Genomic DNA, 72,089 nt, shown 5'->3' with positions numbered 1-72,089 from the left:
AACTTAATAAAACTCCTAATTTTTTAAATGTAAAATAGACATGTCTATTAATTTTATGATGGCAGTAATAATCTCAGGGACTTAAATTGTTGTTTTCATTTGTCTCTTCAAAATCTATGTAGTATACGACAACACTTGATTTCACCTACCCATTTTTCAACAGATTAAAAATTCATATTTTATGAATAAAAAGTAAGACAATAATTCAAAAGTTTGTGAATAGGCTAAGAAACTTGCAATCTTAAAATCCTGAGCCTTTATTACACTGAAACTAATTTTTTCCTTCTCCCCACACCTCCTCTTGCTAACATCTTCTTGATGTAATTAATGAAACTCACACTATATGAGAGAAAGAAATAAAACCTAATCTTCTGGAAAAGGAGATTGGAAACTAAGGCAATTCAGATTGTCTTGTAGCTAAAGCATTGGCTAAGAGCCAGATAATGCAGGGTTAGGATCTGCCAAATACTTCCTGTGTGAGTCTTCTGAAAGCTCTTTCCAGCCAAACTATGGTAGTTTGTTTAATCATAGTGAGCTAAAGCATGCTCCCCTGTGATTCACTTGGAGCTACTTGTGGAGCAAAGCATCATATTTCCAGGGGGAAAAAAATATTCAGTCTCCTCCTCCCTTGTCCTTGGATCAATGGGGTGGTAATACAAATAGGAACTTACTTCCACAAAATGTTCTATTTATTGCCTCACTTGTGTGTTCAGATATTTCAATGATGGTGTTAATGGTCTTGGTCCAGAAAAGTATATAAGTATGTTTCTGCCTTTAAACACAAACACCACCATTAAACTTTATGGCTTACTTAAGTATAAGACCATTAAATCATGGAGAAGTCTAGGTGAAATCTGATTGCTGTACTTAGCACCTCTGAACCATGGAGTTCTGGAAATACCTACAGCATCGCTGAAAGAGCAGTTGTCCTGGGCTCACTTCTACCTCCAGTGCAAGGAGATAATTTAGACTTCCTGATTGATGACGATTCCCCCTCAAATATTATACATGATAAAGAAAGTCTTACCTCAGCAAGTCTCTAAGTATGGCAAAAAAATACTTATATACTAGTTTAAAGAACCCTATCATGTGTTATATAATGATATTATTTTGTTTTACAATCATGTCTATACACATTGCATATAAGAGCAGCTTTATACCCCAGTTCAGAACATAACACATATTTCATTGATCGCTGTTTCCTCACTGTTCAAAGATACTGCATATTACTCAAGAATTGCAGTCAACATTTTCTATAATCAAGCTTTTAAAATATTCTCTAGTCTGGGACAAGGATTAAATTTCCATCCTATTCCAACTGGGAATTTCAAAATCCACATTTGAAGCTTGATATTTAAACTGATTATTATACTTTCCCCATTTCTTTGGCCAGCTTCTTATTTAGTAGCTCTTGTTTCTAAATGGCACTCAAATTAGATGAAACTAAAATGTTACCACAAACCTTTAAAAGCAATATCTTTATTTACTTTATCTGTAAAATTTTGTTTTACATGAAAGAGAATAAGTATTCTGCATAAGAAAGGTGTCAGCTTCTCTGAGGTTATATTATCAGCAGCACACATGAATTTGTAGTGTTGTGGTCTACACTAGAGCATTCTGGCAGTCAAAATAAAATTCAGTACATAACTTATACAGCATCATCTGACATAGCCACAGGCAGCTTCACACAAGAGTTCAAAAACAATTTGCTTGGTAAATTAGCTATTTAATATTGCAGCAATATTTGATTAATTGGTCTTCCAATTTATTAGTGAGTCATGGAAATTCAGAAATAGAGACTCCTGTTCATTATACATAAAAAGTATACATTTAAATTAGCTTCCAGTTAATAATGTAGAACTTGATATATCTACTAGTATTCAGTATCACCATGTATCCACATTGTTGATAATTCAGAACTCATGGCTGCAGTTTTTCCATCATCAGACTTCTATTTACTTGGTCACTATGAAATCCTTCTGCCATGCAAGAGCATTCTTTACCAAATGGTCAAGTGTATTTGAAAGTAGTAATTTGATGCATGGATTCAGACTGTGCTCTCCTAAATTTATAAGTCAGAGATGACCAATTGTTTACAATTCTGACACTTGATTTCTCAACTACCACCACAAAAGCTTCTGCTGGTACATGCATGTTGTAGGTCAGTGACCCTCTGTAAGAAAGACATGCAAAACACTTTCTCTGATGGAGCTGGAGAGCAGCAATATAATTACAAATTGATGTCCTGACTCCACATTGCGGTGTTGTCTCACACTTTTCATCACAATCCTCAGGCAGGAGTGCAAGCAAGCACTGCAATTGCACCAGAAGGCAAATATGATGCAATATGAGAATGTCACTAGTCAGCCCTCTGTGATTTTGCTCATTGGAAGAATTTCCCTTTCCCATCCACTGAAGTGGAACAGCTGCCTAGAGACCTGTTTCAGTCTCCTTCCTATACCACTAGCTTGAAATCCTAGCCATGACATCCCCATGAAAAATAACCAGACATTTACTATAATACATGCAGAACTCCCAAGCTTTCTGTGTTCTGTATCCCTGGGAAATGTGTATCTGAAATAACACAGATACCAAACTCCTATTAATAAGACAGTAACACTCCATAATAACTCACATCTGATTATCATTGTAAACAAGTTTGGATGGCTCTTCTCTGTTTTCCTCCCCTAGATTTTGAGAAGGGGGGGAGGGGGGGAATTTCTTTTCCTAATACCACAGTCAAAACTCATCTACGGTGTCTCAGACTAGTATGTTTGCATTTTAATCAAATTTTTATTAGAGTATCAAGTGACTTATCTTTTAAGGATCATGAATTTTGAAAAGGAGTCTTATCCTACCCACCAGACATATACTTAAAGGCTATTACCCTAGCAAAAAAGGGGAGCTATAACTTACAAAATTTTTTGGTCCTTTTTGTCCCAAACTGGTGAACAATGATCTCTGTTAAAGAGTGACCTGTACACTAGATGTAACATGTCTGTATCACTACTGCAGGTTTAGCATGTAAATCAGAATTCAGCTGCTTAAAAGCAAAAGCTGACCAGCACAATTATATATTTATAGAAACATAAGTGTATTTTTTTGTTGTTGTTGAAACATGACAAAAATAGCAACAACATATAAACTTTCAACACTCCACATATCAGGTATTGGATTTGTCTTCATTCTGCATCAAGGGACCATTGTCTAATTAACTGAAACAGCCAAGAGCATTTGCCCACCTGCATGGATTTTCAGAAAGCAGGTATAGTGTGAACAGTGTTCCCAACAGGGAACATCATCCAGCTATCCTGACTGCATCCCAAAATATGTTGGGAGTTTGCTGAGCAAGAGTTACATTTACTGCAGTGCTAATTTCACATTGCTCCTGTTTGGGTTACAAATGGTACTTCATGTTAAAATGGGAAAATAAATATTTTATTATGGGAATAAAATGGCTGTAGTGATTGGTAAAATTGCATAGTTTCTTTTTTAAATTTTATTTTTTGGATTTCAATAAGCTTCCATCATTTCAGCATGCAAATTCCCTCTCTTTTTCTCTTTTATCTTTTCTTTTCCTTTTTTCTTTTCTTCTCTTTTTTTTCTTTCACATTTATAGGAGTTAAAGTAAGTGAATAGAACCTGTCTCATCAGGAAGCTTCAAGCAGTTCCAAGACCTTTGCACACAGAACTGAGGTATGAGTCTTTGAAAAGCATTAAGACATACATTTTGGCAGGGTTTTTATAGACAGAACTTCCCTTTACTTGGTAAAAAAGATAGGCAGATCAAGTACTAAAATACATTATAATGTAAGGGGGAAAAGCATGGCTATAGTTTCACAGACTTCACTGGTCTTACTTGGGCCATAGTGGCTAGTACCATTTTTCAGATGGTAGTCTCTTTAATGAAATATAAAATTTTAAAGACTGTGTACTATTTATTTTCAAAAGCCTCATTCAAACTTATAACACTATCAGTAATGTCTAATATAGAGCAATACCCACAGCTGTCACCTTGGACAAATCTATAGGGGACACAGAAAAAATCTTAATCTAGTTTTAATTATGAATAATGAAGGATTAAGGCTCTGGTACAGTAATGAACCACATTGTTGGCATAAATTTATTTTCAAATAGCTTTTATATTATCTGTGAAAAATATGATTCCTATACTATTGCTGATGGTTTTCTTAATAAATGTGGATTTAAATATGGTATATCTGCTTCAATATATTATTTTACAGCATGTCCTTGTCTTAGTTCATGAAAAAAATTAGTTTTCAATTTCATAATATTGTTTCTTCTGTCCATATAAATCCTTAAAAAATAAAAGGGCTTGAAGCACAAAATTCAGAGACAGGATGATGATTCTACCTTGCCCCATATTTGACAGGACTACAACAAACCCCACTTGTGGATGAAGCTCAAAGGAAGGCAAGAGCTATTCTGTACATGATTGAATGTGCACATAGACATGGAGAGGAAGAAAGATAATTCCATAGAAACCCAGATGGATTAAGTGACATGCCAGTGGTTAGCTAGAGTGGCAGTGGAAGAGGCAGAAAATGAAAATTAGTTGAATCTCAATTTGAGAATACAAAACATAGGTCTGCTGTGAAGAGACCAAGCTGATATGTTTATACTCTGTTTCTTGCTGCACTATGGTAAAAAAGAGAGGGGGAAAAGGCACAGAAAACTTCCTCCATCCTGCTTTATCTATCTGCAGTAGGTCAGCAGTGATGGTTCTGCAATAAACCAACAGTGTGTTTATCACTGTCTACTCACTTCTGATATGTTTCTCCTGTCTTGGAAAGTTACTGACTGATTTGTACAATTTGCATGAATTTTGGTATATTTTTTATAATGCTTGAAGTGTTATATTTGTCTTCAAGCATATTATTTCTGCAGTTAACTGAAAAAAATTTGCATTTAAATGAAGATGTTGCTAAATTCTGTCACAGAGAAAATAATGGAACTATTAGTAGAATATTTTATTCCGTTGAGACATGATATAGCTGTAAATTAGGCTATGTAAACTAGAGCTGAAAAAACTAAAACACAAACTCAGGGAAACAGAGTATCTTCTTATTGCTATTCCAGGTGTAACCATCATCCAGAAACCAATTAACTTGGTATGTGAAGTTTGCATATGTATGAAATAAACAGGAGAATCTGCAGCATCACACCCATTCCCCATCCTCTAAGGAAAAAAGTATCTATCCTCTTGATAATAATAAACTTTAAACTTTACTTTTAAAAGTAGGAATGGGTCTTTCCATTCCACTGGTGGGAGATTTAAATTGTGCCTTAAATTACTGACCTCTATAGCTGGATTTTGATAACAGACATTCTTAATATGGATATGAAAGTTATTTTCTTCTAAGGATCTAACAGAGGAACTGGGAAAAAATGGGGGGAAATCCACAGCAATTATAATGTTTAGTCCTAAGTAAAAATAAAAGTGACTTCTCTTAAGAAGGTATCTGTTTTAGATCCTATTCTGCTCTAAATTGCACCGAATCCACTGTTTCTTAGTAATAAATTCCTGGGGAAATTACCATTACTAAAAACATTTTTACCAGCTTTTTAAAATACATATTTTTAAAGCTCTTCTTAAATGGTTACATATCAAATCAAAATTGTCTCTATGTAGTCAGATTTAGAGTAAAAGGGTAAATACATATTGCAGAACAATCTTTCCTCTTAATTGCATGTTTATATATACTAACCAAATCTGAAGGTCAGTTACAAACATTATATCTAGCACAATCCCAAATTTAAATTATCAAAATCCAACACTGCCTTGATTTAGTATTAAAATGTTGTTCTCACTAAATAGGAGTATTTGTTTATGGTTTTCAGATTTACTTATATTAGAAATAAAACTCTTGAATAGAGCTTGTAATTGGAAAGACCTCAAGGAAAACTTCTATGGAGGAAAACAAAGGTGAGATGAAATATGTGTTTCTTTTAAAGATGAACAGTTTAGTGTCTTTCTAAGTGGTGTTAGAACTACTCAAGCCATTAGTTACAAATTATCAATTTTGTAAGGCAGTTATCCTACTTGAAACTAGATTTTAGAAGCCATCAGTGCAATTCCCATTAATTTCCATAGAAGAGAATCAGAGCTTGAAACTTTAATTTTCATTGCTTTAGTGGCACCACTGATGAAAACTGCTATCACCCCACATAAACAAAATATTCACTCCCTAAAAACAAATTATTGGCCTCAAATTTATGAGATTTGCTCTTGAGGTTTCCTCTAAAAATATTTCCTCTGAAGAGGATAATTTCCTATGATTCCATATACTTGGAAATATCTTAAAATAAATTTCTGGTCAAAGATTAAAATAGCAATCTGTGGTAAAATATATTTCTGACAAGGAAATAAAACAGATTGCCAGACATCTAAGTGGATTCACTAGAACCTAACTCTACTTGAATACATGAGTAGCCATGATTGGACAAGATGGTCTATAGCAGTCTCTGATTTGGGCTTTGCAATGAAGATATAAATCAAATATCTCAACAGAAAATTATTACTTTGGGGAAGCAAAAATATCCAATGCTGATGGCTTATCTGAAAGTATTTCATGCAGACCTTAAATGAAAGTTTGGCTGCAATGCTGAACTTCTGTTTTTCCTAAAATGTGTGAGTAAAACATACTGTATATTACTGATACATTTTGTGGAACCATGTCTACAGCTTTCAGGTTTTATTCATATGCACACACTATTTAAAGGAAGTCAAAGCATTACAGAGGCAATTACTGCTTGATAAAATTGCCATATCTAGTTTAGGGAAATTTGGAAAATAAAAGGGACCTATCTTATTCTAAGAAATACCATGAGAGTTTATTGAAAGCAGAACAGTCTGCATTGGAGAATTAGCATATGACTGAAACAAATAACAAATGGAAAAAGGTATATGGTACCTGAATGTTAATTCTAATTCTACTTCTGAGTTAGTCTGTCTGTATAAGGGAAAATTGAATTAGAAAACTTGACTGTTTCAGTTTGAACTAGGGTGGTCTGTCAAAAACGCTATGCATATTTTATGTCTGTATAACAGTGAATTGTGTCTTCATGGAATACTCCCAGTGAATGCTGGAAAACAAAAATTTACCTGCAAAGCAATGTAGATTTTGTGATATTAAAAAGTTGTTGGAGGCAGACAGTTAAACCCAGTAGAAAATATTGAAACATCCAAAGTAAATGTTCCTTTAGAAATATTCTGTAACTTTGTTAAACTCTATAACACTCTTAGGATACAATTATTTAAATTCTTAGAGATGCCTCTGTCCAAATTAAGGCGCAAATGAGATCATATGCCAAAGTCAATAGTATGGGTTTTATTTAACACTAAATGTGAAGTAGAGAGAGAGATAGGGAAGTGAGAGGGAGGGAGAGAAAAAGTGCAACAGAGAAACAGATTAAGTAGAAAGAATATCATAACTCCATAGATTACTACTACATCCTAAGGGTTCTCTTCTCAGGGTTGCAGACTGTATCCATCAAGTGGTGGGAGGAAAGAGTCCACAAAACACCAAGCCCATGGGGTTTATAAATATTCTGAGGCTGGGTGGAAGCACTCCTGTAGCTCCCCTAGATGAAGAAATACTGGATCAAGGGACATTTTGTGAGTCTTTGACACCTTCTAAGATGCTGCAGCCGTCTCTTATGTCAGTGTTAGTTAGTAGATTGTTCACTGTGTCTTACAGAAAAATCATCAATCAATAGACTTAAAAAACCTCCAAAATAGGATTTTTTTTTTTTTAAAGTCATGTACATAAGTTCCTCATTGCAACACATGTGTAGATACTAAATGTCAGATTTTTCCTTCATTAACTGGCCTGTGAAGTACTACTAAATGCAAAGACACTGCCTGTGCCTTAGTGATCTTCAGAAACATGCTTATAGATTCAGGGTGAGCATTTTGAGAAACTTTGTCTCCTCAGTGTCTCAAATCACTCCTCTGATTCTATTCACTTGCTTTCAGTAAAGATTCACATTCAGTGTTTGCCACTGTTGTTGGCAATGTATTGAACTAATTGGCCAGTTATGGTCTGCTTTGATTTTTCTGCTTTATGTTAATTTGAAACTATGCATTCCATTTTCACTGAAGTCAGGAATTTCAAAGGTATCCTGTTAAACTTAGTTTTGTGATAAATATTTGTCAAATTTTAATTCAACACAAACATGTAAATTTATATTTATATGAGCTGTAATATAATTAGCTGTCTAATTACATCTGTTACAGACATTTCAGAGTTTTTAGTATAAACTTGTGGACTATGAAAATAAATTTTGTGGCCCCATTTAACTATGTACTTAAGTCTCTGACAAGATAAAGCTTTTTTAAAACCAGGTAAATTAGAAAATATCATTAGGGGTGGTTTTTTACTTTAATTGGTACATTTCCCTGATGACACATCATTAGAGCTTTTGTAAAATGAGGAATGCAGAATGAGACAAGGCTTCAGAAAAAGAAATAATATCAGGTACAAAAACTAAGTTTTCTTATTGTGAAGGACAAAATGTCTTAAAATAGTCATAGTGATCTTGATTTTTGAACTTCTTCCTAGACACTATATTGACACTATAAAGATGCAGTAGAGTTTATAGGTTTATTTTCTCTGCACAGATATCATCACAACCTTTACATTCCAAAGAATGTAGATACTAGGGAATGAAAGGACAATGCAAGGTTATGACATAGCCTTTGATGGCTGACTTTGATCCATCTTAAGTAATCTTTCCATTTGGTGTCTCTATTTTAAGCTAATACAGGATATGCAAGAAAAATATCAGTTATAAGACTAGATATGACAAAATAGTTTAAGTCATTCCAATTTCTCACTTCAGATGCTGAATTGGACACACTGTATTCTTTCTTTCTATGTAAGAGATAGAATTCTGGTACTCAGTCTGGAAAATATCAGTGCTCATCTGGGACCACTCTGTCCCAGGCAACCTTCCACCTTTAGCAAAGGCCATGAGAGTAGAGTTCATCTGCTGAGCTGCTACTTCTCTATTCCCTTTCACGTACTCTTAATATAGTGTTAACCTTTTGTGCTGTTTCTCTTTTGTTTGTTCAGCTTCCAAATTCTAAGAGGATGCTGCATAAGAAATATCCTTAGACCTTTGATGTACCAGACTAGGCTGACACTACAAATAAAGATAAAGGGGGTTTTCACAATTCTGTATACATAGCTACAAAATACAAACTTGCCCTTCAACAACTCAGCTGGAATTCTACTCAGTACATGACTGAGCATACAGAGTCCTGGTGGAGTTTAGCCACTACTGAACACATGTGCAATAATTTGCAGGAGGTATACTGTCTCAGACTGACCCATGAGCCATGTTTGAAGAAGCTCCTCTTCTCTATCTTTGTAGGAAGATGGCTGAGGGTAAAATGAGTGAAAAGTGGTAAGTTATATTCACATTCTAACAGAAGTTATAACAGGACAGAAATTGTAAGGTGAAATGCAATTTCTACTTCCTGGATGGAATCTGGTTGCCAGGCACAAAATCTATTCCATGCTTATTCCCCACACACATTCCCCACAGCCTGCAATGTTAAGCACACGCTGAGGGATGAAACAGAGGATGGGCAGAGCAGAAACAGCACAGCCAGGCCCTGCTGCAATCCTTGCAGGGCTGGCACCGTGGTGGTTCCATGTGTCTGATAGAGCACACAGCAGCTGTCAGCCCAGGGGACGGCCTGCTGCTGAGCCAGCAACTGTGGGGACACTGGTCTCTTCAGATGAACTCAGTTCATTGTTATTTAATTGTAATACTAACTCACACCTCCATCCCAAAATTACTTGCCCCAAAATACCTGCCCCTACGGTATGACCACCTTTCACCAACCATGCACTCTATTTTATTTGCTATATCTCTAACAGCGAAGCAAGAGAATTCTACATCACTGAGTAACAAATGCATGATGGGAGAAAATCAGTTCCACCTAAATATAATGAAATAGTAAAAAAGTGAGTTGAGAATGGGGAGAAGTTAGGAAAGACTCACTCCACAGTACCTTCTGGGTTCAGTTGACTGGCTGAACCTGTCCTTTTACAGGAACATCTAATGGGTAAGAACATTCCTCTGTGACTACTGAATTATTAACTGGAGCTGGATTTCATTGGTGATTGGAACTTGCCTGTATGTTGCTTCAAATTTGCTTTTGCAGTTAGTTACCATCATCAGCAATCTTCAAAACTTATCAGTGTTAATATTAATATTAATAAAGTCTGTTACTTTGTGAACAGTTTAGCATGAGTCCCTCAAGGGCAATAGCAATCAACAGGAGCAGATAACATACTCAATGAAACTGAGGAGATCTGGGAGTGGGTACTTCTTTCTAGTTTGTAGTGAGAGAATTGACTCCAATATTTGGAGTCCCTAACAATATTTGAATCGCCCTCTGACACAAAACACTGTTCAGTGGAGTCCCCATAACAGGACACTGACAGACTGGTCAGGCACAAGGGGCTTGGCTTTCCTGGGCATTGACAGACCAATTAAACACAAAGATTACAAGGAAACCTCTTATCATATGACAGTCATGAAGCCCTTTATGACTTTTTCCAAAGAAGACAGAATTGTAAAATCCCCCAAAATGCAGAAATAATTCTGCTTCCTTGCAAGAAAAATAATCAGTAAAACACAGATAAAGACTAGACTTAGCCAAATCACAATTTTCAGTGTTTCAGAAATATGAAATCATGTGTCTGCTAGCAAAACCTGTGCACACACTATTTGGGTGAGCACCTAAAATTGAAATTCTAACACAGATAGAGAAAGTCTGTATTTTCTGCTATTCTTGATCTATGGAGCTTGGACAATTAACCTACACTAGATACCTGTTCTCTGATGGCCACGTGATCTTCATACACATACATTAATCCTGTATTAAAAGTCTCTGTCACAGGCTTCTTGACTTGCATGTGTGAGTTAAGCTATCCTTAACAATACAGAATTTAGCTTTCAAAGATAGTGAGAATAAGGATGTCTACCTGATTGTGAGCATAAAGACTTTATAAAATAATGAACTGAACATCATCTCATCCATTACTCATAGTTTCAAAGAAAAACTTTGTTGTACTATTCATAGATCATAGGCAGTGAAGTATAAAATTATAGTACATCCATAAACCTAACATGTAAACATTTCATGAGCCAAGACATCCAGTTCAATTGCTTTTCAGATGTGTGAATGACTTACAAAATCAAATCCATATTATGACAGATTTTGATTATGTTTTAATGTAGACAGAACCTCCTATAATATTACCAATTTTTAAAAGGAAGTTATGGTTAATTGTGAGAAAGAACATTATTAACTTCTTTGTGAGTGTATGCATTTTGCATAGCTTCAAATCTCATCTTCATTGTTCTCTGAGCTGTAATACATCCAGCAAATTCATCACCACATAAGCTGGTAGCTGCTATTTCACACACTTTTTACTACATTCTTTCTACCTTTTTATGAGATCATATAATCTTCTATGAAATATAAACTCAGAAGTTAGGTACTTATAAAATAAACTAAACAGGTTGTTAATAGAAATTATGTTTTTTCATTAAATAGAAATATTTAGTGACATTTCAGTTTTCTATCATCTGCACACTTTCCCAAGAAATTAATCTTCAAACATTAAGATCAATATAGAATCATTCTGCAACATATGCATTATATGACATGGCTATATCACATTGTTAACATTTTATACTAACTTTTCGACCATAAAAATATTGATTTTTATTGATTGCTGTACTCTCTGTACCAGAACTCTTCCAAGTCCTTGTGTGCATTTCAGATCCCATGACTTGCTCTGCCATGTGCTTCATTTCTTTCAGTAGTTATTTGCAAAAAGCCTTCAAGAGTGTTACCCATCAAAAGCCAGACAGTGAACTCTGACAAAGTTCTTTGTAAGCTTTCACCCAGGAAAGCCACAGCACAATGAGAAATTATAAACCATACACAGGACTCCAGAGCTGTTTGCCCCGTCTGTACTGGGATCTTTTCACCACTCAGAAACAGCTGTGTAAAGCAAAAATCATGTTTCTGCATCTAAAGGGGTTCTTAGGTCTGCTTAGGTTAAAAGCTGGTTGGTAAGAACACACAGTTATGATTCCCAGTTAGAAAGCATTGAAAGCATTAAGGCATTGTCAAAAAAAAGGGTATGACCATCACAGGACAGCACAACTCTTGTATGGCAGCTTTGGTTATCACCCTTTATTGTGAAATATTTGGAACAGCTTCTGTCTCAGACAATGCAATATGCCTTGAACTGCAAAACCAGTCTTACATACCTGCAATGTATATATGTCTACAGTCCAGGGAAAAATATCAAAAGTAACTTATTCTGGAGTCCAGTGTACAATACTGTGTTAGCACAGAAAAACCTCATACAGACATATATGTGTATGGTTTGTACACATAAAGTGTTTTATCCTTGCCTTTGAGCAACATATCCCAATGCTCTCTTCTCCCCTGTACTTCTAGAAACCATTTATGTCATGACCATTAAAATCCACCAAGTCTGATCCTCATTTTCAACATCACAGAGAGAGGACAATGTCATGCAATAAAAGACTGTGAGCTGGGCTCTTCAGGGTCATATGGAGAATAATAAACAATCAATTGCAGGAAAAGAACTGCACTATTAACGGCAAATATAAATTTGTTAGAGTAATTCCTTAGAGACTGATTGATTTTATAATATGTACTATTGAATAAGCAATATGATGAGCTATTACAGACATATCCTTATACCAGGTCCTCACATATCTCATACTGATTTACTGTCACAAAGCTTTGCATGCAATGTAAAACTAACTCTGCTAATGTTTTCATGGGCAAACTGTATGATATCCTTGACAAATGAACTTATTAGGTAGATATGTGGAAAATATAGATGTGTCAAGAAATTCCAAAAATCCTTTGTTGCTTCCACTTACATAAAAGAACTGAAAGAAACTTCCCTCTCTGAAATACCACACTTCATTTTAAAATCTGTGTAGACAGTAGCCAAAGATTTAATTGAGTAGCATATATTTTTCATTGTTTTGGGATGATTAAAGCCAGATTGGTGCAATTAGAAAAACACTACCACCACCCCCAAAAAAAAGACCACAAAAATACCCCCAAAACAACAACTTAAATTCAGAAGCAGCATAGATTTGGCACAAAATGAATTAGCTGAGGCAGCATTTTGTGTGACTGAAACCCAACTCAGCTCTCTGAATTTCCAGTGTGGATATTCTGATATTGCACTGTGTCTTGTGGGCTAAACTGAGATCTCTTCAGCCTCTACAGATTCAGAAGCAGGGAAAAAAGCATATTCATATCTGTTGTGCTATTTAGGAAACTGAAAAAATTTCTACCCTCTCATATTATGATGTGTTCCCACTGGTATGTTGAGGACAGGGCTCTTTTTAGCAACCCAGAGCTGCTATTGTGTTAAGAAAATATCAGATGAGCTCATTACAGAAGCTAAACTAAGCCATTCAATTTTAATACAGAAGAAAGAATATAACTATGGAAATGTGTTATTTTAAAATAACTTGGTTCTGAGTTGAGACTTAAGCTGTCAGTTTCAGTCTAAAGCCTATTTTTACAGCCTGATTATAAACCCTTAGAAATGGAAATGTTGACATATCCTTGGCTATAACAACTCTAAGAGGAGATTCTGAAATAGCCTGTAAAACCAGCTCTTCTAACGAAAACCTTATTTCATGTTAAAAAGTAAAACTTCTGTTGATGACTGAAATAGATTAAACTTCTGAAGTATGCAATACTGAAAAAGTAGAGTAGGTGATCTTCAAAGTGTTACTCACAGCACAGTATTTATACTATTTATGCTCAGCATATAAAGTACTCCTAATATTTCAGTCTATTTAAGACCATCTTTAAACATAGATACATCTGTTTCTCCTCTAAATAAAACTCTCTCATGAAGCCCATTGTATTTTTATGTTATTATTTTATCAGACAGCACTGAGTCTGTAAGACTATGACAGCATGTTGTAAAGACTGGGAAGATCCAGTCCTGACCATGCACAAACACACTCATGATCCTGATGTTATGTAAAAAGTCATCTTTACAGTACTTCCATTATTCATAGGATTTTTACCATTCAAATGCACTTGAGTGCTTTGCTTGGCTGCATCTGGAGAGGATGGTAAAAAGTAAGGTGGAAAAGGGTAAAGAAGGACAGGCATTGAATGGATATATCTATTTCATGTGAGGGTCACTCAAGAAATATTTTTGCTAATATTTTTTTTTCTTTTAACTGTAAAAATACAGTAGATAAGGCTTATATTAGGAACAGTCATGTCTGATTGAAATGCTAAAAAAATCTGTAGCTATAAAAGGTTCATTCTTTTCCTTAACAGTATCAAATTAAGGACAAATAAGAACATGCAGGAAAATTGGCACTTATCTGATTACACATTGGAATCTATAGTTAAACACAAAATGATATCTAGATAACTGTTTTTATCTCAATATCTCTATATTAATGTCTGCCAAACATTCTATGCAATGTGTGTCCTTATAAATTCTGTCATGAATTAAGGACAGAAATAAAATGTTATAGAATTAATTTAACAAAATATATTCATATACAGAGAGAAATAGATAATTTTTACCAAATACACACATAGCAGTCATACAGATTGGCACATGCAGTTTACAATTTTAGTGTTTTGGTTCTATATCTGACTTAAAACCTATTCCCATGAAGTCAAAGATATTTTTCCATTATTATTTTCAAGTCATAAAATTATTTTGGTTAATTATTTCCATTTCAACACTAATATAGGATCTTCCTATTTAAAGTGGAAAAAAAAATTCAGAATCTATTATTTTATCTCCATTTGTCTCAAGTAGTCAGGCAAGCAATAGACACTAGTATAGGAAATGACAGGTAAGTCAGCGGTGATTCAACCACACAATCTGCAAATATTTCAATTAAAGCATTCCCTAAGAAAGAATTGAACCTATTTGAAGGACGAGATGTATTTTCTACACAGTGCACTCAGTGGTGTGTTACAAAAGCACACATTTGTGCCACAGGTTGGCACCCAGACTGGTCTTTGAGGAAAGCAGCCTGTGACTGGATTAGCACAGATGCCTCAGCAAGGCATCCTGCTTCAGTGTTTTAGCAAGAAAAGCAGGGTGTGCAGCCTGCAAAACTGGCATTGCTGGGCCAATTGTTGATGGAACCAGCATTATCTCATTCAGAATACAAATTCAGGTCATACAGCAGAGCACATCATGTAGCAGCCCTTGTGCTCGAGCAGCCCTCACTGGATTCAAATGCACTCATTTTTCACATTGCAAGAAATCTGCTGGTTTCATTTGGTTTGTCTTCTATGCCTTGATTTTTAAGTCTTTTAGATGGCAAAGAGGAATGCTTCATGAAAAGCAAATACGAGATAATTAAAGGTAAAATTCAGTTTCTTTCTTTTTAACAGTAACTATGTTTCCAAGTGATTAATGAATATCAAAAATAAAGTATACACACATAACCATACAAGCTTATTTTAAAAAGATATTTTTGACAAAGTGAAATAAATTTTTGGTCGCTTCTGATGGTAATTCTCTAGGTAATGCTAAATAAGTATGGCTCAGAATGCAGCTCAAATGAATTTTCTATATGTTCAATAACTTTCTGGCAGTTGCAAGCTTCTGCATTTTTTTTATTGTGTTGTAGTGTACACAGGTTGTATGCTTTCCATATTGATATTTTATACAGTCCAAACTTTGAACAGGGTATTACTTTTATTTCACTTTATGAAAAATGTCAAATGTCATTTAAAGTGTAAAAGTAAAACCCAGATCAAGGTGTCTTTAATAAAGGAACACTATTCATTTTAACAGAGTGAGAATTTCACATCATGATTTTTAACAGCATTACAGGTTAGCATTCTTTAAGTCAGTGGTGGGCATTGAAATGCTAACAAATGAATTATCAATATTTTTGAATAATCTGCAGTATGTTAACAGAAACTGTAAGAACAAAATTATTCATATAACTGTTTATATTAATCATTTTAACTAACAGTCCACAGTTCTACATGTACTCATACCAGAACTCCAATACCTAACAATTTTCAAAACTTCAGCAGCTCACCAAAATAAACAGAAACTTGTTTCACTTTTGGTAATATCAAAGACTTGCACCAAACTGAAATGAAGATTTCAATCACTTACTCAAATGTATGTTTATGAGGGCTGTGCTGAAAGATGATGAGACACATTTGTGACTACAGAAGAAACCCAAGGATATCCCATAGATAATATGACAGTTTAAGAAATGTATTATTTGGCTGATGCATCCTTTCAGTTCACTTATAAGTAGAAACCAAATACTTTTTCTACTTGAACATTCTTCCCATATTTTAAAGCCTATTTTGATTAAAAAGTAGTTGTTGTTCAGTTGCTTTGAATTTATTTTCTTCCACTAATTAATTTTTTTTAATTCTTTTGTAGTATTATCTCATGTTTTCATACTGCAAAATGTTTCAGATGTGGATTACAACAAGTGTAGTGTCTAAGTTAAAGTTGGATGGTGTTGGTTTTTTGGACTGGAGTTATAATGTAACTCTTCTGTATTTAGTATGCCACAGATCAGTGTTAAGCTGTCACATCAACAGAACTGTGGTTTTTTATTTAACATGTGTTATATTATGCTGGTAAGAAGTTGAGTTCTGGCACTAGAAGAATTGTCTTACAGCCAACAAAGCAAAACTCATTTAATATTAAATTTGATCTTTACTTTAGAATTATTAGACAGCCTGTTTTATGCTGATATCCTTATAACGTTGATATGCCTTCCCCATCAAAAGCTGTCACAAGCACATTCCAGAAAAATGAAAATATAACTACAAGATGATAAAAAGTAAGATTTAATATATATATACTACTTAACATTTCTCCTACAAAAAAGAAATTGGCTCTATGGGTTATCTTGAGTTGTTTTGAATAGCTGCTATTTATATTTCATATCTGTATAATTATACAACATGAAAATGAGACCTAAACCACTACAGACCTCATGAAAAACAGTCTGTGCAGTAATTAATTTCATCTAGCAGCAGAGTTTTAGTATTTGAACATTGATTCAAGAGAGACTAGAAGAATTTATGCTGACCTTTTATGTCAGTGTAATCATTCCACGATGAAGATGGCCACTGCAAATTATTGTCTTCTTTAAACAACTCCAGAAATAGAAGATTTCAGCAGTTATGTGCATGTGCACTCAGAATCACTTTTCAGGGTAGTAATAAAGGCATTTGTAGATAACACTGAAATTATAAAACTATACTCACCTGAAATTTGAAGCACAAATGTATGCTGTTAGATAATAAATCCACTTGCAGACATAATGCCTTTTTCAAGTCCCTTAGACTCTCTTAGTATTTACAAGAATTTTAAATGATGAAAACATTCTATAATGTAATTCCTCCATACAATATTAATGAAGAAAAGTATTTTTTACATTTTCTTTATAGACAGCAATAAAGGAACAACGGACAATAGAAGCTGAGGTATTTGTATGGTAGATAGACTTGAATTTGATCAAATATGTCTATATCACACCTCTCATCTTTTGAAGTGGATTTCTTGAGGACTGCCATTCTGACTAAATATTTTCATGAGACACAGAGGGCAAATTATCTGTTACTGAAAGTGTATCCCTGTTAAGTCCAAATGAATCAAGCCATTGCAATTTAGGAGTTGATTAACCCAATTTCAGGTGACATTGAAATTTCATGACTTTTTTTTCCAGTAACTTAGCCATTAAACAAAAATAATTGAGATCTGCCTCAATGTATATGTTAAGCTGGCTGCAGAAGTGCTCTGTCACAAGAGCCATTGTCACTACTGCAGTAGCACAGGAGCTGTCACTGCTACAAAGACTGTCACAGAGTCACTACCCAAGAGCTCTGTCCCTGCTGCTGAAGGAAGATGGAAGCTGATAGTACCAACCCCATTCGATCTCTTGCATGACCAGGCAGCACTGGTTTCTGGTCTCCCCTACTGCAGGCATCTTCCCTTCTCCCAATAGGGAGGCATTTTTTCGATAGCTATTTAAAATGTGACTCTAATCACAAAGAAATTTTACCATCTATGGTAAAATTTCTAGATTTCTAAATAAATATGTGATTCTAGATTTCTAAATAAATATGTGATTCTGAGGAACTCTTGCAAAGCATATTTCCCATTCTAACGCAATAACCCTTCTCAATTTGGAAATGTCAGTGTATAGTTGCAATGCTTTATAAAAATAAATATCAAAATTACTAAGAAGATTTTCTGCTTTCTTTTCACAAGTAACCTCAGATTTCTCTTTCACTTGACTGATCTTCATCCAAAAGTAGGGAGATTTCAAACACATAAACAAACCAAAAAATTTAAGAGCAAAGCAAGCCTCCTTACTATCCTAAATTTAGCCAAATATGAGATATATATTTGAAAATGTATCTGGCTGGTGAAATGAAGTGCTTTATAATCTAAGAGCTAGGAAAAATCAAGCTAATCACTATATTCATCAAAGCCTTCCTCTCATGTGGTTTACTATTGAATACCTACTTTTGTATTCTGCCAAGTATCAATTTCTAATTCATGATTGTGATTGCAATCAGGGGACATCATTGCTCTGTATCTGCTGGTCCTCATTAGTGTTCACAGCCATTTTTGAGCTGTAAGGTTTAGACTCCAGCAGCGCAGACACAATGCCTAAATTTGTTTTATAGCCTGAAATTAGGGACACCCTCCTAATGAATGAACACCAGATTATCAGATCCCACTGCTATCACTTTATTTTTAGCGAGAATTTTTTAATATTAATTCTAAAAAACACGTGAGCATTAAAGAAAAAAAAAAAAAGCTTGTATCTTTTCCTCTATCTAAATAATTTGATTTCTATAATTAACTGCCTAGGTTAGAAGATTCATTGATTACTTGCTTTATCAGTGATATATATATAGATATATAGATATATATATACACATATATATACTGCATAAACAGCCTTTGAAATTATACTTTAGATTTCCAACTTTCCCTGTAAAATAAAATAAATTATATGTTTTTAGGCTTTTAACAAGGCCTCGGTCATTCTAAATCTGTTGGGTTATGGTTTTTCTAATAGCCTTATCTTCTCTCTTGCAACTCCAATTTTAAATATAGATTTATCATTATCTGATTTAGGTAAATGAAATAAAGCAAATTAATGTGCTCCAGGATTTAGTGGTTCATTGCAACCTGTTTACTAAGACCCAACACTGAGTCACATATATTCTGGTTTAAGTATCCAGTATAGCCAAGTATAACCAAGTATATCTTGGTTGAGACAAGATATATGTATTAATAGTAAATAATTATACCCTTACTAAGTATTCATTGCTATGCAATATGTCATTAATACTGAATGTCTCCTGTGGAATATTTTATTCTTTATTCAGACAAAGAGACAAAAAGCATATTCTGATTTTGTATATAAACAGGTCTAAATCAGTCCACAGGTGACAAGAATCAAAAGTTTTCTCCACTTACAGTAATGACTCCCATAAGCAGCTTGCATAAAATGAATCAATATCTCTCTATAGCCATGCTTCCTCGGGGCCTCAAGTAGAGGCTGCAAACTACAAAAATGTAATCCTTAGTGAAGACCTCCAGAATGCATACATTTATTTAAAAATATCTATTTCTCCCCAAAAATCCAATCAGTGAAGCAAACCTGAGAATGTCTATTTCAGACAATGTATGCCTGTCTTGGATTTTACACCCTGAAAAGCATCAGGCCATTTTAATACATTGACGAAATTTTGTAGCTAATAAATATAGCATTATGAAGAATAATTTTAATGTCATTGTGCTGATAATAATTTTTCTCTCTTTCTCTGTTGGTTGAGACTGAATACCAACATGTATGGAATATATATCTCTATAAACAAAAGTTTTAGAGATAAATATATTTCATATTCCATTCTACAAACAAAAAAGCTAAAAGTTTCAGTAATGGAATGCTGTCTTCAAAACTTTAGGAATAAATTTTCTAATTATTTTAGTGAGCTCTCTCAAGCAATTATTTCTTAGGTCTAATGACTTTAAAGGTAAATTACAGCTTTGTTACAGCTTTTGATTTCCTGCCGTTGAAAGAAACATTTTAAAATCTATTTTTACTATATTTTTTATTATTTTCCTATGTACATATGTGTATTATAGGTGTTCATAACTATACACATGTAATGGAAATAACAAATCAAGACAGAAATCACAGAGCTACACATCTCATTTTTTTTTTCTCTGATAATGAGACTGTCTTGATTTCAGTTACTAACATGTAGACTGGTACTCATCATTGTCACATAAGTCACACATCATTTGAACTTTTACAAATATTATGGATATTGAAATAACTCTTCATGGATGAGTGAAACTATTGTTCTACCACTGTATGAGGGAAGACATGTGAACACACAGGAGCCAAAGCTTATGCTAAACATCACCCTATTACCTTGAAAGTACCATAAATTAGAAACTAAAGGCAGAAAAATGATCATTGCAAATATGAGTATCAGTGCCTAACTGGAGACAGCAGAGTGGGATCACTTCAGGTTACTGAAACTAGCACTGCTCACAGATCAAAATAAAAAGACATGGTGGGCAGTTGCAGCACTGTCTTTAAAGGAATATGGGTAAGAAACTTGAAGTCAGATTTGGTTTCACTGAGCCTTGGTCAGACTTACTAGAGACCAGTGATGTATCTCAGCTATGAGATATTGTTCTGGGATGAGGGGAATCCAGTTTGCTTGGACCATGACCACCAAAGTTATTTTGTACCTCTGATGTGTGACTGTACAGGCACTTTTGCTCTTTGGTGTTTAAAACACATTTTACAAACCAGAAAGTGCTCTGAGTGTGCTTTCCTAACAGATATGGGTTGCTCCTATAGGAATTTTAAAATCTTTTAAAATTTAGATATTAGATACTCTGTTTGAAAGGAACAGGAAAGGCCAGAAGTTTAGGAAGAAGAACAATGAAACAAAGAAGAGAGGGAAGCATTGCTATTGACAGTAATATTATAGGGAAGTTATCAAAACCAGAGATCACAGGAAAATTAATACCTTAAATCAAAAAAGGTGAGAACTGGTTACATGGGTACCACAGGTTGAACATGGAAGACAACAAAAGCTATCTGCAAATCATAGGTATGAGCTGAGAGTATTTGAGTTTTAAGAACACTAATGAACAAACTTACTCAGTCAACCAATATTCTTGAAAGACTAATGGTTAACTGGACACTTCATGTAGGAATATGAGGAAAGGGAAGCAGCAACTTGGATTTGATATATTGAAGCCTAAATAATCTTTGCATCCTTATTAAAAACACAGCCAGCACTGAGTTAAAAATAGGCAGACATATGGAGAATAACAAAATCTTAAAACTCAGAAAGTAAAACTTCAAAAACAAATAATAGTGACAGAGAAACAGAACTACTTTTTGATGTTACAAGCAGAAGTGGAATAGGTGAGGGGAAAGAGTAGCCAAACTATGTCAAGATCTTAAATAGGCTTACAACAAGATCTCTGAGCAAGATCATACATTTGCTCAGTAAGCACTGCCATGTGAAGTAAGATTCCAAATGGAATGCAAACTAATGATGCTGATAAACAGTAATGTGTATAAACTCAGGAATAAGTAAGCAAGATATCTCAGAGAAGTGTCTAGGTATTGCCATTTTCCACAACAGAAAAGTATGAAGAGCATTAGGAGCACTTTAATTACATTACCACAAAACTGACTGTTCTGGAAACACACAAATGTATTAAGCTCTAAGGAATAACCATTGTGAGCAAAGTGGGTATTTTCTTGTTCCAGCAAAAGTGAATCAGAGTGTGGTGCAAAAAACAGACAGAGCCAGGCTCAGAGTATGTTACAGTCATGCTTCCATCTAGACACAAAAAAGGGACCCCTGTAAGTCTGAGCCAAGCTCTTCATGCAGTGCAAACGACACTGTTACTAACATAAAACTTATGTTCATTTAAACTACTCTGTGAAGCCTCAACCCTAAGCCAAAGCACACCCCTAACCCTAAACAGAGCAGTAAAAGCAGCCTTTTGCTGAGGCTGAGGCATCCAGCACGCGGCTGGTGCCAGGCAGAAAGGAGTGGAGAGAGCAATGCTGGGGCAGTGCCCTGCTCCCTTGGCATGCCATTTGTAGTTGCAGTGTCCCTGGAGCTCTGGGCTTTGAGGTTTTTTAAGCCTAACTCCAAAAGGCATGCTAGACTACACCTGATAATTTTGTTCACAGTCACTGAGCCATACTGGCAGGCAAGAGGAAGAGCAGACTGCACTATGTCTTTTGGGAGATGGTGACTGCTGTCAAAGATCTCTGTGGCTTTTCAACTCTTTTCTCATGGCTTATAGCCCACAGAATTTAAAAATGTCTGTCATCAAAGGGGAGCCAAATACCATCTTATGAGAGCTTATTCAGCACAAGTAGAACAGTTAACAAAGGAATAGGAAGGAATGAAAAAACAGAACAAACAAGCATAATTTTATTTCAAAAGGAAATTAAAGCAAAGACGACAGGTTCTGCATTCTACAGTGTCAGTGGACATGTATAATTTCAAATGCAAGTTCAGAGTTTGACATAGTTGATCATGGTATTTAAAATAGTCACATATGCATGTCCATTGGGTTGTGTCCATCCATGTCTCTAGGAGAAAAATACAGTATACTATTCAAGGAAAGGTACTAATATAGAGATTTTAATGATTAAATAGATACATGTATAAAGGTAACAAGTTAAAACTACAACCTATCCACATCTTACCTATAATAATAAAAGACTCTCTCTACCAGCCTTGCTTTTCTAATTAGCTGAATACTTGTCAAGAATGATTAATGAGCAATTGATTATAGCTTGCTGTTAACCTGGGATTAAAGATTAGGAAGCAAATCCTGAGTTAAATCTTTGCATCTGAAAGGCACAAAGATTCTGCAACAGTGACTGTGCACAAGGACATCCAAGATACCAAAGGAATTGTAATGAGGAGGTGACAGCAACACGGCTCGGAGTGGGGCAGCATTTTCTGTATGCAGTCGGTTTAGGCTTAAGGCAGCAGCCTTTGTTTCACAAAAGGCTGAAAGCTTCTAGAAAGTTGGCAAAGTTTCTCTTACTCAAATATCCCATTGTTCAAAAGAGCTACAACTGACTTTGAATAAGAAGAAAAGTACTTGTCAGTATTTTTAGGAAACAGAAAGACAGAGAAAAATATGGTAAGGGATGTAAATGGTTGTCTCTATATATGTACTTTGTATTGGGAAGGAATAATACTGCCAATAATCTATAATCTCTTGCCTGGCATAATTTTCAAGTTTCAGAAGCAACTGATGTGAAATAAAGTACAGTATCCAGTAGACACTGGGCAAAGACTTAGAAACTATACCATGATGACAAATCTATATTAGAATAAAATAAAATATGAAAATTTTTCTTTCTGCTAATTTCAGTGGTTTTGATAGAGATACTTGGAGATTCCCTAGCAATTATTCTGTATGGTGCCAGGAAACTAAGCAACAATCACCACTCAAAAGGAGATTCCACTGCTGAAGTAATCAGACAGACCTCATCCAAATTAGTGAAATAATTTTATTTCCATCAACAGGGCATCCAGCTCTATTTCTTGACTCTTCCTCCTCCACAATTTTTTGTTCCCTTTGCATCATATTCTTTCAATATTGGTAAAGAAATTATTTTGTTTTCTTCCACCTACCACGTTTAATTTTGAATTGGCTCAATTTGCCAAAACAATACAGTCACAGTTTTCTGGTGACATGGAAATGCATTTCAAAATTAAATCTGTCCTGCAGCAGCATTTTTTTTCTCTGTCAAATTATATATATACAGCTCAAATTTTAGAGATCAGTATCTTCTCTCTAATTGGGCTGTCATGGCCATGATTTTGGTCTTATTAAAACAGGAATTTGGTGCTTTTAATTGTATTTTACTCTACTACAGAACACCAGGCTTTTCACAAAGATGTTTTTCTGCACCAGACAGAAACTGCACAGAGTCAGACACTGACAATTGAGAGAATGTGATCTGATGACATTATTCAGTGTGTGAATCCGTGCATCTACTCAGGCATGAGAAAAAGAAACTGTTTTAATGTGGTATGTACTGTCACAGGATTATCAAAGGAAATACAAGTGGGAGACAATATGCAGCTACATAAAATCCCTTAGTATTTGAGTTCCTCAGTGCTGTGTCTTGTAACAGAACATAAGAAACCTTTTGGAGCACCAGCAGCATGTAGCACAGCCTGCATTAACTAAAGCAAAAGCCTTTGTGAATGCAAATCTCCTGTGGCAAAAGTGCAACTGTTCTGGCCCTATGAATTAACTGCAAATTTGAAAGTACACTTCATTCTAGGATTCAAATCATTTTGCTGTTGAATGCTTTGTGATGCTGGAATTTTTACTCAAGGACCCTCCTAATGAGTTGGATTTTTTACAGCAGTAAGAAATATCAGCCTTTGGTCCTCATGAATTGTAATCTGTAACTAATCAAATGCCATAAAAATGTATAGGTTACAGCATTTATAGGTTACAACATTAAAGGTTATATTTTTCCAAATGTACTGAAATACACTAAGAAATTAATTTATGCCATATGTCATAAACAAATATTTTCAAATACCCAACAAAACAATTTGATTTGTTTTAAAAATGGGATGTGTGGTCAGGCACAGATGGTTACCTTTTCCCTGAAAAGGAACCTTCTCATGAAGATCCACAATAATAAACAACAGTTCTAGAGATTATCAGAAAACATTCTGTTACAAACTACTGCTCTTCTTGCCCACTATGGGCTCTGTCAATATTTAAGTAGATTGAAGACTATAACTCTTTTAAATGTCTACTGCATCCTCTGTTAATTTGAAAAAAAAAAAAAAAAAAAAAAGATGTTGACTTGGTAAAAAGCAACCAGGAGAGGGGAAGAGAGAAAGGAAGAGAGAGAAGAAGGGACGGATCTGAATGCCACTATTCCTCTGCCTTGTGTTTCTCTTTTCCTTGAATTTGTAAGATCATTCTATAAAATCAGATTTTATCAAGCACAATTAAGTAGCATTTCCCTGTATCATTTTGCCTGACCTGGTTTGGTTTTTAGGTAATCCAAATAGAGCAAAACAACTAAAAATGTATTTACACATATCATTCTGGTAAATGCAAGTTGCAAGTTCATGTTACTTTCTCCTTGTGGTTTTAACCTGAGTCTCACAACACACATTTGCTATACACCCACTATAGAGACACCCTGAATGATACAGTGAAAGCATTATGTAACAGTCAGTTTTCATTTTCAGCTAAGGTTTCCAACTTTCAGATTTGTTGAGATACACTTGAAAATGTGGCCAAAGATCCTAGAAAGGGTAAGGAAGGAAAATTATAATAACTGCAAAAGAAGCCATGGAAATTTAGAATCCTTTAATCTGAGCTAGAGATTGACTGATTAACTGGGATTAGAAATTCTGAAGTATAGGCTCTATATTTAAGAATTGCATAATTCTCATATGATTTAAGGCACTGAAAACACATATTGATGTTTTCCAGGCCACAGTTTTACTGTGTAGATAGCACAAAGAAAGACAATTGCAGTTTCCAAAAATGACCTTGAGCTCACTAAAAGGAGGTAGGCTCAGAGGATCTTACAGAGGCACTGCAGAAAGAAGATCACAAAATGAAGCACTATGAAGCTGCTAATGACCAGCCAAGATGTCTTCCAAACAGACCAACATAGTTAGGATTCTTTTTCTGATGCCTCTAATCTCAAGACCTGAAAGAAGTTACACATTTATAGTTACACTGAAGTAAAAAGGAAATCTTGAAGTGCAGAAAACAAAAAAAATAAAAATCATTCTCCTGAGATGCTTCAGACTCCATGTTCATGTGTTGACAGAGATAGCTATTTATAATTTAAAAATAATACTGTATCTTGTGTATTATTTAACTGCAGCAAAGGGAAATAATAAATATATTTATTTTTTTCCTGGCAAATTCTGGAGGAGGAGGAGGGAAAAAATTTTTGTACTCAAATTGTATAATATTTATTGAATTTAAATTACTCTTTGCACTCACTTTAAAGTATTTTGCATGTAAACAGTAGAGTTACCAACCAGTAACTGAAGCGGACTTAATAATTTAGCGGTATTAACATATTTTGTATATTTTTCAGCAAGTGAATTAATTGTAAACTGTGTACTTTTTATGATCATTGAATGCTTAGTCTGTAAGTGTTTAATTTGAGACATTACTGATTTGCAATATGTGTTTCAATTTAAGTGTTTGACTACATTCACTTTCCTTTCTGTCATTATCTGCTGATTAGTTTACCTATAATTGAAGTCAATAAAGTCTCCTTAATGTACTGTACTGCTGTGTATCATTAAATATTGGTTGTAATCATAGAACTACTTTAGTGCTTTGGAATCGCACAAAAATGTAAAGGATGCTGTGATACGCTCTTTCTCACTGCATAAACACTTAAACAGCCAAAACACAAATTAGTAGTAAATTAATTTTAAATTGTAATCACTAGTTGTAATGGCACCCTATTACCTTAAATTCTGGTTCAGTTGCAAAAGTAGTATGCAGTCAGCAACTGGAATCAACAAGCCATCTTTAAGCAACAATAACACATATTACAAGGAGATTCCTATTCAAAGGAAATAGAGCAAAGTGCCATGTGGCAAAGCTCAGCCTCCAGAGAATCTAACTTGCATTTCTTTCTGTCCTAGAAGTCTGTGTGGCAGAATAATGCTAGAGACATCTTCAAAACACCAAGCATCTCAAAAATTTTTCAGTAAAGCAAAAAGTAAATCATGTGCTACAGTGTTTTGTTTAATCAAGGTCTTAAATTGCGAAATATTGCGAATGAAGGTCTCCACATAAGATACCTAAGCTTACTTTAGCAGGCCTTGGAAGGGGTAGGATACCAGGAATATGATTTAAAATTGCAGGCTGATCAGAGGGACTGTTCAACTAGCCAAGTATGAGAAATGGAGCAGTCAAAGGAAGGAATAGTCACCTTCTGCTTTGCAATCAGTAGACCACATCTAGAATATTGCATTTGGTTTTGGACCCCCACCACCACAACAAAGGCAGGAGTTCAGGGGAAGGCTACCAGAATCATAAAGACTGTTGTTCACCCTGAAAGGAGAGGCTGAAGGACCAGGTCTTGTTGAGTCTGGAGGAAAGATGACTTCAGGGAAACCTAAAAAACTAATAAGGAACCACAATGAGAAGATGGAGCTATGCCCTGGAAAGCAATGAGTGGTAAGAAGAAAAGACAACAGTAATAAGATGGAAAAATATCAGACTGGACATAGGGGAAATTTTTTCCATAGAAATACAGTGGAGTATCTTATCCTGGGAGATTGTGCACTCCATCCTTGAATGTTTTAATACCCATCTGGATATGGCCCTGGGAATCATGGTGAAATTCTGCAGCTCACCCTACCTGAATGGGAGGCTATATGGGAAACCTCCTTGTTTCCTTACAACATGAATTATTGTATGATTCAGTGAAATGTTTTAATAGTGTGACCTTTTAGAAAGAGAGAGTACCAACTACAAACAATCAGTTCAAATTTGAGAATGCCCACAGAAACAGGTAGAAAAAAAATGTGCTTACTTTTCCATTGCTGTGGGCTGTCCTACCAGCAGACAAGACTGGGACAAACACTGTTGCCACTACTGGACTAAAGCAGGTTTATATTTGCCTAGCAGGGATTTCTGAAAAGGGATCTTTCATTCTTCTACCCTCTTCCATGTCATAGAATCATAGGATGGTTTGGCAAGGAGATCTTCACATATTTAGTCAGACTTTCTATAAAACTGCTATAGTACTGAAAATGAAGAGTACATAAAATTGCATTTAAGCACTTTGTAAGTATGAGAGTAGGTAATGCATTTTAAATCTTTAACTATTAAATTGTTCAATTGATGCACCTGTATAAATATATTGCCACAGGCTATACATTAAATATAAGACCAACGAAGTGGAAAACTGATTTGTCAGTATGATGTGATTTACAGACAGGGTATTTTTCTTCCTCAGTGAAAAATAAAAATGGAGGACATATTCCGCATTATAGTCTGGCTTTGGTATCTGAGCCATTAGTGATGAGCTTAACCCTTCCTGAGGGCTGCTGACATGTAAACTGAAGAAAAATTTCTTTTACTATCTACAAAAATGCTATATTGGTAGAATTGAAAATAATCAGTTTAAACTCTTAAACTCTTATAATTGCTCCAATGAATTCACTTAGAAAATTTCTTCTTTGTTGCAGCCTTTTATTAGTTTCAGTAGGCTTTCAACTAGCAGAGTAAACATTTTGGTCTGGCTTCATCATAGCTATTTTTCCACAAAGATATTGCCAATAGATATGCTATACTATCCAATAAATAAGAACTTCTGTTCTGCTTCCATTCATCAGATAGAAAGGAAGAAAACTGGAAAACAGATGCTCAGTTATTAGCCAGTTACCTCATCAACTAGTCTGTAGTTTCCTGAATTTTCTTTTTTTTTTTTTTTCTTGCCTTTCTTGATGAAGGTAATAATACATTCCAGTCACTCTTCCTCTCATGTGGAATTTTTCTTGACCTCCATAACCTTCCAAAAATGTTGGAGTGCCTTTGCAATGACAACAATCTACATCATTATCAGCCTTGGATGCATCCTTTAAACTGCCAACAACATATGTCTATAGACATTATTGTCTATAATGTCCATTCTATTAGTGGTATGCTTCAGCTTTTCTTCTTGGCATAGATCTAGGCTGACCTTGCTTGTGAAGATTGTAAAAGGAGTGATGTTCTGTCCTTTTCTCAAATTTTTGACTAATTTGCCAACCTCATTCTGCAGCACTTGCTCAAAAGCTCAAAGCTTCTTCCTTATCTGCAAATAATCAGCTCAGCAGAGCACTTCTCCTTGCAAGCAGCACAGCAGCTGCATTAGGACGCTACAAGCACACTACAAATTCTCCCAAACTGTTTGTGCACCACTGTGTTGCTTTCTGAAGTCCCCCACAAGAATCAGGATTTTCCAAATTGTTACTTAGCTGTGAAGTGTTAGTTAGACTACTCATCTTGACCAAAATTAACACTATAAAGCAGGAAGGTCTGTGAATGTCTACAGATTCTGAGATGTGCACAATATAAATTCTGTAAAATTTAAAGTCTCAAAAACAGAGGAAGATAAGCAAGGCACATCCTCTCTTTCTTTCTCCCTTCCTCTGAAGTGGGACAGATACACAGAGAGGTTACCTACACCATCTTGAATGCTTACACTGTGCAAGTACTGAGACTATTTAAAGACTGCACCTCCTTGAGCAGTAAGCTTTTTAAATCACTCTCCAATACTGTCAAAACTTAATATTTGGTAAATATTTTGAAGTTTGTGTTTAATACAGTAAGAAATACATGAGAGCAATAATTCAAATAATCTGTCCTTCTTTGGGAAATACTCTGATATCACCTGATGTCATACGACTGAAAGGGTAAGCAAATTTGGAACAGGTTTCCAGGGTGATATATTTGGATTTTTAAGTGATGATTCTCACTTTAATTGAAGTTATAGAAACACAAACACTGTAAATATCTATGCTACCAACAATGACATTTGAAACTTCCAATTATTTTGAGTAAGAATACCAGTTTTAACTTCTAATGACTGGAATCATTTCTACTTTGGAAAAGCCAGAGATTATTCTTGGAGAAAACATAATTAATCTGGGTATTGTCCCAGAAAGTTTTAACTAAGATTTAACGGTTTGAATCTTTTGTTCAATTTTTCTCAGACGGATTATACTCCAGTTGCATTTTATCTTCCTTTTTTTTTTTTTAATTTCATCCCCGTCTTTGTATAATTGCATTTCTATTTGGCAATAATCCCTTATAATTTTGCCCAGACAAATAATATCCCTTTCTAAGTCATCTAGCTTCTACTTCCAAACCCCCTAATAATGCATAATAGGAGATTACACCACCTCTCAAAGCCAACTTCGAGGCTTACCAAAACATTGCTGGAAAATCTTAGCATTCTTATTTTTATATGTTTCCCAACAGAAGGACAATTAGTTTTGGAAGCCTTCAGGATCTCACAATATGGATAAGAGATTTTTGTGATTTATTTTTAGATGCAGAAGGTTTCAATTTGATAGTGAGGGTGAAAGAGTCACAGCTGAGGATGTGGGGATTTCTGTTCTAGCTGCAGGCCTAAAATTATATGATGAATCACCAAAGCAGAAAACTCACTATTTTACTTTCTTATCAGACCTGTATTCTTCTAATGTTACACTAAAAGATGCCAATATCCCTATTGAAAGCCCTGTCCTATTCATTTGAGTGACACAGAAAGTTCTAGAAAATATTTCAATGCTATAAAGAATGATGATTCTCCATTTCTTTTCTGCTGTTTTTTATACCGCTAGACACTTCAAGACAGAATTCTATATATTACACAACACAGCAGTGCTCTTGCTCCATCTCTAGGGGGTAAACATTTGTTGCAGCCCTCCATGAACTAATTGGCAGGGGTGGGGAAGTTGCAACAGGAGCAAGGAGCACGGGTCTGAGTGTGGAACATGAAGATGGCTCAGAACAGCACTGCCCAGTCCATGGGACCCTCTTTCCATCACTGCTGTCCTGTCACAGCAGTCAAAATGGCTGAGACAGAACATGCTCATGCCTGGTCCTCTACACAATCAATTATATCTAGTTGCTTGATTTAGTAAATTATTCATCTAAGATATACTTCATGAGTGAGTGCTGCAGGTTAAAGTCTACCCAAAGCAAAGCTCTTTAAAGTGAGATCTTCACTACACTGCCCAGATTTAACTCCTTACACAACTGAAATAAAAAGTATAATGGTACACTTAATTTTAATTAGTACCTCTGATTAAATAGATCGTTAAATAACAGCAATCTTTGGTTCAACTACTGAAAACATAATCAGAAAAACAAGATGCACAAAAAACATGGAAATGTTACAACTATGGGATTTATCAGATCATACATGAAACAAACGCTGCAAAGTAGATATTCTTAAATTGAATGCAATCATTGGAAGTAATTATCAAGGCACCTCTCCATGTATAAGAGGGTGGGACATGAGATCACCAGGATTTGAATGAGACCTAGACAGCTGTTTGTAGCTGAATATGTAATTCACTTAAATTTCATTGTAGTTAACTGTTGTAAGAAATAAACCAGAAAATTGCTTTGTTACCCCCTCCCTGAAAATTACAGTCTAGATGAAACAAATACTTTGAAGAGAATGACTTCTATGAAGGAAGTAATAACTTTAAGAAGGAGATTGCTTACACAGCGGGATACAAACTACAGCAATTAAAAAAAATAAATGTCTTTTGGCTTATGTAGTGATTCTGCCAAGCAGATGAATTGTAAGGAAACCTGCTGCAGTTTGTCACCACTACGATTTATTTGCAAAATCTATATAATATGCATCTACTATATTCCTGAATGCTTAACAGATCAGCGTAGAATTTGAGAGAGAAAAATCAAGTGCACTGTGCATACTGCTGTTTTCCATGCAATAGAAAGTTTGGCAAAATATATTACTACCAAAATCACCAAAAGAGAAGGAGACACAGAGATATGAGTGTTTTCAATCTAAGTCTGGCAGTTTCAGAAAACTTGCATCTCTTTTCATTACTATCTCAGGGAAGACAATAATTTCAGAGTTTTAAGTCACTATGTTGAACATAAAATTTTAATGTTCTTGTGGAGCTTTAAATGCATTTTTTTCTCCATGTAACAACAACAGCAACAACAAAGAGGAAGAAAGAAAGCAATAAAAAATCTCAGTCTTACCCATCAGTGTGTTCCAACAGGAACCTTAATCTTTCATGCTTTTGAGAAGTCTTTTTAAAAAGGTCTTTTTGATCCCCTTAAGTACAGCAAGAAATCATGAAGAGGCATTTAAAAATATTGCTCTGGAATCTCCTCTTTCTTTTAAAGTTGAAAATGCATTTAGGTTAAAGATTTATTGTTCTACATTCCTGAGCAAGCTAGATGGGCTGTAAAGGAAGTCCTGAATTGTTTCTACAACTGAATGATCTGAAGCGTGATGAGGCCCAATTCTTGCATGGGGGCACTCGAGGAGAGATTCTTAGGCAGAAAAAAAATTCACCATGATGAGTAAACATTAAAAAGCATACCTGTAGGTTGTAGAACATGTGACTGAATTATTTCATTCTGAAATTGTTTGGTTTGGGAGGGTTATTTAAAACTGACTAGATAAAGGTTTGTTAAATGACAGCTATTATGATGCAGTTCTAAGTAGGGAAAGTGAGATAAGATCATTATTTCAGTCTTATCAGAAATCTTCACACCTTCATTTTTATGAATAAATTAATAACTTTACTCCCCTCACCCCTCTCCCCATCATCATCATCTCATTCTCAATACCTAAGGATGTTTTAAACTGATCACAATCTTCCCCTCCTGATTTCAGTCACTGTCTGCCCTATCTGTTCTTTAAAGGACTGCAGTGAAATCTTCTCCTCCTGACCTAGTAGCCTGTGTGATGCAATTTCACAGGTATCTTTCTCAAACTTCTGTCTGCTAATATCTGTCCTCCTACATTAGCTGATGCTGCTTTTGTAGTATTCTTGTGAACTCTTCAGGTCACAAGAAATAGGGAATCTTGAGGGTACTAGCTCTTACAAAACACAGATTCTACTCTGACAGAAGGCACATAATTTTTTTCATAACTTCCTGATCACTTTTTGATGATCACTGCCAACAGATACAGATTTACTGATATATAAAAAGACTATGATTTAAATATTTAGCCCTGGCCAGGTGTTATGATTTAAGCCCAGCTGAAAATTAAGCCACATACAGCTTCTCCTCTTTCCATGGAAAAGGACAAAGTGCTGGCCAATGCTCCATATCCCACTTCTTTTATTCCACCCCAAGCCATGCCCCCTTCGAAGTGAGACTCCCCACTTCCACCCCTAGAAATGGTGCGAATGCTATAGAATCACAGGCTGCACATCCACATGGCTCCTAAAGGCCTTGGTCAAAATCAGGGCACCAGGTCATACAAATTCATTTAATATTCCTTAAGGATATGACTTTAATACCCACATGAGTTCTGCACCAGAATCCTCAACTCTCAGAATGAGAATCTTTCTGTAATTGAAAATTCCACACTGTTCTAATTCTAACAAAATTAACTAGCATTTAGTGCTAACTAAATCTCTACTATTTTCTTCCAGCATCTATGAAATATCAATTCTTGGTTTGTCTGAGCACTTTTTACAAAGTCTGGCTCAAGAATTTGGTGACTGAGGCAGCTTGGATTTTTTTTCATTAATTGAAGGCTTTCCTCCAATTCAGTTTCTCTGCAGAATTAGACCAGTGTTGTTAGTCTCTACCCTTTGTATTCCACATTTGTTCTTTTCTCACTTCTCATTTACAGTATTTTTGTCCCAGCCACTAACCTGTACCTTGTCTTCATTTATACTTCTTCTCATAAAAGTAATTTAAATAATTGGTGATTTCCTTCCAAGACAGATCTGAAAAGGATTGCCTTTCCTTTCAACTGTGGAAGCTTCCCAGTGGTTCACTGTTGAAATATGCTCATTTTGTCTAGGCAGCCCCTTCCACAACAGCCTGTTGAGTGCTTTTAGGTTTGCAGACAGAAGCAAACTTGCAAGGCATGCAGACAGCTTGTGAGCTAAAACTCCTGAGCTTTGAGGGGCTTGTTTGCCTGCAGGGTGAACACAGTTCACTGCAGATCTACCAAAGTTCCATTTTGTTAATAAATGTACAGCATGTAGTGGCTAAATGAAAAATGAAATTCAGTAGTAATTCCTGAAGGACCTCAGGGATGCATTACACTAACAGAATGCCAATTTGCATCTTTAATAGGCTATTACACTGGTGAAACATCAAAATCATTTTATATGGATGCATGTCACAACATGCTGAAGCATCCTTGTGGTTAGAAGATGTAATGTAGTCATAATAAAAATACCAGTTTTACCTTTTATCTTTCTAACCTGACTGTCGCCCTGATTTTTTAAGATTTTCTAAAGCCTTCTAAGTTTACATTCTTGTAACAAATTTTCTCACACATGTTCTGTAAATAACTTATTTGTTTACTTTTCTTCATAAAAGCAGAGAGATTTGAAGAACTAATAGTTTGTCCAGTGTCATTGGAGAGGCGGCACTTTCATCCTCCAATCCACTGTCACCTTTAGAAAACTATAAATACTAAAGCAAAAAAAAAAAATTAGTATTTTATGGTGACAATAGCAGTAGCTAATGTCATTCTTTCTCATGTCCTGTAGTAACACTTGACTGCATATTTGACAGTACTAAAATACAGCATAGAAAAAATCAGATTTTTAGTCAAAGAAAATTGAATAAATTCTCAAACATAAGAACTCTTAAAAGACACTCCACTGATTCCATAAGCAAGGTTTAGTGTTGCCCTTGCCCTACCTCATGGAAGAAATACCATGACTACTTTAATGTGCATTATTTCTTGTGGAGACCTGTGGCTTTGCTAAGCTTTTTGTATATTATTTTCTTCAGCTGTTTTGTGTATGCAGCTAGTTTTGAGGGAGATTTTGGTCACCTTTTAAGTAGTCATGCTACCTGATTTGTCAATATTAACCACTTCTCATGCCCTGGATACTGATGTATTTTGGATATAAGCTGAGTTGTACTAACTTCACACTGCAGCAGTGATGGATTATTAACTTAAAAACTGTTTACCTGTGTGATGGGTAACCCCAGCCAGTAGCAAAGCATCCACATTTTTGTTTTCCCCCACCCTACCCAGCAGGCTTGGAGAAGGAATATGAAGAGCAAAAGCAAGAAAACTCACAGGTCAAAATAAAGAGAAATTAATCAGTGAAGAAAAGAGGAGGGAAAGGAAACAAAAAAAGAAATAATGCACAGGAAATCACTCACAACCTCCCTAAGTCCCAGCTTTTATTGCCACAAGTGAAATTATATGTTACAGAATATACTTATGGCTTACATGAGTAGCCCTGGCTATGTCCCCTCCCAATCTCTTGCCCACCCCCAGCATACTCCATCAGGAAGAACAGAGAGAGAAAATAAAGAATGCCTTGCCACTGTGCAAACCACTGCTCAGAGGTTAGCCCAGAAATGTCTATCAACACTGATTTAGCCACAAATCCAAAACATGGCAGCACACTGACTGCTATGAAGACAATTTAACTCTATCCCATCCAGAGCCAGTACAATCTTCTAAGCCAGCACCACTGTTTTCAAAGATTGCAGGCACTGTACTGATCTTCTATCCACTCATCTTCTATCTTCTATCCTGCAGTACCAAAAGTTTTAAGTTATGATATATGCTGACACTTGAACTTAGTTTTTTTTCGCTTGGTTTAACAGCCTTTAGAAGGGAGCATAAACAAAAAGAATAAATTGCAGTTGTGGAAAACATGTATCAATTTTAGCACAGTGAGATTTTGGGAGCTGTTTTCTGCTCTGATTTAGACCGCAGTTTTAAGGTCACTTTATTGTCTTCTCAGTATGAAAACAGTGTCATTATCTCAGAACCCAGCAATAAAAATTAATCTGGGATATTTTCTAGATTATTACATCAGCATTCCAGCATATTACAGCTGCAAACAAAGCTTCAGCAGCATTTTCCACAAGATCTACATTTATTGTCAACAGTCACATGCCGTTACTGTTAGATTTAAAATTCAAAAAATTCTCCTTAATTTTTTTTATTTAATAAGCAGAATTTTTTTTATTGTTCCCTCCTAACACTACAGTTTAACTCCTGGTGGCTGTAAGTGGATGATTCAGTAAGTTCATGCTTATAGGACTTACACTCTTACTTCAATCCATAACCTTGGAGGAGAGAGAAAGAAGATGCACCCTCAAGGTTTCTTTTTAATCCAGTCTAGATTAATAATATACAGAAACCATTTCTGTACCAACAGCTATTGAATAGTAACTGCAATTAAGTAGGTCTTTTCCTAGAAGGTATCTGTTCTTGCAATTAACTCATACCCATATTGTAAGTCTCAGGTGATTATATAAAGAATAGGGACAGGTTATTCCATTACCCTAAGGGCTTTTATGTCCTAAAATTATGAATTTTCCTTTTGAATGCATTACACTTCAAATTTAAACTGCAGCTTGTTCTCTGATTAATCGCTAGACTGGAAAATTTTAGTTGTTGATTTTTGATTAAGCAAAATGAATTAGATTTCCACTAAACCAAAACAGGACTAATTTTTTACTACTAAGTTTCATCAGGGCTAAAAACAACTCCTTCAATCTTCCTCTAATTTGGACATTATTTTAAAAATAATGAAACTAATATTAAAGATTAGCATTTCAGATAAATAAATTTGGGATTATTTTACCCAAAAAGATGGTGTTAACATGTATTATCTGATGCAGACTAATTTTTACATTTAGACAAGAATGGCATTTTATGTAGCAAAAGAGAGATTAAACCTAAGAATATTTAAGGTGTACTTTAGTATGAAAACTTAAGCATGGTTTTGGCTGAATATGATTATATAATTTTGTTGTCCCCTTGGATAGGAAGTGCATAATAATTACTACATGGAACCTACCATTTGTGGGAGAAGGTAAGTATCAGGCAGTATGTGGTCACCAGGGAATACTCTCACCGTTTCAAAACAAAGCAGAAATATTCTCTTTGTAATGACTGCCAGGGAATACCTAGAGAGTAGAGGTCACTGGCACCTCAGTTAGCATCTTGTTTCTAATGGCTCTCTTAGAAAATGCATTCCTTTGAGATACAAAATCCATTCATGGAACTACAGAATGGAGAGAAGCTCTGGAGGTCATCTTGTACAACCTCCCTGCTCAAGCAGGTTCAAATTTTCAGACACTGTTTTGAGCAAGAGAAATAGTATTGCAAGGAAAGGACCATCAACACTTCTGCTTTCCTCTCCTACTTCTGAATTTTTCATAAAGAGGTGTGAAAGCTAGACAGATCTAAAATAGAGAAGTTTTTAATATGAAAACTTTCCTCTTCCATTTATTAAGCTGAAACAACTCCAGCTACTCTGGTACATTTATTCAGATCCCAGTCAAATGGAGACCAAAAAAAAAAAAAAAAAAAAAAAAAAAGGAAAAACAAAAGAGTCATTGTTTACCATTAGGAGAAGAGGAAAAAAAAGAAAACAAAGAAAAAAAAGTCAGGAAGAGAATAGATAAAAGATGGTCAAGATAAAGGCAGCTTAATAAAGCAAAGGCAAAGGTCATGTTTGAAAGCAAATTAAAACAAAAGATTTATTCTTTATTTCCCATCAGTAGACAATGCCCAGCCACTTCCACAAAAGCCAGGCACCAGGGCAGGTAGAAGTTGCTCCAGAAGACAGAAGTCATAAAAAACAAATTCCCTTTGCTCTCCCCTTTCCTCCTTTCTTTTAGCTTTCATTGCTGACCAGACTGTGTGGTGTGGAATGTCCTTTGGTCAGTTTGGGTCAGCTGTCCTAGTTGTGTCCCCTCCCCAGTTCCTGCCCACCCCCAGCCTACTGATGGGGAGAGAGCACTGATGCTGTGCCAGCACTGGCCAGCAGCAGCCAGAGCACTGGGGTATTATCAGCACCTTTCCAGCTACCAATGCAAAGCTCAGCACTGTGACAGCTGTTGTGGGAAAATGAACTCCAGCTCAGCCAGACCCAATACTTGCTTTCTTCCCTTTTCTGTGTCCAGAAGCCATTGTAATATAAGTGGATGTCAGTGACATAATAGTATTACACCTGTCTGATCATCAGTTTTGTTCTAAGTGCAAGCCAAATGTTTTAAGAAGTGAATTGAGGGGAATGAATATTTAGTATACAAAGTGAATATTTTTTTGTTTTGTTTTGTAAATGTATGTTCTGATTTCTTTAAATCTGTTTTTTCATATTAGATATCAAATTTCCAGAATTTGAATTGTTCCTGTGCTGCTACTATTTTCTGTCCAGGTAGTAGGAGTAGGACTCATGCAGTAGGACTCATTTCCAGAAAAAAAAAAAAATAGTGTGACAAGCTAGCATTTGTAACATTTGAAATTATTACAGTATAGAGCTCTACATTTTGTATTAAAAATCCACATTAGTTCAATATCTCTCTTAGTCAATATCTATTTGAAGCCTTGAGATGTAGCAACAGCTACAGAATTAAAAATTAATTCCAAGGTCAACAGTACTAGAAAACTTTTTAGCACACCTAAAATAATGTCCACTCATTCTTTACTAAACATTACATTTAGCCATTGCAGAAACTAGTAGGACAGCAATGCATCTTTCAAAGGTAAATAACCATACTAACATAAAATTATATGTAAAACATTTTAAAGTGTAGTTGTTGAGTCCTAGTGTTTATGAGATAGAGAAAGCTAAAGCATTATGCTACAGAGGAAAACAAAAGTAATTTAAAATACCTATACATATTGTAATTCCTGAAGTAGTAAGCTTCATATGAACTGGTCTGAGCCTGTGATGTACTTCTAAGTCTAATACAGACACATTATTTTTTTTCTTAAGTAAGTATAATTAAATGTGTGGTGTTCCATACAGCGACCACAGAAATTGCTTAGTACATGTTTTACATATTAATGCTGAATACTTGTCACGGAAACCACCTTGCTGTAGCAAACCAAACTTAAAGTTAGTTTGGATCCTTTTTCAAATGACTTAGGAAGACAGGGTCACTACAGATACACATATGTACTTTTAAATTACATTGAACATAATTTTAAGGGCCTTTGACTATGACTAGAATCTGTCCATGTTATAACTTTTTAAAGGTCTCTTAGTTCCCATACATCTTTGTGTTACATGTAGGGAATTCATCAGAAAAGGGGACAGAGAAAACAAGATGCAGAACAAATGCTTTGGTCATTAAATTGTCATTCTCCATGTATCCCACTGTCTACAGCAGTGTGTGATAGCCATTTCTTTCCCCAATGGACTTCAAAATCACCCACAGTAAGGACAGCTGCTGACATTTGATAATGTAAACATGCAGAGAGTGGAATATTCTAGTATTGTGATGTATATTAGTGTTCCTTGGGTTAGGATGTTAGCCTAGAGACTGTAGCTGTGACTAATCCCTCAGGAGACAGGTGTTCATTAATTTCAATCATAATTCACTAACAAGACTATTTATTAAAAAATTAAGGAAAATGTGAGGAAGGCGGGCAAGGTAAGGATAGTTGTAAATAAAATAATTTGCTATCTCAAGATAGTTGGTCTTAAGTTTAATATTCTTTGTAAGTGCACAATCTCAGGAAGACTAGCTTGACAAAATAGTTCATTGAAATATTCCAGCTCTTTGATTGAACGCTTGACAAATGGAACAGATATGATTTGTTTTGGTCTGCAAGTGTGATGTTTGCATCGATTTTCCTTTGCTATGAGGATCATTGCTGAATTTCAAAATGGAAACTGTCATTAACACTTCATTCCTTCATATTTCCCACCCTCAACCATAATTTCACCAATTGCCTTTTTTAATGAAGAAAAGTGATGAAAAATAGTGAGCTGCCAGCAGCTGTTTTTCCAGCTACAGATCTATGCATGTAATCACATATTTATTATTCATGTGCTCTTCTCTCCCAAACTGTCTTTAAAAATAACAATTTATTTTTGAACTACTTGTAGCAATATTTAACCACTGAACCCTTTAATTACTTAATCTACTGACAAGCAGGGCTCACTCAATTGCTGAGATAATAGTTTTGTACATGCAAGCTGAATTAAAAAGGTAAATGAATGAACCTTTCAATTTTTAATAACCTACCAGTTTTGAGTAGGAGCTGAATTTTTCTGAGAGGTAAAGATGCCACATAAATATAATGTGTGCATGTGGAGGTATGTACATACATATAGAAGTATCAATTTTATCTATTTCCTTGACCAAGTATTTTGTGGTCAGCTTTTTTTTCAGCTATGCATCATTATATAAAAGGTGCACATCTAAACTAAAAGGTTGTAACATACATGGCTTCCTGGTACATTGAAAGAAGCTGTCACCTGCAAAGAACATGCCACATGATTTGCAATCCTAATTTAGAGCAGGATTGCTAAATACATACAAAAAGGGTTTACCTTTCCCCTTCAGCTAAAGAGGAATCCTAGATTTCTTTTCTAAAATAGACACTTTCTTTTAGAAGGATTAAATTCTGGGAGAAACATATAGCTAAAAAGTGAGTCTGTCATATGGTCAGGAGCACTTCCTTAAATCTTTATACTTTTCCTGGCTTTTAAACTTAGTGTAAGTCTGTTTTGGATTTCATCAGCATTATATTATTTATAAGTGCCAAATACTCAGGATACCATGAAAATAAATGGAACTGAAAAGCAGGGATACTGATTTTTATTCTGAGTTGCAACTTGATGTGAAGAAAGCAGATGTAAGATCCCTGTGTATATCACATGGGACTCTTCAAAGCCATCAAAGCTCACAAGCCCTCTGGACTAGGACTTGACAGAGAACAAGGGAGGCCAGCCACACAGCCTGCCCTATGCACTCCACAGCCCTCAGGCTACAAAGGATTCAGGGATCCCTGCATTTCAGATCCACTTTGCTCCTTCTGTCTCACAGGAAGGGATATACATGTGTTCTTACCAACTAAAACACACACAGATGATCTTCAAGTGCCAAAAGCCCACAAAAACCACCTTTCCTTTTTTTCACAGAAATCATTTTTCATCCAAGTTTTCATGTGATAAAAATGTGTTCTGTGCTATTACCATTGCTCATGCTCTAGTCAGAAAATAATTATAATAATTATAATGAGAGACAAGAATGATTCTAGGGTCTTCTAAAGTATACATTTCTTCCTTCTATAATAGAAGTGATGACTTATTAAATAGGACATAGAAAAAGTGTGGCCTAGCTAATTTACATTTAAAATGTAACAATATTTTATAGATAAGGAACTGTTCGTTCAAAGTACATAATGGAGACTGAACATTAATTAGTTGACTAAATTATATATTACCCCATCTTTGACCTCAGAGACACTTGGATTTCCTCAAGGTCTGATGTCCTCACTGCTCAAATGTCTCATTTTGAACATGATGCTTTGCCTTACCTAATTAACTGTAGGATCATGTTTGGCACATTTCCTAAAACCATACCTATGAAATAAGGCATCTTGTAAAATTCTTCCAAAAAGAGAACAGAAGGTGCAAGAAGGAAATGTGGTGTTGCCATTTCAATTAGCTGGGAGCTAGGAAATTTCCCCAGAGCTGAAGAACTGGGCTCCAACCACTTTCTTAACAAAGCATCCACTTCATGAGGACATGGCAAATTTCTTTTCTTTCTGCCCACTCCATCAGTCTTGAATGTTAAAAATGGGTTCAAATCTCCTCACACAGAGAACAATCTCTTTCTGTCACCTCAGAAAAGATCTTCAGCAGTTATCTGCCAGAGAAAAGGCAATCTTCCAGGTTTAATAGAATTTTGTGAGAAAAGGATGAGTGATAACTAAGTCCAAGATAATTTTACATGTGTAAACCAGAAATGGACAGAAGAACTTCTGTGAATTATAAACTGTGCATCAGAGAAAACAGCACTTAAACACATCGTTCAGAATTCCCTACTAACTATTTACAGTATTTTATACTTAGATCCAGGTTCAGCTTCATAACTTTATGGTATGTATAAATGTCCAAGTAAGGAACAAAGTCACTCAGTATTCCTGTTGTAGTACACCCAGAGAGACAGGCTACACTGTACAAGTGGTTTAATTTTTGAGTGATCTGATTTACTCCCCCACAGAACATGTATTTCTTTACTCTCTGCAGAGGGACCCTACAAAACTAAGATTCCTACTTTATATGCCTAATCTAAGCTTCTGAAATACAATGAGTATGGAGTTGGTTTTGCAACATTTATGTTTATCTCTTCTCAATACCTGACTTCCACAAAATTCAGTCAAATCATTCGTGCTTGAGCTCTAGGTTACATCAGCCAATCTTTCAAAGAGAAGTGCTGTTAGAATTAGCAATCATATTCTGCTTTCCTGAGACTGGATCCAGCCTGTTAACTCAAAGACAGAAATGAGTTATTTTGAAATCAGAAATTATTTGTAAGTGAAAAATGCCAGGAAATACTGCTAGGAATATTAATGAAGAATATGTCAACCAGCACTAATAAACATAATAAAGAAAAGCCTGGTAAAAACTCACTACACAACATGCAATTAAATCTAAAACTATTAATGAATTTCAAGTTTTATGTTCCAGATGAGAGAACCCACCATTACAGAAAAACAGCTAATGACATATTTGCATTGTTCTCCAAGGATATTTCTTCTAATTAAGCTTTAAAATTCAGCATAATCAGAGAAAAAAAAAACACTTAAGAACCAAGTTTTTGAAAAACAGGTGTTCTCAATGTAAATAGCTAGCAGATACGTTAAAATAAGAAATATATAATTATTTTTGTAATATAAGACTGCTACTTATAGTTTACTTTTTGAACAGTCAAGTATCTATTTGTTCATACAAGTATACAATATTTTTACATTAAAATTAAGGCTTTCTAATTTTTTATTGCATTAAAAAGACCCCTTTTTCAACTAATATATCTACATATTATGCTACCACAGTTGTAATTTATTTATCTTGATCAAAAATAAAGAAAAACATTCAGTCAGAAGTACAGATTTTTTTTGGAAATAGTTTGCAGCATCCTGTAATGGAGAGGGAAGTCTCAGTCCATGACTACAGAGAAACCAAATGGCAAAAGCAAACAAAAGCCAAATTTTAAGGATCATTGATTTGAAAAGAGGGCACCTGCACGTGTACTCAAGCCACTATGTGGTTTTATCTTACAGTGTGGCCTGAGAAGGGGACAGTTCCTGGGAGATAATATGGCTCCAGATTATCACAAATGTATTCTAAAATCCATTGACTCCATCAGAATGTTTTTTGCAGATATAATCATACTTGCACTAGAGAATAAATTTATGAGTTTCCTGAGGAGACAAAAAGACATTAGGAAGCAATATATACATATATATGTCCAGGTGACACAGCCTGGCCACTTACTATCCATTCAGAACTTTCTTTTTTAATAGTTTGTTCCAGAATAAAGTAGCACCTTCCTGGCAAAGATTTGTGAGCAGTAATAATGATGGCAACATTTTTTTAAAAGATTTGTAAAACATTATACAATAATTCACTTATTTTTCAAAGTAACACCTTACTAAATTCAGCATAGTTTCCTCAACAGAGCTTTATATATTCAATCACTGCCTAGTAAGTAGCATTTAAATCTTGCTTAAATCTTATACTGGACTTTTGCATTGAACACCATTCTCTTAGAGAAATCACTCCTTTTGCTATGAGGTCTCCTTTCTTTGGTTAGCGCTCCAGAAAGTTTTATACTAATTTTTCTAGAATTCTAATTGTGCCTTCATAGACTAACCTCTAGATAGGAGAAATCCTTGTGGGAAAACACAGGTATGCATACACAGGTTCCTAATGCACGTATCACCATTCCTTCTACATAATGTGGTAACTGTTCTTCCCATGCTGGCAGCCACAGAATTCTCTGAGTTAGACACCTACTGGTTTTGCCATTAATTGCTTCAATATAAATGAAAGCATAATCCATACCTTCCCTATGTTCCAGCAAGAATTCTCTCTGCTTCCCTTCTTCTCTGAGTCCTATTTAAGTTGTGAAGAATAGAACCACTTTTTCTGGGGATACAGCACTCAAAAACAGCTCTAACTAACAGAATCACTAGCCAAAAAATGAGAAAAATCAAATATAACACTGTGAGCTAGTATTTTACATTTTCCAGGACTATGCCTGTGTTTCCAACTAATAATTCTGAGTCTGGCTGACCTGAAATTTGGCATGACCACTGTATATGTCTTCAAACCTTGGCACTTCTGAAGACATGGCTTTATGTCATCATATTTGCTCATAATAGACAAATTGTACCTAGAGATCTACAGAGATTAAGACAAGTACAAATCTTCATTTTCTGTTACCTGTAATGGGAAATCATTACTCTTGTCAGGTATTTCTTCCCTTTCATCTTTTAACTTGAAGCAAGGGAAGTGTCAGATGAGAGATGAACTTGGGGATAATTATTCAATTAATTTACTCAAAATAGTAACAGCTTGGTGCTAACTAGTTCTGTTGTATGTTCTGATTGTTCTCCACCAGCTCAAAGACTTTTAAATTGAATGGGAAAACAAGGGTTCAACCATCTGTGTGTTTAGTGTTTTCTTTTCCCTTAGCTAATTTACTGCCATGCATGTGGTATGCAAATGAATGTAACTGGACATTTACTATCAAGTTCATAATAAGGTGATTCTCTCTGGTACATTTAACAGAATTAGTAGCTTACAAATGCATATGGTTCCCTATTAGCTTCAACCTTCAACTAGTAAAGGAAATTCAGGTTTTTAGATCTTATCAATACAAAAGTAGATCACCTCTTTTCAATAAAACCTCTGTCAGAAGCTCACCGACAAGTAAATTACTAACTTCAATTCACTGACATCAAAATTAATTGAAGAGAGAGGGTATGGTGAAATCAGGAGCAGTTAGGTAGCTGTATAGACTTGAGGCAAAACTAAAAATGAAGACCCACGTTATAGATACAATTGATCAAAACTTTTTTCAGCAAGCTAGTGCATTGTAGTAATATTTTCAGGTACCTAATTCAACAAATACATAATGTGTGTAGTTATCTGCTGAAAATACTGAAACTTTCAAACACTTAATTTGATGCTTATCTTAGTAGAGTAGTATCACAAATTGCAGAAACATTTACACTAGATGAAATATGTTAATTTGAAAAATAAAAACAAGTTTTTATTATTTCACTTAAATTTAGTATTTTAAAGACTTTCTTTGCCTAATAGTGATATAAGAGATTTACTCTTTAGAATAAAAAAAAAAATTAGGGCAGGAATAAGATGAGACTACTTGCATTCAGGGTTTATCCATACAAATATGCATTTTATGTAGATAAGCAGTCTTCATTCATCATAAATTTGAGTTTAAAGTGGCTGTCTCTGAAAGGCTGTGCTTCCACAGTCATTCTTGACTGTGAAGAAAAATATGCTTCAGTTTTTCTCCATATGACTTTGCCTGATGTGCAAACATAAGGCGCAATTCAGCTGCTCACTTCTCAGCTGTGAAGGGACTTTGCTGCCATTGCTGCAGGGAAAAATAAATTAGTCACAAATTATAAGGCTGTTAATAAACAGCCATAACCAACTGGTAAAAGGCAATCTTTTGTGGAAAAAAAAATTCCTTTGAGAGTTTTTTTTTGATACAAACTGTACAGGGCTACAGTGAGTGACCACAACAGTGAGCATGAGAATCACCGCTGTAGCATCCTCAGCTCCTGAAGGCAGAAAACTGGGGCAATGAGAGGACACTTAGGCTGATTAAAGGTTTGTTACTCTCTTTAAGACTGATCTACTGCTTGATCTACTCTCCATATCTGGCTTTTGCAATCAGAATATCTTCCATTCTGTTAGACCCTGCATGTGCTGTTCAGAGACAGTAGGTCATCCCTTCACTACAATGTTTTTTAAAAGCCTCCTTTATTAATCCTTTATTAATCCTGTCATGTTCTCACAGCATTTATACTAAAATATGAGGTGAGACCACCCCTTTTTAGATATGGGCTAGTCCTTTATCCTTATTCCACCATGTCCCTTAATCCTGCTGTCAGTCAGGTAAGACATGCCCTAATGCAAACTGTACAAATAAAAATTAAACAAATTAAAGACTTCATGGACTGTCTTGAGAAAAATACAAGTATTTTCAAATTACTTCCTCTGAGAAAGAAAATCTCAGCAATGTAGCATAGCATTATCAAAATTCATATTGCCCTGCAATTATGTATGTGGAATATGGATGTTATTATTTTTCCCTTTCACATTTGCCAAGACATAGTGTGATGCTGTATCTCCTATGTCTTACCAATCTGTCATTTACTGCATCCTCTCTGCCAGGTTCCCTTATCTGCTTGTGGAAGGAACTGGACTCAATATCTGAGCATAGGTCAGAGAAAAACGTCCTAGGTTAAAATTCTGAAGAACATTTAGGGACAACTGTGAGAACGTCCTGTGGGCTTCAGATTCCCCTTTCTATTTGTGACAGAGCTATTATTTGCAGAAACCCTTTGTCTCTGCTCCCAAAGACAACTTTTCTGGGCAGAGCACCTACTAAGTCTCTTTCACCTGAGGAGAATTAGGTTTTTTTTTCTTCTGGAAAGTTGGTCTGAATGAAGCATAAAGACCCCAGAGGATGAAAAACTCCCCCAAATATTTCTGGATCAAGAAACTGGGGAAAGAAATAACCCAATCCAAGTTGCAGTTTTCTTCTCCCACTTTTTTACAGTTTGCAGTTGCTTTCCTCTCCAAAAGAAAGGTAATAGTCCTGGCATAAGAAACAGACTATAAAAATTGTATTCAACCCAAATGCTCAGTTTCCTCAATGCCAAATCCTCATTTAAGGAAACATGTGTGCATGCTGGAATAAATTTTACTACAGTTAAATGGAGGGAAATCTTCCTAAGGCACACCAGTCAGACTCGAGGCAACATTTTGGATTCACTGTGATGAACCCTGCTGCTCTGACTTGGAGGCAAACTTCACCTCCTGATTGGAAACAGCTTGGAAGTAATTTCAGACACATTTCATAATACAAGCACCCTAGAATGAGAACTAGAAGTGAGGCATCCAAAATCTTAAGGAAATCTTCTGAGTAGATTTCTAGATTTAAGAAATGCACATATAAAATCCTGAAGTTCCTAGCAGTAAATTCTAGAAATCTGATTTTCCTGCTGAGAATATTTAGCATTGTCACCTAAGAGCTACTGTTGACAAGGTGTTTATCCTCAGGCTATGTGTTCCCCTTAACACCTTTTTTGCCAGTTTCACTCTCACTGACAACATATAAATATCTCTTTTTGATAGAAGATTCATGAAGCACACAGTTCCAAGTACATTCAACAGCCCAGTGATTAAAATAGTTTTGAATTTCTCTTCTAACAAATTCTTAATTTTCAACTTCAATCCAGCCCACCTTCATGTAAACTGAAGGACCTAACAACCACACCATTGATTATTCTTCCAGAAAGAACTTTTAGAGATTTTCTAGAGTCTACAAATAAATATGAATTTATAGGCCAGAGGGAGGAGGGACTGACACAAAGGCTTAAAGAACTGGTCAGGATACTCTGGGAGAGTTCAGTTCAAATCCCTGCTTTAATAAATACTTATTAACCTATACCATTGGAACAGCTTGGAAAACAAGGGGTGTTTGCTGCAGAAAACCTTGCCTGGCAGTTATTCCTCCAGGCTTACTGTGACAGTGGACCAATGTAAACTAATTCTTACTGCCTTAGAACGGGATGAAGATGGCATGAAAATGTGTTTTAAAGAGAATACTACATGAGAGCAGACTCCAGAGCTCAACTTCTCTGGTGGAAGTAATTTCTTAACTGTCTTTGAGTAAATGGCCATAGGACCTATTACTTCAGTTTCTTTCTGTCTAGTTTACGTTATTCAGCTTTCAAATTTCTGTGTTTTCTCTCTTGGGCAACTATTTGTCTCCAGACAAGAGGATCTTATTGCAGATAAGGGTGTCCAATCCAAGGCTGTAATATTTTCAATGTTACAGCATCTAAATAATTTTCTTAATTTAACCGTACCTGTTTTGGTTAGAATGGATATTACTGACCAGAGATATGTTGTATTCATCCAAAAATATAATGTAAAAATAGGTTTATACCAGATATTCAGATTTGGAATCCTGCACCATTCCTAGCAGAATTACATCACTCCAGGAATTATTCAACCAGAAAAAAAGTAAAATCAGTTTTTGACTCCAAGTAAATCAAGCATGCATGAGGTGCCAGTCAGATTTTCAGTTCTTGTTTGCTTCAAGTTCTAATGCTCTTCAGAAAAGAAAACTGAAAGGAAAACATACAGACTAATATTACATAAAAATATTCACTATAGGTTATATTAAAGAAAAAACGATGCCTCTTTCACTGTTACAGTGTTATGAGCTTTGTAGGCTCATATATGCTTCATGTTACTACCAGATTCACAACCATGCACACGTATCTTGTTATTTTTAGAGTAAGATTTCTTTTGCAATTAACTGCATTCATAATTTCCCTGCCACTGTTACAGTGAAGGATCAGTGCCACCTACAGACAGGGATCAGAGTGGAGTCCAAATCACTGTGAGGAAAAGTAAGAAAGCATCTCAAATGTTAAATCCTGAGACTTCTAGTTACAATAATCCCTCAGTAAAGAGCAAGAGCTGACATCAAGATTCACAGAAATACATCTTTTTATCTGCTAATGCTTACTGATGCATTTCCTTAACAAGTCACTACAGAAGATGAATTCTGGATGTTGCATTTGGCTGTATCACATTTACAAATGCAAATCTCATGCATATTTGAATAAAGCAGAATACACTACTATCAGCTCATTTCCTGTGCATCTAGCTAATTTTTGTTGGTTGTTATCTGAGTCAGTTCAAAGGGGAAGAAGTCTTCCCCCTCAATTATGAGTACCAAGTAGATTCTGGTTTAATGATCCAGATACAATTAAACCCAGCCAACTTCTCACCCCAGACTAGACTGTATTAAACCAAACCTAAAACTTCAGAAGAGATTACAGGAAGGCTGGCAGAACAGAGCTCATTAATCAAGCTAGTTTAAGTGTTGGCAGAGTCATTGTTTCCCTTCCTTCTGGAGAAAGGAAGATAGGAGCAGAGGAGACTATTCTAGTCTAATCTCTTTAAACCCAAACCAGTTTGCCTGCCCTTCCTGCCCTCATACACCTATAAATCCATATGCACATCCACGTGTAAGCGTGACTAACTGTGATGGAAAGACATTAAATATTTACATATAACTAATTGTGTCTGTAAAAGAGGCTAATCTAGCACCACTGATACAGCACAGAAAGCACACAATTCACAATTCACCCACCTCACCAAGAGACCTGTAGCCACTGCATCACAAAGGCATCAGAGTGGCTGCTGTAGGTGTGAAGAAGCAAACAATTGCTGCAGCCTTTGAAAGCCAGCACATGACTCATTGCTGGTGATGGATAGAAGAAACACTGCATAACTAAAGCTCATGAGAATAAAAAAATCAAGCCTTTTATTTCTTCTTCTGCTGTACACTTCCTGCATAACCTTGTTGCTAGTCTCTCAGAGACTAAGTTTTGCTATGTGTTAAAGAGGGTTAGTAGTACTTACTTACCTGACAGATATGAGATTAGGTTAAACCACCTAAAGCCTGGAGACTCTCCTAGGGAGAGTTCATTTGCAGAAGTAGTTATTAACTATTAGTGCTGTACTGGCATATTGCAGGCAAACTCAGCAGCTTTGGGGATTTTAAAAGGGGAGAGTAGGAAATCATTGCTGACCTCTCCTTTTAAATCTTACTTCAAACTTTGACCTTCTGTTTCACATAATAGGGCAAATATGGTTTTATGAGTTGCCAGGAATTTCTCCCAAATTATTTATTGCCATCATTCATTTTACCCAGAAACAGTCTGAGCACAAAAAGAATGAAGGAAAACAGGCTCAAAGATCTGTAATGTAACACAGCGGACTCTTAAAAAAGTGATGAGATTCTGCTGTAGAAACCATGTTTTATGCAATTCCTTTTTACTTTTAATCCTCTCTTTGAATAAAAAAATAAAATAAATAATTAAGACATAGGAAAGAATTTCTTAAAATTAGATTATATTTTATACTTTCTCAAAAAGCTAAAAGTTTTAAGCAACTTTATTTTGCAAATTTGCCAATTTTTTTATCTATGTCTTTTTAGAGAGATGTTCAACTCGTAAAAGCTCTCATAATCTTAGAAAAATTTTTAAATTCCTTAAGTCACCTTTCACACTCTGTTGATTCATGTTACTTTATTTGTGGTAGCAAAATATATAAACTATAATTTAGCTATATAGACCCCAAATCAGCATATCAGTAGATTGCATTGTATAATTAAAATAGATGTTGCATACTTTCACAATTTAATGAATTAAAATTTCAAAGATTATTAAGCATCCTCAAATCCATCTCACAAATAACATTTAAAATAAGTTAAAGTGTCTTGTACTTTATAACTGGATCAAATTGATTTGAAATAGTAATTTCCAAAAGCTCTGCAGAACTGATGTAAATCAATTATTCCAGATGAATGAAACCCACAACCTGCTCATCTAACTTACAGTATGGGAAAGTTCTTCATTTATTATCACCAGTCTGCTCTTCAATTATGCACTCCAATTTTTTCTACTTTTGAATGATACACTATTAGTAAAAATTCAAAAACAAAGCCAGGTTCTTAAAAAATATTTTAGTGACGACAGCAGACATAATTGTTCCTCAGCAGGGAGAAATGGGTTACACTAAGACAAAGTACTACATTCTAATTTTTCCTGACAACCTATTACAAGGTTTGGACCACACAGCTATCCCACTGTCTCAATTATTCCTCTATACAATAAAAAACATAGTATTTAAATCAAAGAGAAGTCATTATTTATTTGTGTTGACCAAATACACTACAAAGTGTAAGGCATGTTATTCAGGCCAAGTATCACCACAGTGATACTGTGCATATATGTACTAATCCTGAGCACTTTTGCATTTTTTAAACAACATATGCCATGGGAATTTGGGGGAGGGGGCGAGTGGAGAGGGAAAATGGCATACTTCAGAATTGAACTAAATCTAAACTAAATAATAAGCTTTATTTAAATGTTATAGTATAGAAACATTGCTAATACCAGAACCTTATTCAGCAGTTAGTGTTATATGACTGCTAGATGTTTCTTTTACCCATTAAAGAGATTGTTAGCCATCTATTTTTTCATCTTCTACATCTCATTTACTTTTAATCTGACATCCCCATTTAGAATTACATCTGCAGTTAGAACCTCTTTGGACGCAAGTTTTAATTATGTTAAAGTTTAAGTCCCTTCTTTGGTTTCTTTTAATGGATATGTTCATTATTTATAGATGTTTCTATACCTCTCATCACATTAGATTCTGTGTGCCAGAAATTCAGTCTGCACTATAACCCATCCCTACATTCCCTCACAGGTTCTACAAATAAACTCCTTTTGAAAGTTAATCTCCTGTGAAGTTTTGTACATTTTGTTATGAATTTTTAACTAAAACAACGCCAGCCTATTTTGTTTCCCATTAGTACAAAAAGAAGACGGAAACACAGGAGCTCAGCCCTGAAACAAATCTTTGTTTCCTCTGTAGTGCAGTGATTTCTGCGTCCCGGCTGGAGCCGCGGCCAGAGCAGCCCCAGCTCCGCTGCCCCGCTTAGGGAGGCCTGAGCTGAGCTCTGGCTCCCGGCGCTGCTCCCCAGTGCCAGTGAGGCTACAGCAAGGCAGACTGAAATCCGGCTCCCAAAACTGTTTTTTTCATGTAAATAAATATGAGGCAACACTTTATTTCAGGACAGGCCCATTCAGTACACAATGGGTCAGGCTGTTCAATGCATGAATGTCTTCGTCTGTAAAATAAGATGCTAATAATATTCTCTAATTAAACAGACACACAGACTCTTTACAAAGCTGCAGTTCTCTAACATTCTTCAAAAGCAATCATCTTCACAGCTGAGGAATGAGAAAATGGAGTAGCAATTACAAGTTTTTCCCCGGTGCTCGACAGCGAATGAGTACAATTACTGGGTTTCATGAATGTTAAGTTAAATCTTCACACACATTTGACAGGAAGGACACGGGCACATTAGATCTTGCCCTAGAACAAGAAGGTGGATTAAATAACAATTGAGGTTGCTTCTAATCCTTGAATACTATGCTGGGCTTCCCTGTCACTCTGCAACTTTTTAAATGTCTGTGTAAATGAGGGCAGGTAATGGACTAATAACTTGATAGTATCTGCATCCACTGCAAATGGAGGCAGAAAAATTGATGCAAAAAAATGTAAATGCAAAAGCAACTATTGGCATTTTGGAATTATGATGGGCAGGCTCTGAAATCTTTATGAAAGAGTCCTTTCCTTTGACAAATATTTTTGTGGAGAACTTATATTGCCAAGCAAATTTCAATAGATCAGAAGAGCAAAACATACTATTTACCTGTTGGGTAATGTGATCGGCAATCTTCTTGATATGTACCATCTGTGTCTAGGGCATTGAAAAGTTCTTTGAAAATTCAATTATTTGATTATGAAATATTTCTTTTTGCTGAATTCTGCAAACCTGCTTTCAGGATTGAATAGTAAAAGCCCAGAAAATGGTTTGTGTCCCTGGACTGATACATAATAGATGTTGATTCCTCACAAAGCAGACAACAAGCACTCTGTAGGACAGTGCTATAAATACAAAAGAAGTTTGGCTTTTTTTTTTTTTTTAATATAGCACCATCATATCCATTTTATCTTTAATTCAAGAATAGAATGAAAAATCCTATACAATCAGATCAGACAAAGTGTAAGCGACCTTCAGTTTGTTTTTCTGTGACATATATCAGACCACTTTTAATACCAGTATATTTTCTTTAATCAGTGAAATAATTTTGCCAGAGAGAATTATAGCTCCCTGTTATTATCTTTCTGTCTGTCAACAGGCATTGCACAAATAGAGCCAGTTGAAACTGCAAAATTGTTGACTCATTTGAGCTGCATGTCATATCAGTTACCATAAATACAAAGAAAAAGCACCTGTATTTGTCTTTGGGTCTAAATCTGCACTTCTCAAGTGGCTCTAAGACATCAGGACTCCTGTGAGATTTCCAGCCTCAGAAGGCAATGGTTATCTAAAGCCCATGTTGGAGAGGAGAATTTGGAAACAAATCAGTCTAATACTGTGCTCTGAAGTGCTGTTGAAAATCAGTGAAAATGTCAAATATCCTTCACATTTTTTCCAAAATAATTAAGATATTTGCAGAAAGACAACTTTGCAACCAACCACAGAGTAGGAAAGAGCACCTCAGTGGAGCTTAATTTACTTATAAACTTCTAGCAAATGAAGACAGTATTAGCAGACATATTTCTTTCATTTTTGAAGTACAGAATAAAACTGATGAAATGTTACTACTGGGATCACAGAACATTTCAGTATAGAAAATATCAGTAGGATATCCTCCTGTGTCTGGAGTCACATAATGCCTGCTACAATGAAATCTTTGCTGTTCTAGATGATCTTGTTATATATTAGAGACAAGAAAAAAGTTGTATGGATTCTTGAAAAGACTTGGCAAATAATGTGAAGCAGTAACTAAGCTCTAATGTATTCAAGAAATGCAAGATAAAAATTTTTGGAAGCACAAACCATCTGGGAAGAAGAGAGAGGCAGATAGAAGAAAGCACAAATGCTTTTCCTACTTTTTTTAATGGCCACCACTGGATGCAGAATGTTGTGCTAGAAAAAAATCTTTCAAGTGAAGAGAATTACATTTTTATTTTTTAATGCAGCGAAAAAGACAGAAATCTTAGTCCAACTACTAATGAGCCAAGAAGCCTCATTTTGTGAAACCTCTATTAAAACTAAGAGTATGGGAAGAAAAAATTATTTCCCACATTTCTTTCAAGGAGACCTCTTTCTGGCTATTTTGGCAATAATTGCATGAAGAAGATTGTTTTTCTTGATAGTTTTTAAAAGTTGGATCACTGCAGTGGAATTACTGTCATTTGCTTTAAGGATAAATAAGAATACAATATGAATTAGGAAGAATGTTCAAAAAAGAATCTTTAAAATATGATACATTTGCTGATAATAAATTATAGGGAACTTAATTTATATTCTGTATCTCAGTAAAATACTATATGTCAAGAAGTTTAATACACTCAGCTTAAAAAAGGGAAAATGTTTGTTATAACATTCATGCCTAGTGTTTCCACTGAAGGCAACTAATGTTCCATACAATCTCTATCTGGATGGAAAATATGAATTATAAAAGCTGAAATATGTGAAGGCTTCAAGTATATCCACATGGAATTATAAAATACTTCTAATGTTTGTATCTATACAATATTATTTTTTTGGTCACTGTTTGTCTGTGTGCTTCTCTGGTCATACATTCTTTTATTGATATTACATTACTCTGTAGTTTTGGGATTTAACTGTTGCCATAAAGAAATACTTTACCAATTTTTTTACATCATTCCATGAACAGATATTTTTCAAAATTAGACAAAAGTAGCCCAATAAATCCACCAGGGAAACTAGTAATAGCTGTATTTACACTCCTTAAAAGTTAGTGAAAGAGAAAGCCATAGTAAAATTTTAATTAGTTATTACAGCACAACAGTCTTAGTGAAGATCTATTGCTCATAACTGATGACTTTCCAGGTTTTGGAGGACTTCTTAGAAGTATATAAGACCTGATATCTTAATATACATTCTAAAGTGCTTGTATTTTGAGATTCAGAAGGCAGATTACTTGAACTTCTAAGCTTGCATTTTCCTTAAAATACAATTAGATAAATCCTGGCATTAGGTAAAACATTCCAGAATTTTTGTGAACAATTTTTAGAGACTATGGAACAGTCTCCTGAGGAGACATAGGTCAAATTAAGTAATGGCATGCAAATGGAAAATCTACTCATGACTGTTCTATATTCAGGACACGTGTGGAAGTAATTGTGAATTATTTGCAGATAGAAAGGTCTAGACACTTTTTTAAAAAATAAGGATTTTTAAATGGAAATGCCATCAGACATGAATCAGTTGTGACACTGTGACAATCATTTGAACACAAATCAATATAGTTGAAATTACCTGACTCTCCTGTAAACAACATGATATTCCAAAATGCTCTTCATAAATCCTAAAATTATTTGGTTTACTGTAGAATCTGATTGTTTACTGTTGGATTTTACAGGACTATAGCAAAAACACTGAAGACCACTGGTTCATTACTCACGTGGAATGAATTTTCTATTGCCTTTAGTAGTTCTGCCTTTAGTGCTTTGTATTCCGTCTCTGAAGTTCCCCCCTCTATCACCTTGATGCAAATTTTAGAATACATTTAATTCAGATTAGTTTCAGATAATTAAAAATATGTTCATCACATTGATACAGCTAACAATCAGCAGAGACACTGCTTTAATGAAGTCACATAAGATGGAGATGTGAAAGTTTGTGACCTAAAAAGTGCTGGCAGATTATATCAGTAATATAAGAGATAAGGGGGGTTGGGTTTTTTTAAGGCTTATATTAAGGGAAATTAAAGGTATTGGTCCCCTCACTACAAGAAAAACATTGAGGCACTGGAGTGTGCTGGTCTCCTCTCCCTGGTAACAAGCAATAGCATGAGAGAAAATGGCCTCAAGTTTTGCCCAGGGAGGTTTAGATTGGATAGTAGGAAAAAATTCCTCATGGAAAGGGTTGTCAAGCACTGGAACAGGCTGCCCAGGGAAGTAGATGAGTCACCATCCCTGGAGGTATTTAAAACATTTAGATGTGGCACTTAAGGACATGGTTCAGTGGTGGACTTGGCAGTTAATGGTTGGGCTCAATGGTCTTTTCCAGCCTAAATGATTCTGTGATTCTTTGTTTTATGGATATATACCTGCTTAATTAGACATAAATTGCTAAACGTTCTGTTGGTCCAAGGAATTCCTACACCATTTATTTCAATCCACAGGACCAGATATTCAGTCACTATATGAAGAGCTAAATGCCAAATTCAATCAGATTTGATATAGAAAAGTAATTAAATGCTAAAAAGTTCTTGGACAGTAAGACCTGATTCATAGACTACTAGAAAGTTTCTGCTTCCATTCCTTTCTGTTGTAATATGAGTGAGCAGAGCTTTAGCAAGGAGTATTCTCTCAAACTGAGCTCCACTTTTCAATCAGTAGAAATTAGTATAATTAGCATAATGGGGGGAAGTTAATGAACAAATTACCCAACTGATACACACTGAGGTTTCTAATATCTTCTATCTATTTCTTTAGGCTCATTTTAATGGACTAAAAGGGAAGGGGGGAAGGCAGAATGCAAAGTTCTCTATGATATTAAAATATTTGCGATTACACAAAGTTTCAGGATTTGACAGAAAGGTCAGGTGTTATCCAGTGCACTGTGTGCTTAGTAGTTGAAGCTTTGTAATTACTTCTAAACTGAAAACCTTATAACCATCACAAAATGTTTATGGTGTTAGGATAGCCAACAGCACAACCACTGAATTAAATCAACTCTTTCCCAGGCTTTAGCAACCACATTGATGCAATACCCAGAGGTCATTGCTACAAATCTAGAAGTTGGAACCCATGTTCATAGAAAGACAGACTTACAACAAAAATAGGTTCTCATTTAATTCACACTATTCCTGAAAAAACAAAAACCATTCTGGCACTCTGAATTTCCCTTAGTGCTCAGGAATCCTTACAGTACTAAAACAGTTTGTCCATTGTCTATTCCCAGCACCCCTAGAAGCTGTGCATTTTAAATATGAATAGTTATGTCAGAGATACATTTTTCTTCACATTTCTTGGCTATCTCCTATCTGTTCCTAATCTTATCAACCTTATGATTTTTCTTAATTTACTGGTCACCTGTTCCAGGAAATCATTATGTTCTCCAGGATTATTTATTCTTCTCTTGAAGTGGTGTATGTCACTGGAATCTTTCCTAGAATTAATTTCACTTTTAGCAAATCTCCCCATGGCATCAATTCTTTTTTTTCCTTTCATTTTTAGAAGATCTATTTTCTACTTCAGTGATTTCCTGGTTTTTTCTGATTCAGAAGTCTGTATATTTTTAATATCTTGTACAATTTTTCTTTCATCTTAAACTTTTCTTTTTCTTACCAGTTTAGCAAGATGGCCTAATAAGTTCTGTGACTCCTTCCAAGAAAAGGAATGATCATAGTATAGATTTTAGGATTTCTATCTCTAGTGGTGATTTTTTTCCTGCTGTCCTACAGTGCTTATTAATAGTGAAGTTAACAGCAAGACCAGCTTCTTATCATGTTACAGAAATGGTGGGGATTTTAGAGTGGATGAAGAAAAACAATGGGAGGCAATAAAAAAATATTGCACTGCATGATGAAATATAAATAAAAGATTTAACCATGGTATCATAAAAAAATCCATGGAAGTTTAGTTTTAGAGGACTGTGAATCACTAACTGTCTGATTTACAAGACAAAAGATCATGAGCAGCCATGCAGATATATCAGTCCAAGCAGTCTAGCTCCAAATTCTGTACATACAGCAGCTCATGAGGAACCGTAGCCCTTTTTTAGGACACAGCTTAGCAGAATCAAACAAGTTGTATGCAGAAATTCATTCTTCTGCCTTTCTTTCTCTAAAAATAAATTACAGTAGTTTGAACATAATCTCAGAAGATTGATTGCAGAGTTTTATCTTTATAAAAGAAAATAAGAGCCAAAGTAACATAGCCATTCACTTTTTTTTTCTTAGATTTTTTTTATGAGACATAATTGAGATCAAGAAATTGGCTACCATAGCTAAATGTGTGGTTTATGCTATATCTAAGACCACTGCAAGAACAACACTGTTTAAGATTTCCTGGTAATTGTTTGCTATGGCGAACAATGGCCTATTTACCCTGGAAGACTTCTGAATTCAAAAACTTTAAAGTGTTAGTAGCAATGAAAAGCATAAATGAAAAGTTCTAATCCAGATCAGTTAAAAACCGTTTATAGAAAAGGGCTAGAGACAGGAGTTGTTCAGAAACCGAGAAGTCATTCAAATTGCCGAGTCATTTATATATGTAGATTGCTTGCCTAACGTATAATCTTGAAATATGCCCTTATAACTCGGGCTTCAGTGAAAAACTTGAAGTTGATATTAAAAATACATGTAGAGATGAATTCTAACCAGCATTCATAAGCCCAATGTGCTGTTGAAGGAAAAAAAAATTGAAGTACAGGCAGAAGTCAGACATTTCTTTCAAAAGTATTTTTAACTGGATTTTAGTTAATGTGTAACAGCAGTACTTCTTAGGAGCATATAGGAAAAAAATTTATGAAAGAGACACTAGTTCTGCCATGTTTAATTTTTAAATACTTTGAAAATTAGTCAACCAGCAGCAGTATTCAAAGCATTCAACAAGCTGAATTTCAAACCACCATCGGAAAGTGAAAATTCAAAAAAATTATCTCATCACCCAGATGTAATAAAGAAATTAAATTTCTTCAAGATTTTCAGAATTGAACTCTCTCCTACAATTACTCTCCTAAACCAGAATATCCTTTTTCAGGAAGAAAAACATAGTTCTAGAAACATGTTTTTAATATCTAAATAAGATTCCAATTACAACAGCATGCATTTATAGGTAATAAGCCTGATAGACTATTCCACTTGGTTTGTAATTAGATCTAAACCTGTAGCTCATATGCTCTGACAATTAAACTGCACAAATAATCTTTGCCTTTTATTCCTTGTTCCTAATCCTTCTTTTGTCTTTCTCTCATTATCCACTTAGAGGTTTACTGCTAATCCAAAATGAAATGGGAGACATGGAGAGACATGGTCTTTGTGAATGGCAGTATTTTGTGTAGCAGTATCACTACAGACACAATACTCAGGCTGCTGTATTCGGCCTCTACTTCACATCATGTTGAGCAACTGCACAGTATTTTGACACACTCCTTAGCACAATGGTCAAGTTTAGATGTTAGGAAGAAACTATATATTATGAGAGTTGTGAGACACTGGAACAAGTTGCCCAGATGTCACATCCCTGCAAGTGTTCAAGACCAAGTTGGATGGGGGTCTAAGCAACCTGAGCTGGTATGTGTTGAGACTCTCAGTTTAGTCTAAGAGATTCTCCCAGGATTCAGGCCTGGGAAACTTAGAGAGAAAGAATGAAATAAATTATTATCTCTCTTTCTGTTCATGTTTTTTATAGATATGATTCTCTAGAGCGTGCTATTCATAGTTCACCAATAATGTGAAAGGTTTTTACTTTGAAACCAATCGGGTTTCACCTTAGCAAGTCAGATTATAAAAGGACTTGCTACTTCCTAATAAACGCTCTCTTTTTTGCCTTCAGATCACTCGAGTCATTCTGTTCTGTCCCATCCCTGATTCAACAGCGTCAGGTGCCCATGACAACAGGCTGGAATAAGATGAGTTTTAAGGTCCCTTCCAACAGAAACCATTCTATGATTTTATGACTCATAGCTTTGAAGAAGTGCTAAAATGCCTCAAAACTAACCTTTAGAATTTGGGTAGCTTTCTAGAATGACAATTGCTAGACAGTAGCACAGTTTTCAGGCTAAAAGCCTGTATAGGGATTGTGGCTTTTTAGTAGGACTAATGTTAACTGCTAATGTTACACACCTGTACCAGGTCTGAAAGAAATAGCATGATGATCCTATTTTGATAACTAACAAGTAGTTAATATAATGAGGAAACAACAATAATGCTTATTTTCCAGATCCTATGAGAAACATATTCAATACTATGTGGGGATTTTTTATTGGAAATTATGAGGGAAAGTTTTATTTCTATTTCATTTTTATTATGGCCTCTTGTCTAATTTTGAACATATTTTTCATTCAAAATGGATACAAGTATATCATGAGGGTATCAGGGTACTGAACCCTGGCCTGTTTAAAAATATATGCTACTGAATGACATATCTTTGTACTTCATTAATGTGACCAAGGGACCAGATTAATGATAGCCCGAGAGCTATCCATACCCATTAGAATTTTGCAGGAACTGGTGCTTGCCCCAAAACTGAGTTGTGTTTGGATTGTGCACTCACTGACCAATAATAAATAGTTAGGTAGCTATTTTTTGCTTTCTTTCAATCTAAAATTATTAGTGTGAAGTTTTTTCCAAGCACAAATTAACATATATAGGAGATTAAATGGAAACTGTTCCCCTTGGAGCAGTTCTTGAATTTCATTGGGTCACTGTTGCTTCAACATCAGTATGAAAGAACACTGTGCTTCTCATTTATGAGTTCTACACATTCTATAGGCCAAAGCCTGAACAAAACCCTCCCTCATGTCATTTCCTAGGAAATACTTACACAGCCACAGCTTTGGCAACTTTCTGATAAGTACTATTACCATAACAGGGTAAATATCAGTGGGAGCCATTGTCTCACCAGTTAAATTATCATGGGAGCAAAATATTTCCAAAGTAAATTTTAATTCTACATTTTACAATAAACACTTAGACCTTATTTTTGTTACTAGTAATTTCCAAACTATTTATTTTAGAGAGGTGTAATAAATGGTTTGTGCTACTTACTTTAAAGATTAAAGCTTTAAAATATATTTTGACTGAATGAGGTAATGCGAGTTATACATAGCAAAACCAAAATATATTCTATCAAACACAAGTCTCTTTCTGCACTTAAAACTTGTTAACTTTTCTTGTGCACGGTGAAACAACTATTATCATTCACTCTGAATCAGACAGGATGTTTTATTAATTTTTGTCATCTTGGTTTCTACACAGTATGATTCTCATTTGAGTATGTGTTCATACACACACATACAGCTGTTCCCAGCACCCTATGCTCAAAGGCATAAAATGCATAATGCAATACTTGAGGCAGACCAAAATCAAGGATGAGCAAATAACTCAAAAATAAACTGTTTCTCAGAAAACCACTTCATGTTCCTTCCTTGTAAACACATTTCATTGCAATCTATGTCAGTCTTTAATTCTTTAAGTGTTTCTTAAGTTCTGTCATACATAATGAAAAGTCAACATTGAAATGTGTGAGAAATTGAATAAATTTTAAAGTTAAAATGAATCACAGTGCTCAAATTAAGGGGCATATGAAAGGAGTACATGATAATTAGAATAGGCATCCAAAAATTATGGTAGAGAGGGGGAAAAGCTGTTTACAGCCTCATCCAAAATGTAGAAACCTCCATCCATATACACTGTTATCCTGAACTAGATCTCAAGTGAGATTTAATCCCATCTTTCCCTTACCATCTAGCTACTGTGAACTGTAGACATTTAGGAACCAAAAGAGAACCAGAGACCTTTGGTTTTTTTTTCTGTTAGTGTAGGACATTTTCATAGAAGAGACTTAAACTCTCATTAAGGCAGACCAGAAGTATACATATGAGCCGACTGCTTTACATTTGGTCAGATACCTGAGTTCTGACCCTGTGGCAAGGACTAGTTATGTGCTGTATGTGTATCTAGCAACTATAGAATAAAAAATGTATTAAAAGTTTCTGAAATAGGAATTTCAGCATAAATTTTTTAATTCCTGTGACTGATTGTATTGTCTGGGATATTGTTTAGTGCTTTCTCTTTCTCACTCCTAGTAAATATTGAAACCTAATGCAAATTGGCAAGGGCTCAACACAGCTGAGGTCTGACAGCAGCCAGTTGGTTGGGACTTCCTTTGGGACAGTAAGTCCTCCTACAGCCACAACTGAGTGCTGTCGCTAGGAAGAGTTTGCTGTTACTTACACAAAAGGAGTAACTCCTACACCATTTTCAGAGGAAAATACTTTGACAACAATTTCAAAGAAATTCTGTGATTTCCAGACCTGTTTTAAGTACACCCACTTTCCCTCTAGAAGTCCCTCAAAAACTAGATGTTGTAGGTCCTCAGAAAGAGTTGCATATTTGATGCTGAACTGAGGTGGAGGGGGAAGACCTCAAAATCTTTCATAGAGTTGTGTCTTCACCCTTAGTTAGCTACTTACCTCATTAAAAAAAGAAGAGTAGCTTGTACTAATCACTCAGCAGTGTCATCTAACTAGCAAATGGTTCTTCCTGAGGCTTTTCTACCTTCTATAAAAGACTGAATATCAAGACAATCAGAAAGTAAGAAAATCACTGCTAATGTGGTGAGGGAACTGCCAGGTTCCTTTTCCTACTCTAAAATAACTCAGTATATAAATGCTGGGCATATGTCTCCTATGCAGTAGCAACCTACTTTTTTATTTTTAACTGCTTAATTTCTCTTCCAGTCTACACAGAAAGGAGATAACTTGACAAGATTTTAATTATGCCTTACTTCATATACTTTATGAAGTATTTACTGAGGGTACCTGGAAAGAGCTGCTAATGTGATCCACAGAAATCTTCAAGACCCATAAGTGGGGAGCTGACTAAACTCTAAATTTGGCTACAGGAACTTTTTTCAGGATATCAGAGAATAAGCCAAACAACAGCATACCAACCCAGTGTCCTGCCTCACTAACCCCAAAAAAAACAAAATACACAAAAATCCCCCAACACATCACAAACGCCAAGGGATAAAAAACCCCAAGAAGCAAAAAAACCAGACACAACAAAAGCTGTAGTTGTATTCTTTCCTGTACGACACTTGGAAATCTAGACCTCAGCAGACTCTGACGTACATCAAGCTGTAACTTTCCTTCATATTCATAGATTCCTGATACTACCTTTCAAAGGGCCATGACAGCTTTTCTAAGCCAATCCAAGATAGGTTGTTCAGTAAGAAAGATCAGCTGACATCTTAAATAATCTTGCTACAGCCATTGTAATCAAACAAGCCTCTACCTTGCAAAGCAGGGGTGGAAGATGTTGGAAAGATAGGGAATCAGTAAGGTTAATCCTTCTACTTAGCACTTCTCTTCCAGGGCTGTATAGGATGCTCCACAGTATGACTCCTGAAATAGCAGAATGACTTCCTCTATAGGTCTTGCAAGGTGGGGTGGGGTTAGGGGTGTAGTTTGGTCTTAGGAAATTGATTTTGGTTTCCTTTTCCATTATATTAAATGGAAAGACTTTATTCTAAAGGAGATCAATTCTATTAAAAAAAAAAATGAATTTGTTAGACAAATCACCCAGGAAACACATAACCAAATGCCCAAAACAGAATTATTTAAACTGCGGCTTAATGAGTAACAAACTAGAAAGAGGCCATTTTTATCAGTAACATTCAGATACTTCACAAATCCTTTACTTCAGTCCAGTCAAAATACAACAGGAAAGTGTTTTAGAGGCCCAATCCTTTCCCTGGGTTTTCAGTGAGGCGTCGAAGTCAGAAACCACTTTGGAAAGCTGGCCAAGCCACAGAATTTGTATCCAGCCTGTCTGTAAATAGATGAGTATTATTGCAATAATAAACAATGGGGGAACTGAAATGCTGGCAGTAATACTTTCTGAAGGACGATGAAAATTGCAGCTCACTGTCCTCTGGCAGGGATTAGTTTCACGGCTTTGAGGAATGTATCATATAATTGAATAACATGTCTCCAAAGAGGAAAGCTGGCTATGATAGCAGGATGGAAGTTAGCATTAGAAACACCAGAAAAAGATAAATCCAAGTAAGCCATTTTTGGCACACAGAGACAGATCCAGTAAAGGTTTGCACAGTATCAGTTTCTTTCCCAAGTCAACAGAAAATGTCTATATATAAAGACATACAAAGTCTAAGTAGAATCTTAAAAGAAATAATGTTGAGCAATTTGATCTCTTTTTTGTAGCACAGCCCTAACATAGTTTCAGTCAGTAACCATGACCCAGTAAAAAGAAATTTCTTCCTTCAGAACCAAACCAACTTATTATTATAGGATCCTGTGGTTTCTGAGCAAAACCATTTTAACTCTCTATAGAGTACTAGGATGTATGATATCAATGTCTCTTCATTAAGCCAAAAGTGTAATATGTATACAAAAATACAACACCCATTAGCTCTCTGTCCCAGCTCATACTTCAAAGATAGCAAAAACCAATGTAAATTCACAGCAGTGTTATGATCTTTAGTAGTGTGTTCCTACAACTGGAAATGCTAAAGTATTTCTAGCAAAAAGTTCTTAATATTTGTTTACAGCTGTTAGCTGGTGTTATAACCTCTGCTTTTACAGAAATCTTCATTTCTATACATTTTTTTTATTCATTCCAGTATTAAAAATCCAGAATATTCTAAGCTTTCAGTGTCTTTTCATCATATCACTATGGGGGGAAACCAGTCTGCATTATTTAGAATGGCTCCCCTATAAACCTTCTAAAAACTCACTGTTGCAAAAGATTTCAATGGGCTCATGTGTTACTATTGGCAAAAAAAGTCAGAGTGCAACAAAGATTTCATATCAGATAACCCCAGCAGAAATCACACAATGTTTTTTCCATTGTGGATGCTCTGTTGAAACAATTGTCCTAACTTGACTGGGGCCACTGACACTTGCTAATTTATACAGCAATGTATATTCTGCTGACAGTCCCTTATAACCTCAGAGGTATATTCCTGGTCCTTTTGGCACCAAAATTCCCCATGCCTAGCAGTTTGAGTGAAGATATTTTTTTTAAAATAAGAGGAATCACCAATCTTCCATCAGTTAGCAGACAGGAGATAAATAGAGGGGGGAATATTCATATTTTTCTAATATTAAATTAAATGTGCCTAAAGTGGAGAGAAAGTGAGGACTCTGATTAGGAACTTAAGTCAGAAAAGCACATAATTTCCCCACCACACATGGAAAAAACCTAATGATTAATCAGAGCTGTCTCCACAACTCTGAGCACAAGTATATCCTTTTGCTACAGCACACACATTTCCTTTAGATGTGTGTACTGTAGTAAAAGCAGTGTTAACAAACATTATGCATAACAATGATCACAATAATGTGATATCAATTTGAGAAGTATTCTTTATCCTGGAGTTAAGAAAATATTTTTTTATTTTTTCCCTTTAAAGAAAAAACCAGAAAGTTTAATTTGCATACATCTTTTTCATAATATAGTGTATACACTCATTCAACAGCCCATGCATTGTCCTCACATTTGGTTGCTAAGCAAAATATATGCAGAATTGTATCTAGTAAGCATTTTATTGCAAAAACACTTGGTTCAATCCCCAAAGTCCTTGCATCTTTAAAAAAAACATTTCATAAGTTTTATTCTTTCAAAATTAACATCATTTATCACTAACTCAATGTCCCACAGATATTTTTACTTAAATTTGAATTCAGCTGTCCTGTAATTATTCAAGAAGTTAATGGGATCATATCTACTTTTCTTATTATCTCAGATGCATGTTAATCAGTAGTTTAGAAGCAACCCTGTCCACTAAATCCAACTTGTCATACTTGTAGGATCACAGAATCCTTTCAGATCTAACTACTCCATAATGAAGATAAAGCAGAAAGTGGTTAGAAGCAAAGCATCTAAAGCATTGCTACTGCTGAAGATGCTCAGTCTACTGATTCAGACAAAAGCTAGTCCAGACTGACACAAACTGTGTGGACACCAGGACAACTATTCCCTCTACAGATCTGCTTCTTCTTTCTAATGCAGCATTTATAATTAAATGGACCACAGATGGTAAAAATATTGCCTTAACCTATGGGTATAACAATTTTATTTTCTCAAAGCCATTTTTCCCATTTATCAAAGTCTTAGTTAACATCCCAAGGAAGAAGTAATCCATGTAGTGCAAATACAGGGCAGAAGCCTGCAGTCTGGCATGTATCTGTCATTCACTCAGTTGCAATATTGCAAAACTGTCACATATTCTGGAGATGGTGTCTGAAGATCTCTACAGATCTGCTAAAAATTTCTGTGGATATCTCAAGTTATCATAGCAGGGCCTTCTGCCTGTCAATGGAGCACAGTCTTGTGCAGTTATGGCCTCTTTTGTACCTCAAAAGGTTAATCATAAAGGAAAAGTAAAGAAGAAGGAGACAACAAGTTACAGAACAACCCAGCATTCAGCCAGTTCCAGGTCACTCAAAAGTGTATCATTGTATGCAAAGCAAGTTATGTTTGCAATCAGCTGCATAAACTGAGCTGCAAAATTGCAGTTTCACTCTGTTAATGTGAACTGGGGAGTGAGCTGGAGCTCACTCCAAGGTATAGGCATATAGAGACCACCTTGCATGAGGGGGATATCCTATAATGAGGTAATTTTGCAGCTTAATGTTCCCTGTAATGTGACATAAACCATATGTAACTTGGTCAAGAACTTAGCTTGGCAACATTAAGGCAGCACTGTAAATGAGATAAGGAGCATTAAAATGCAGCCCACATCCTTGCCCCAACACTTATCAGTCTTCACATGAGCTTCTTCTCTTCATTGTGAAAAACTGAGTTTGTAAATGTCTATCTTGATAGCATCTAACTTTCAGGTCTATTATTCCTACCATGGCAATCGGGAACATTGTTGAGACTTCAAATGTTTTCTTGGCTCCATTTTGCTACAAGAAAACTTAAGGATAATTAAAAAGGACAGTACTGATTGGAAACTGCCAATCAGAAAACAGCAAGGGTTTTTGTAGACAAAAAAAAAAAAAATTCTCTTCTGATATTTACATTATCCTAGATAATTCAGGATCATTTTTAATTAGCTGAACATGAAGCTGTCATTTGAGTTTTTAGAAGGGCCAGTGTCATTACTTTGAATTCTATGAGAGAGCTGTTTTACACCACTGAATCTCTATTGGAGGTCAGCTGGCTAAACTAAAGTCTTGGTGAAAGAGAAACCATTACATGTAGCATTACTGATCAGTGTGTAATTGCCCATTAAAATTTATGAAGTTACCAATGATTGCTTTTCTCCAATAAAAATATTTTACTAGATGAGCATGCATTTGATATCATATCATGCTTAAAGGAAATTTGCAGCCTTCTTCTTCTGATTATTCTTTTATGGCTGTTTGGTTTTGTTTTTTTAGATTTTTGGGGTTTTTTTAGCTAGACAAATACTTTAGATTAGCTAGTATTTTCAACTTTCAACATAATTTGCAAATAGCTTATAAGAATCAAAGTATGAGCATTCTTTTTAATGCTTATTTAGAAATCTCTTCTTGCTACCAACCATGATCAAAGCTAACTAAGAAAATCAAGATCAGTCACCTTCTGACATATTATGACCACCATCATCAGAATACAGTCTCCAAGTCCTTCCATTTCAGGTGCCAGAAATTAACTAAATTTTCTTCAATTATTGGACTTCTGGACTATGATTTCATCAATTATAAACTCTTTCCTCTTTCTGTCATCTTTAAGGAAACATCTGAGTAGGATTATTGAGCCTCTCTTGCTATTTCTCTTGGTCTTTGAGCAAAATCATAATTTTTGGAAAGATAAAACTTGCCTAAAACATGCCTTCTCTATCTCTTTAACTGCTTAAATAAGCAACTGGGGCATAACATGTTTTGTTGATCCAAAAGAACATGAGGCCCTAATTGGAATATAGAATCTATAAAGGTATTACAGGCATGTGTCCCATCAAAGTCTGATTTTCATGCAGAAGGTGTGAGACTGGCACCTAGGTGGGCCTCTACCTGATAAGAAATTGAGATGTGAGCAAGACATGCAACGCAGAAGTGCTCAAAAGATCTCCAAAAGTGAATGCAGTGCTCTGTGGATCTTCAGCTATTCTTCTTGAAAGCATCTTATGCATTTTTTTTTTCTTTTCGAATATGGCAATATTTTCCTGAAACTTCTTAGTGAATTTCTAATTTAGGAGGGAGAAATTAAAAATATTTCAAGTCATGGATGAAGAACAACTGTTACAACTGTTCTAGTTTTATCTATGTCAGCTGAAGCAGTAACTGAACACTTTTCAGGAATAGACAATCTTTTTATTCATAGATCTGTTACTGATAGAGGGCACAACAGTGTTAGCAATGACTTTTAGCCAGCATGCTTTTAAAGAATATTATCTGCATCTCCAGTCTACTTTTTTTCTAAGAACTGGAAATCTGGTACTTTATGGGCTACTATTTATTTCAGTCATTTTACTCATTCAGCACTCAACTGATGAAAGGTTCAACATGGGCAAGAAAGGAAAAGAGAGGCAGAGGAGCTCCAAAGCAGCTGTTATTAACAGGAAAAGATCTATGTCCCCCACAACACAGGCACTTTTCAAAACTAGTAGAATCCACTTCTCTCTCTCACAGATGGCAAAAGAGAATGAAGTATTTATTTTCCAGGAACTTTCTGTCTTCTCTAGTCAGGTAGAATTTGCTTGTAGCATTGGATATCAAAAGGACATAAAGCAGAAGCAGCAAAAAGATCTAACTTCTAAAGAATATTTTTTCCTGTGCTTGTTCTATTTTTAATCAATCAGAATCATTGTATCATACAGCTTTCAGAACTAAAAATATGTTTACTCCTATTTTCCCAGTTAGATACGTTAAAAGACATCTCAAACCCAGCCAGTCAAGTAAGAAAACACTTAGAATACAGAGTAAAAAGCTTTGTGTTACATGAATAGTTTTTGTAGCAATATTCATTTACTGTCAACTTGGAAATTCAGGCTGATTTCAAATGACAGTCTAAAATATACAAGCAGCATCAATCAGTCAAGCTTTATTGCATCTGGGTTTTTTTTGTGTCAGAATTATGTATCTTATTATAATATACAATAGGAAAACACAGTGGAAGCATACAACAAAAGATACAGACTATAATGCCTAGCAAAATACAGCAAAAGATACATCAATTTATAGTATAAGGTAATGTTAGCACAGCAAATGCTCTATAACAGCACTGCTGAGGATACTCTAACTTCATGTTGCTCTTCTCTCTCTAGATCCATATCACACTGTTACCTCTCAGGAATTTATGTTTATTTAACCTTTCAAGTTCCCTTAACTGGGCTAATGCTAAAAAGGAATTTTTCCTCTCAGCAAATATCTAAGTAAAATATTTATTTCCTTGCTCTCTGTTTCAATATTAGAACTGGGTTCAATTCTCCTGTGCTGTAGAAAATACTCATATCTTTACTCCCTGTGCTTTTACAGAGATGTTTCCTTTAACTAGCAGTTTTTGCTTTTATGGCACAGATAAGTGGTAACAAAGAGGAGGGGGTGGATGAAAAGCAGTTTTTTTAACTGTAAGCAGCCATGATCATATAATTTTTTTATTTTACTTTGGTTAGTCTCTTTGATTGTCTTTCCTCAGTTCTAAAGTCAAAATAGACTCCTGTACCTGACTTCTTTTCCTTTGAATACGAACACAGCTGATCTGATCCTCAAGTTTTCTGGTGTGGAGAAGCCCAAAATTCCTCCTGATATGCCTGTGCCTGGATCCTCCTTAACAGACCTTGGTACCCAGAGTGAGCAGAAAAATTCCTACTCTATCCAGGTTTTCCCTCAGAGAGTAAAACTATGCCAAATAAGCTTTTCTAAAGAAGCCAAATCTTTGTTTAGCTATAGTACAAAGTGGTATGTACCATTTCTGCAAACAAAGCATTTAAATTCACACAGATACCTTTCCAATAGGAAAGCAAGGGTCACTAGACCTCCGATGTCTAGGGACTCTTACCCATTTACTGATATTTCACACTAGCTCCAAACCCACATCAAAAATTCTAAACTGTCGAGATCCCGTTTTGCTCAAAACTAAAGTAAACATTAGAGTTAGAATACCTTCTTCCTGCAACAAATCAACACATCTGAGATGAGCCATCTCCCCTCTTCTGCCTAATTGATTTGCATTCTGACTGCCCTGTCTAGAGGTGAAAACACGTAACATGTACATAGATACAAGACTAGTCCATTTTCTATCATCTGCTATAGTGACTGTAGCATTAGTTGTTCAAGCAGTTGATTCATATTACAGTTCCTAGTGATGTTAGTAAATTGGTGATGTTGGACCAGTCCCTGTATTTTATCAACAATCTCAAAAGGAAAAAGTATCACAAAACAATATTTCTTCTTAAATTCTGTGATTACCAGAACCCAGAAATCTCTGTATGTAGCTAAAGTACTGAACAGCATGTTGTTTGTATTGTCTATGAAATGTAATAAAATATTTACTTTTTTTTAACATTCTAAAATACTTTAAGATCATTTTCAAGGTATTATTCATATTTTTTTATTTTTTATTCTTTTATTCTCTGTCTTGTAATAACCAGAAGGCATAACACATACAAGAGTTTAGAAAATAATTGTAAACATCCTGAAGTTTTCCAACTGGATTTTAAACTACTTTATTCTTAGAGCCAGTGTGTAAACTGCAGCCCCCATAATTAACTTCAGTATTATAGAGTATTTGGAGATAAGAATCTGAATTTTGCACATGGAGAAAATTAGATTAGGTTTTGAATTAGGAGTCAGACTCACCTTCAGGATTTATTCTTCAAAGCCTTACAGCCTTTCTTTCAGGGATGCTAGACTATTTATTCAAGTGTAGGCAGACATGCACACCTGCTGCCTGCACATCACTCAAACAAGCTCAGGAGCCACACTGCTGCAGCCTGAGCTGCTTCCACCTGCCTCCCCACTAAAGAGCAGACAGGTTCAATGACAGCCAAGACAACAAGGTTATGACAGTTCCAAGGACAAATTTTTTTTTAATCTGAATCATAAAATTAAACAGGCCTACACCTTGTTGCATAGACACGTTCTATTGCTGAAGTATATTTTCTTTCAAGGACAACACTGGAAAAATGTATCACATAAGCAGCTGTTTTAAGTAACAGCCTTAGACTAGCATTTGTTAGAAATTATCAGCTATAGTGGCTTGTTTAAGAGGCCTTACAGTCTGAAGATGACTTTGAAGTAGGGTTAGGCTGCAGTTGTAGAACATGAAGGATTGGAATTCAGGAGAGACATTTAGTTCTTGGGGACATCAAAGGTTTTTCATCTCAAGTGAGATTTAGCCCCATTACACATCTCAGTTTGTGCTGGCTTCTAAACTTTGTTTGCCCCCATGCCCACATGCTCATATACCCCTATCAGACATTTGGCATTTATTTTACGTTGTCATTTACATTTAGAAGTCTAAAGTACCTTGCACCTCTTAGATGACCCTGTACACATGCTCAGCTCATAAAACTCCAACAGCCTTCACAATTAAGATTTTTATTCAAGCCCTATCATGGTCTTTCCCCTACTTTCAAGATATTTGCATTCCTCCACTGCTCTTCTTGAAGTCCTCATTTTCATTATACATGATTAATGTTACTTTAGCCTGCCAGGTTAGAGCCAATATTCCTGAAGCAAAGCAGAGCAGAAGCTTGAAGCAGACAGGAGCCTTGAACACCAGATGATATCACTGAATTCTTCAGGTCTAGTCTTGGTTGATAGATTAGTAAAGAGTGAGAGACATGATTTAACAAGTGCAGGATTTTTCCAGATGAGATTAGCATGGACTGGATCTAAGAATAGGAATGGATGGCAAAAGTTATAGGTGACTATGAGTAAAAGCAAGGCTATAGATAGTTTTATGATTTAGAAGGAAGCAATAGTGATTTCTGATTCTAGTGGGGGCAGAACTGGAACAGGGAATATGACAGTACTGTGGATTTCTATCCACAAGTGTAGCCGAAGATGAGAGACAGGCCTCTAAGACAAGCCAATACACTAATAAAGTACATCACCTAACAAGTTATGGGAGAAAAGCAAAAACTTTCTACCAGCTCCAGCTTCCTATACTTCACATATGAAGGAAAACATTTTTTTCTGTGAAGCAATCCTTACTGAATATGTAAAAAACCACACATGCCTCAAGTTTCAGGTGAAAAAGGCTCTAAGTATTCTTTTGGTCTCAGTCCAGGCTGAATCTGTGACACAGTCTGGGTTATTTAAATGATATCTGGCTTCATTTTCTGGGCAATTCCTTTCACTAGATGGCTATTCCATCCTCTTTCACCTAGATGAACACAACTCTAGTCGGAAAGACATACCAAGACAGAGTGAAGCTCAAGAAAAAGAAAATATTTATTTCAAAAGAAATAAAGAAACATGTAGAGCATAATAGAGTCCAGAGTTGAGATCCAAGAGTATCAGATGTTGTTTGACTGTTTTATGGAGGTGTAGAAGTGTGGTGGAAGTGAGATGCATGTGAGAATCAACACTTAACTAAGGAATCACTGTGACCTTCTTCCTAGACATTTCTTGACATCCAGCTCTGTGACCAAAGAGAGAAGTAGTCCATTTTATAGTATGAGTCCAAGATCCTCAGTTGAGTGGTTTTTTCCCACCAACTTTCTTACCGGGAGCTAATACTCTAAAAGTTCAGAGGAAGGTATACAGACACAGTTATGGCATGGCTTGATTATGCCAAAGCTACAGTTTTTCTGGCCACGCTTACAGGTACCAAATTCTGGATCAGAG

This window comes from Lonchura striata, chromosome 4 (assembly GCF_050655825.1).
Source record: "Lonchura striata isolate lonStrDom1 chromosome 4, ASM5065582v1, whole genome shotgun sequence".
NCBI lineage: Eukaryota > Metazoa > Chordata > Aves > Passeriformes > Estrildidae > Lonchura > Lonchura striata.
This window is presented reverse-complemented; position numbering follows the sequence as displayed.